The 70,542-nt window shown below is 37.9% G+C and overlaps 1 protein-coding gene and 1 non-coding gene across 4 annotated transcripts; one reads left to right on the top strand and one right to left on the bottom strand.

Annotated features, from left to right (window-relative positions):
* Positions 1-11,050: 11,050 nt before the first annotated feature.
* On the bottom strand, positions 11,051-40,049 carry PAPOLG (poly(A) polymerase gamma). Of its 3 annotated transcripts, XM_049651519.1 has the most exons (22): positions 39,797-40,049; positions 36,558-36,719; positions 35,014-35,080; positions 31,213-31,294; positions 30,876-30,985; positions 29,558-29,611; positions 27,639-27,750; positions 25,505-25,594; positions 23,160-23,298; positions 22,383-22,455; positions 21,496-21,616; positions 21,080-21,164; positions 20,641-20,694; positions 18,977-19,096; positions 17,985-18,094; positions 16,243-16,364; positions 15,825-16,000; positions 15,352-15,440; positions 15,051-15,271; positions 14,498-14,563; positions 14,256-14,312; positions 11,051-12,442 (listed from the first exon to the last, which is right to left on the bottom strand). In XM_049651519.1, the coding sequence occupies exons 1-22, from the start codon at positions 39,811-39,813 to the stop codon at positions 12,344-12,346; spliced, it is 2,226 nt and encodes a 741-aa protein (XP_049507476.1). In that variant the 5' UTR covers positions 39,814-40,049; the 3' UTR covers positions 11,051-12,343. The 3 variants fall into 3 exon arrangements, 2 of the variants coding, with proteins under 2 accessions (XP_049507476.1, XP_049507477.1); XM_049651520.1 differs by lacking the exons at positions 11,051-12,442; positions 14,256-14,312; positions 14,498-14,563; ... (1 more) ...; positions 15,352-15,440; positions 15,825-16,000 and having other exon boundaries at positions 16,317-17,288; XR_007462212.1 differs by lacking the exons at positions 11,051-12,442; positions 14,256-14,312; positions 14,498-14,563; ... (6 more) ...; positions 20,641-20,694; positions 21,496-21,616 and having other exon boundaries at positions 21,082-21,164; positions 21,617-22,455.
* On the top strand, positions 32,869-32,974 carry LOC125937244 (U6 spliceosomal RNA). The gene has a single exon (XR_007462326.1). It is a non-coding gene; the product is annotated as a U6 spliceosomal RNA (small nuclear RNA).
* Positions 40,050-70,542: the final 30,493 nt, after the last annotated feature.

Raw genomic sequence — 70,542 nt, 5'->3', positions numbered from 1 at the left:
GCCCAACACATGAGGAGGGGCTGAGTGTGTGGGGCCAGGCTGTGCATGCGCATTCCTTCCCCAGGCACAGTGTGGGGGATCAGATAATCTTCTTCCTCCCTGTTTCTCTAGTGGGAGAACCCCTTTCATGAGGCTCATTGCCCTCTAACAAATAAATATCTCTGAAGACAACCCTGCTGCGCTGTGACATCTGGACATCCAGACAAGGCCTCCCTCCTGGGCTCTGGGCCAGTATTTCCCACTGTCTACTCTCCTGGTCTGCTGTACCCTACCAAGACCCATCTCCCTGCCTCTGCCCCTCCCATCCCTGGGTAGCGAGACTCTGCCTACATTTCCAGCTTCTTCCTATACCTGTTCCCCAAAATGCATCTAATACTCCTTTCACACACCCCTACAACAACATCTAATATCCAGAATCTTCATCCTTGAAACATGAGGTTTTCTCTTTCTACCTCCGCCCACCTCCCCCAGCTGTCTGTCTGCCCGGACAACCCCTAACTGCCCTACAGCATTCAACCCTGAGGTTATTCTTCCCTAACACCATCTGTGCCTCCCACAGTGCAGCTAACCAGGATGTCAGCCAGCTTCCCTGCTAGTCTGTGGGGTCCTTCAGTGTGGGGACGAGTTTATTCTGTGTGTCCTGGGTGCCTGATTTAATGCCTAGTGAATGGTAGGGGCTCTATAAACATTTAGAAATGAGCGGCATCCTGGCTACTGTCTTCCACTGGCCCCGCCAGATTAGTCCTGCCAAACCCATGTCTTCCCGCCTTCCCCCGTCCCCGTCCCCTTCACCTGGTGACCTTGTTGCAGCTAATTGGCTCAAAGCTCACAGGGAATTTAGTGGTGCTTTCCCTCTGGTGTGCTCAGCTGGAGGCAGGCAAAGCGGGTGTCTTGTCTCCGCAGTGAGTGGGCCTTGCTAGAGGAGCGGCTGCTTTGTGCAACCTCAGGGCCTCCTGCAAATCAGACTCACTCGCCTTCACTCACTTCCTGTGCTCAGGGAGATTAGATACGGCCTAATCAACGTCGCTTGTTTCTTCTTTTCTTAATATTTGAAACTACCAAGCACCAGTTGCCATCCTAGTGGGTGGCTTTCAGAAATCCCCTCTCTTCTGGTGTTTGACTCCTTGTGAGTTTCAAGAAACTGATCTATTTGGAAAGAACCTGCACTTAGAAGTTCTCTGAATTGCTGAGAAGCCTTGGCAGGAAGTGACTTGGGATTTGGGTTAGGCGTCTTGCTCCTGGGCGAGGTGGGAGTAATGAGGGTTAGGGGCATCGGAGTATGGGTGTGGCTTTAGAGCATTCCTGTGGCCGGTTTTCCAGATGGAGTCTGATCTGGCGTCAGGGGAAGGCTGTTCAAGCTGTAGAGCGTGTGTTGCACATTCGTGGTGTACCTGCTGTGCTGGGCAGTCTGAGTCCTGGCCTGGCAGTGACGGCCTTGACAGGCTCTCCCGTGTGTAAGTAGACTGTAAGAACAAGCTGGTGAAACTCCATCAGCGTTAAAGGAGTCTTACACACTTCCTCCAAATAAAACGGCTGTTTTGACAAGTGTGTTTGGAGCCGGGCTTGGTGATGGGTCAAGGAGCACTTACCTTGGCATCATTGCATGGGGAGCTGGACATGTTACTTTAGTCTGGCTGGGGAGACCAACAGCGGCTCTCCTCCTGGGTTTTCCTGATGTGTTTTTAGGAGAAGGCGATGCCCATTGTGGGTCAAGTGCTCCGGATAGCTCCTGGTGTGTTATTTTGTGTAACCCTTGTAATGCCTCAGAGTTATTTACTGAACTCCACTGTGTGCTGGGAGCTTCTGGATTGTCTCTCTTAATCCATTTAGCAACTCTTTGAGGTAGGTTCTATTATACTCACCATTCTCGCAAAGAGAAAAACAGGCCCAGAGAAATTAAGTAATTTTCACAGCTCCCCACAGTTAGTCCATCAGTAAGAGCTGGATGGAATCTGAGTCTAGGCGGTGTGACTGCAGGGTCTCTTAACCACTTCCCTATACTTCCTCTCCTGTGAGATAGGTGTTGATGGTCCCACTTTACAGATGAGTAACTGGAGCCCCAGGAGTTTAAGCAACTGGCCCAACGTCCCACAAGCAGTAGGAGGTGCAGCTGAGATCTGTCTGTTCCAAAGCTTACAACATTCTCTTACTGCGTGCTGGTTAGAAAGTCAAAAAGTCCCAGAAATCTTCCTTTAAAAAAAAAAATTTTTTTTTAATCCTCCTCTTTCTTCTTCCCCATTCCTGATTTCTGCTCCCTAGAGGCAATGATTTTCAAGACATTTCTGTTATTTCTAAATAATATGCTTACACTCTGCTACACGTTTTGGGTTTAGATATTTCTACTTATCTACACTAAAGATGAGGATTTCACTGTCTTCTGCCTTCTCCCTCCCTCCCTCATCCCATTTCTCAGTGTACTTACAATTTGGGGCTAGTTCATTATTCTCTACTTATATTATTATGACTATGTGAATCTTCACAGCTGAGCCGTGTGATACACTCTAGTTATATTTCCCTTTTTTAAAATGTTTATTTTTGAAAGGGAGGGGGCAAAGGGCAGAGAGAGAGCGGGGACAGAGGATCCAAAGCAGGCTCTGGGCCGACAGCAGAGAGCCGACTTGGGGCTTGAACCTACGAACCGCGAGATCATGACCTGAACCAAAGTCAGACGCTTAACCAACTGAGCCACCCATGCGCTCCTAGTTACATTTCCTTTTCATTTAGCTTTTTCATTTCCCCGAAATTAATGCGTCACTTAAGAGTTTACTTGATTGCTCTCAAACTCTGAGATAAATGTTAATATCCTCTCATTGTGATTAAGCCTATCAGATGAACCTTCATTTTCACTTTGCTTTTCTTGGTGATAGCTCTCCTGGATTCATTTTCTTCCTGCTCCAGTCTAGATTGATGGCTAAGGAATGCTACATGGATGTTATTCTGGGAGATCCTGTCTGTCTGTCCATCCTAATTGTAGAACCTTGCCAATCTGTTGGAATAATTTCACGTCGCGGCTTCCTTATGATGGTCATTTTTTTTTTTTTTTTAGCCTTCTGGATTTTATTATTGCCTATTTTTTTAAATTTTGGGAGTAGAATTTAGTGATTCATCACTTATATATAACACCTAGTGCCTATCCCAACAAGTGCCCTCCTTAATGCCCATCACCCACTTAGCCCTTCCCCCCACCCAACACCCCTCCAGAAACCCTGTTTTTTTTCTGTATTTAAGAGTCTCTTATGGTTTGCCTGCCTGTTTTTATCATATTTTTCCTTCTCCTCTATGTTCATCTGTTGTGTTTCTTAAATTCCACGAGTGAAATCATATATTTGTCTTTCTCTGACTGATTTATTTCACTTAGCATAATCCACTCTATTTCCATCCATGTTGTTGCAAACGGCAAGATTTCATTCTTTTTTTTTTAATAATTTTTTTTAATGTTTATTTTTGATAGAGAGAGTGTGAGTGGGGGAGGAGCAGAGAGAGAGGGAGACACAGAATCCAAAGCAGTCTCCAGGCTCTGAGCTGTGAGCACAGAGCCTGATGCTGGGCTTGAACCCACGAACCGTGAGATCATGACCTGAGCCAAAGTTGGACGCTTAACCGACTGAGCCACCAAGGTGTTCCAAGATTTCATCCTTTTTGATCACCAAGTAATATTCCATTGTAATATTCCACATCTTCTTTATCCATTTGTCAGTTGATGGACATTTGGACTCTCCACAATTTGGCTATTGTCGATAGCACTGCTATAAACATTGGGAGCATGTGCCCCTTTGAATCAGCATTTTTGTATCCTTTGGATAAATACCTAGTAGTGCAATTGCTGGGTCGTAGGGTAGTTCTATTTTTAATTTTTTGAGGAACCTCCATACTGTTTTCCAGATTGGCTGTACCGGTTTGCATTCCTACCAGCAGTACAAAAGGGTTTCCCTTTCTCCACATCATCACCAACATTTCTTGTTTCTTCTTGTGGTTACTTTTAGCCATTCTGACAGGTGTGAGGTGGTATCTCATTGTGGTTTTGATTTGTATTTCCCTGATGATGAGTGATGCTGAGTATATTTTCATGTGTCTGGTAGCCATCTGGATGTCTTCTTTGGAAATGTGTCTGTTCATGTCTTCTGCCCATTTTTTAATTGGGCTATTTTTTGGGGGGAGGTGTTGAATTTGATAAGTTCTTTCTATATTTTGGATACTAACCCTTCTGAAGGTTGCCTTTTAATTTTGTCGATTATTTCCTTCACTGTGCAGAAGCTTTTTATCTTGATGAAGCCCCAATAGCTCATTTTTGCTTTTGTTTCCCTTGCCTCTGGAGAAATGTCAAGTTAAGAAGTTGCTGTGGCCGAGGTCAAAGAGGTTATTGCCTGTCTTCTCCTGCAGGATTTTGTTGGTTTCCTGTCTCACATTTAGGTCTTTCATCCATTTTGAGTTTATTTTTGTTTATGGTGTAAGAAAGTGGTCCAGGTTCATTCTTCTGCATGTTGCTGTCCAGTTCTCCCAGCACCATTTGTTAAAGAGACTGTCTTTTTTCTTTTATTTTCCAAAGTTTATTTATTTTAGAGACAGAGTACAAGCAGGGGAGGGGCAGAGAGAGGAGGACAGAGGATCCGAAGTGGGCTCTGTGCTGACAGCAGAGAGTTGACGTGGGGCTCGAACTCATGAACCATGAGATCATGACCTGAGCCAGTCAGATGCTTACCCGACTGAGCCACCCGGGTACTCTGAGACTGTCTTTTCCATTGGGTATTCTTTCCTGCTTTGTCAAAGATTAGTTGGCCATACATTTGTGGGTCCATTTCTGGATTTTTTATTCTGTTCCATTGATCTATGTGTCTGTTTTTGTGTCAGTACCATACTGTCTTGATGATTATAGCTTTGTAATACAGCTTGAAGTCCAGAATTGTGATGCCTCCAGCTTTGGTTTTCTTTTTCAACATTACTTTGGCTATTCAGGGTCTTCTCTGTTCCCTGTGAGGCTTGAAGGGCAAGTGTTTCAGATGGGAGAAAACAAAGCAGGGTGGGGGTTGAGTGTCATACTTACACAGATGTAAGTGGCAGAGCTGGGCTGGAACTGGGCTGACCTGACTTAGCCACGGGCTCCCTGCAGGAAGCCACAGTGCCCCCTGCAGCCTGGCACAGATGATCATTGTTGCTGCTGGCCAGGCTACCTCAAAAGTTCCAGACTCCACGGAAGAGTGCAAGGAGGCAGAGATTTGCCCCACACCTCCATCTACTTTCCTAAGTGGGAGATACAGTTGAACACTAGGCTTTGAATCATATTTCCTGAGAATGCCAAGAAATAGTCATGCAATTTGGAGCTGATCGCATAATCTCTGTAAGCCTCAATTTCCCTATCTGTAAAATAATTAACAGTGCTACCTCATAGCATCATTGTAAAGATTAAGCACTACAATGTTTTAAAAGGCATATCCTAAATGCTTAGTAAATGTTAAACACTTATAATGATGGTCTAGAATTTCTCAGGAGATAGTAATACTTTTACTGTTTAATCCCAATTCTCTTGTATCCTTAGGTTCCTGGACCACATTGGGATATTATATGACGGCTGTGTACAATAAAAATTTTTTTTCCCACCAAAGAGATACTTTTACTGAAGTATAGTCTGACACACAATGTTACATTAGTTTCAGGTGTACAACATAGTAATTCGACAAGTCTGGATATGTTATGCTGTGCTTACCGCAAGTATGGTTGCCATCCATCATCACACAATGTCATCACAGTTTCATCAACTATATTCCCTATGTTATACCTCTCATCTCTGTGACTTATTCATCCCATAACTGGAAGCCTGGGCCTCCCTCTCCCCTTCACCCAGTTTTGCCCATCCCCTTACCCCTTCTTCTCTGACTACCAGTTCTCTGTATTGATGGGTCTGTTTCTGCTTTTTTGTTTGCTTTTTAGAGTCCACATATAAGTGAAATCATATGGTATTTGGCTCTCTCTGGCTTATTTAACATAATACCCTCTAGATCCATCCATGTTGTCATGAATGGCAAGATTTCATTATTTTTTATGGCCGAGTAATATTCCAGTGTGTGCATACATATACCACATCTTCTTTGTCCATTGATGGACACTTGGGTAGCTTTCACAGTTGCTTATTGTAAATTATGCTACAGTGAACAAAAAAATGATATTCTTTTGAACTAGTGTTTTCATTTTCTTTGCATTAATGTCCAGTAGTGGAATTACTAGATCATATGGTAGTTCTATTTTGAGTTTTTGAGGACTCTCCAAACTGCTGTTCTCTTGGCTGCACCAGTTTGCATCCCCACCAACAGTGCATGAGGGTTCCTTTTCCTCCACATCCTTGTCAACACTTGCTATTTCTTGTGATTTTTATTTTAGCCATCCTGACAGGAGTGAGGTGATGCCTCATGGTAGCTTTGATTTGCATTTCCCTGTTGAGCATCTTGTCACGTGACTATTTGCAATCCATGTCTTCTTTGGAAGACATACATGCCCATTTTTCAATTAAGTTATTTGGGGTTTTTTGATGTTGAGTTGGAGAAGTTCTTTATATACTTTGGATACTAACTTCTTATCAGATACATCATTTGCAAATATCTTCTCCCATCTTGTAGGTTACCTTTTTGTTTTGTTTCCTTTGCTATGTAAAAACTTTTTAGTTTGGTGTAGTCCCAATAGTTTATTTTTGTGTTTCTTGCCTGAGGAGACATATCTGAAAAATGTTAAGGATGATGTCCAAGAGATTACTGCTTATGTTTTCTTTGAGATTTATGGTTTTAGGTCTCACATTTAGGCCTTTAATCCATTTTGAGTTTGTGTATAGTGTAAGAAAGTGGTGCAGTTTTTCTTTCTTTCTTCTTCTTTTTTTTTTTTTTTGGCATGCAGCTGTCATTTCCCCAGCACCATGTAATAATCAAAGTGAGTAATTTCTGCACCTTACTGGAGTGACACTTGGTTAGTAAGGCATGCTTGTTCTTCTTCAGTTTATCCCAGCCCACCCTCCAGCTTTTGGAGAGAGAACTTCAACATTAGCACTTAAAAATAACCTGTATCACACCAAGGAAACCATTTTTGGGGGGGGGGGGTGAGATTTAATTATGTATGTGTACATACATAATTTGCATATAAATTATATATATACAGACACATTGGTGTATGTACACATGCTGGCTTGCAATATAAAATGTACTTCTTAGTGTTAACGGTTGAAAAGGTTTGTAAAACAAGGATTTTCACTGGCTTTTGTTTGCCTCTGTGATTGAGATCCTTCATCAGGTCTCCTAGATAATCTTAATCAAATAAGAAACAAACACAAATCAAAAAACCAGCCAACCAAACAGGACTCCTCTTCAGCATCTTCTAGGCACCCACTACATATAGATTCTTGGCTAAAGGTTACTACTCTCAAACCTACAATCTCTTTAGGAGAAACAACTGAACATTTCACAAGTTAGAATAATTGAAATGTTAAAAGGTGTATGTTAGGAAGGTAGGGTGATTCACGCTGGCCATTCGGTTATCAGAAGGCTTTATGCAGCCATTAGGCCTGAAAGGCCAGCAACTGGGCACTGGTAAGGAAGGGTTTAGAAGTATGTCATTTTGGGGACCAAGAAGTAAAAGTTTGGCTAGATCATGTGGTTTGAAAGATAGGTTTTAGAATATGTGCTTTAACAGCAATAAATTCAATTCTATTTTGCCTTAATACCTTAAGGCACTGGGATCCATACAGTACCTGCCAATTTTCTTGAGAACATTTCAGCATAGTGTGATAATCGTGTTAAAAGTTATATCCTAGGAGCAGCAAGTTGTTCCATAAATTCACTCCAGGGATGGTCAGCTGGCAGTCCAATCAGCAAGACATTAGAAATCCCAAGTAACTGTTTAGAAGCCCTACTGTTGTCACCCATAGATCAATAAATACAGGAGGCTTTGCTAATTAGCTTAATGTCAAATGTATTTCCATTGGTGCCATGAATGGCTAACTAATAATCTTAATGATGTAGACACAGGTTATTTGTGAATTCAGTACTAGTATTCAAGATATGTGGCTTGGCTAAAAACAAGTTACTGTTAAAGTAACAAGAATGTAATCAACTCTGTAACTTGTACTTCTGTAAACAGTACCCAAGGCCTGATTGTGAAATGCACCTCTGTCCAGCCATTAGTAGAGAATTCTGGTCGCCTTCTATTGACCACAAGTGACAGATTTTGCCCCCAGTTCTTGAGGCAGATGCCACCATGTGCTACTGCTTGCTGATGTTTAACGTTTGTGAGACAAATTGAGTATGAGCTTTGCTTTCATATTAAGCAGATACTGGATACGATAATCTGCTAGAAAGAGTCTTGGTGATAAATGACCCAAATTGGCTGCTGGTTTGAAAAACAACTAAGATATTTTGACTTGCTCCCAAATAATATCAATCATCAACACCTATTTAGCAAAGCAAGTTTATTTGATTACTTATTCCAGACAAGTGAGGCTTGTGTGTACAACTAAGAAATAAGACAATCCAAATAAAAGGCAGGAAATATTAGTATGAACTACACAAACAGCTATCTAGAAAGGAACGGCAGCTGCATTCATTTTACATAATACTGTGGAATGATGTAGCACCATTTACCTCAAAGATATCTTAAGTTCTTTATAAGGTAATTATGTGACTCTTTGCTGAAATGCAGCAATGGCTTAAAAATTGTAGCAAACCCGATGATAATCTTATGTTCAACTACAGATATAAAATGGTATCAGTAAAATTCAGAAAAAATAGGGAATATGGTGAGGATCTTACCTTGTACAATTCTTTAAAAAAAAACCCAAAGGAAATAGTTACCATTATTGAGACCTGTTTTCTTCCATTGTCTGCACTATTTACCACTATCATTATGACCTAAATTCTAAGCTTTGGAAGATTTGATGGTTATTTAAGAACACGTTATTTTTTAAAACTAAAGTTCTCTCTTTATCTTTCTGTTCAGACTGTTCTGCTCTGAACCACAAACCTGAAGGAACAAGACAGAACGTTAATGCTGCTGAAACCAAAGGATTAGGATCCTCACTGATTAATTCTATTGTTTACTATTTCTAAAGATCATTCTGAGCTATTCTGCTCTGATCAATCTTAGGTTGAAAGTTATTAAAGTTTGACCCTGTTAATGAATGTAATGAGGACATTTATAAATTCAATAGTAAGCATTCTTCTAAATACTGATTCATCTAAATACTGGTTCATCTGAAATATATAAAGAAATTTGGAGAAATTTGGTATTCCAGAATCCTCCAACAGCCCACTTTACTAGTTAAGAGCCATACTACAGTTTCAGAAATCTACAACAGAGAAAGCTTATGGGAAAAAAACCTCAAAGAGTCTGGGATAATTCAATGTTGCAAAGCTGTGGTTCCTAAGAATGCCCCATCATCCCTTTTTTTTTTTTAAGGGTCATGAACCACTTTGAGAAGCTGATCAAATTTATGAATTCCCCCGCCCCCGCCAGAAAAAAACAAAACAAAAACGCATATAAACAAATTTCTTATATACATTTGCAAAGGATTCCCAAAGGCCCATGATCCCCGAGTTAGGAATTCCTATTTCAAAGCTGAGGAACACAAAATAAGTTTAGCCCATTTCCACACTGTTCATCTGTACTTTATTGCTACTGTAGTAAAGTAAGCATTTTAATAAGGTTACTTGTTGCTTTAAGACAGTTATTGTAAGCACCAATAGTCTTTTAAAATTCATTTTGCCCCAATTTTACAAGGTTTTAAGCCATGTACCCTCTCAAATGAATTAAGTCCCTGTGATTTAAGCTAGCAGACAAGTATTTTCCTTTGATACATACTATTCTTCAGAGCCAGTCCTGAACACTGAGATTAAGATTTCATACCCTTGGGAAAATGAACATGTGTCTACATACCGGAGGTTATTAACTTTATAAAATATATTTCTGGGTAAGTTTCAAACTTGAAGACCCATTTATTTAGTGCCTCTGAACATAACATACAATCCCAATACAAACCTTCCCCTTTTACTTACTTGGAACCAGTACAATGGAGCTTTCCTACTACGCTCACAAAATGTACTGAACATTCTATCTACTGTTTAGGATAGAAAACACTTCATTTCTGACCAAACCCACCATCTCAAAAGCATCTCTTCAACTCCCAAGTTATCAAACAGGTTGAAGAATGTGATCTTTGAGGTGTCTAACATTCAACCGATTTGGCTGTGTCTCAACCCCATGCTGAACAGACGAGAAATGACTATACTGTGGTATAAGGGTTAGGCCTGTTGCTTTCTTATTGAAGAAAAACTCTACTAGTCATTCTAAAGAATGTTTATATAGGAAGGCAAACATGAGAATTCTTAGAGACTTGAATACTGATAAAAGAAGGGGAAAATAGATATTAAACACAGAAATGCAAACATAGCACATACAGAAAATTTAATCAAATCTTCCTAACTGAAGAATTTTTAAATTATTTAGTCCTTTCATAATCTTTTACTTCTGCTCAAAGAGTTTTTATAGGACAAATTTAAAAATACTTGAATAAAGGAAAGGGTTGGCTAAAAGAAGAGCTTTCCAAGTGAGCTACAACTTGGTTACAGGATTTCACTTTTGCCTTTTACTATGTAAAAAGAGAGTAACAGAACAACTATTTTTTCCTTGCTCTTCTAAGTTGTCCCTTGTAAGAGATTAAATACTAGAATTTCCATTTCAGTAACCGAGGGATCACGGAACAGGAGTGGGAGAAGGATACTGCTCTCTATCAGGATTCCAAGCATTTCAACTCTGTGGTAAGGGGCTTGTGAGAGAAAATGGACTATTATTCCACGGGCTAAACGGGTCCCATGAGTCCTATAAAATATACAACCAAGTATTTTCCCTGCTCCATTCAAATGTACCATTTGTGTTTTTCCTACCAGAACCTACTAAATTGCTGAGTGAAAGCTGAAGAAAGTAATAAATACCAGCATTCCTGGCTGTGCAATCTATACATTTTCATTTTAAGAGTAATTCAAGCATAATCCACATTTAAAAAAATTAAAGAGAGACAGTAAAGGTTTTAAAGTTTTCTCTTTGAAAAGATGGTATCTTACAGTACATACAAAAATACTCTGAAAATACATACGACTTCATTTACAAAACACTGAATCAACATATTACAAGAAGAATTACATGGTTATGGATTTTAATAAACTGAGCATGCGTTCATGAAACTTAAAAAATATTAAGAAATGCATTGAAAAAAGCAGTGTAAAAAAAGACAACTCATATCGTTAAATAAAAATTACAAAGGTCCTGAGCCAATTAATGGTAACAATGTCGTCCAAAAAATGCCTTAGGTTTCAGTAAAATCCACTGCTTATTTCTGCATGCCTAGTCCATGAAGAAACTATTTGAAGTTGTGGGGTAAGTAATGGTCAAGAATTATCATGCCGAGTTAATTTTACACCTCAAGAATACAAGTCTGCCACATTTAAAGGTATCTCGTTGTTGATGCTGGAATGAGTTGCTCCTTGGTAAAAAACACCAGTCAACTAACAAGAATGGCATGAGCTAGGATATGTAACAATTTCACCATTCATATACTGACTTTCAGTATCTTGGTTACATTTTGATTCTTAATAAAGATGCATTTCGAAGGCCTCCATGGGAGGCAAAATATAGAGAATTTATGGTGCCCAACTCTTATGTAATCACTGGACTAATCCTCCCTGGTAACTATGCAACATTTGGACAGAAAGGCACAAAAAAATAAAAATTTAAATATTCCATGTGCCATTCTGGAAAAAAATAATTTAAATCAACAGAATAGACAATAAGTACATCTACACAAATGAGGAAAGCAGAAAAGATACCTCACATTCACTTATCTCAGGTTTCACAAAGTGGCTTCAAGGCTAAAGTAAATGTGTTAACATTTGGAAAATTACAATTTTTTTGTTTTCAACTTTTTCAGTTCTATACAATGATTGTAACATAAGACTTAAAAAAAAAAAAGTTCTGGCCTCGTTTTATCCATGTCCAAAGAGCCGAGAACTGGTTCCCACAACAGAGAAACAAGCATCGAAAGTTAAGGCAGTAAAACCTCCAACGCAAAGCCATAACATTGTAGATGACAATCTGATAGCAGATGATCCTCACAGAAGTGTACGTAGCAAATCAATGAGAGAATGCTACGGCATCTGCATGTCAAAGTGTGAGAGTTCAAAACCACTTCAAGCTTGTTAGTCCGATGACTGTAACTTTCACCTTATTATATGTGTGACAGCCACTTCTATTTTAAAAAGAGTGGCTGCTCTATGCCACTAAATGATTGCATATTCACTTAAGTAAGGAGGCACTGCTTTTACCGATTAAGGGTCAGTCGAATGGAATTTTTGATGACTCGAATGTTATTTGCTGGAACCGGAGATGATGAATCTGGTAGTTCTTTACTGGGTAGTCTCTATTAGAAAGGAATAGAAATAAAGAAGGAAAAGCAAACATATATTATAAAGCCTCAACTAGTAAATCAGTCACAAAACTGAGTTTTCCTTCAAATTCCTTAAGCTCTTAAACACTCACATATGTGTTGAATACTTTCTTCCAATGTTCATAGTCATTTCCTTGGTTTGGGGACTTTTTTTATGCAGTCAGAGGTGAAAAGCAGAGGCACAGGGAAAGGGTGCAAGTGGGAGGAGTGTATGTATAGGAAAAAGGGCTTTGTTAAATCACTCGCCACTTCTGGATTGAGAAATGCACAAAGTCAGGCAATGGTAAAGAGAAGTACGAAAAGCAGGGTCACTAAGCAGGAAAGTGGTGGTGGTGGGTGAAAAATGAGTGTGCTACAGAAGAAAACAGGATCTGTCATATATTCGTGGAGAACAACACTGTAAATCCAACTTGTGAGAGGAGTTTTCAGGAAAATGGACTTTGTAGTCAGACCAGGTAACGTTAACTTCAGTGATAGTGAAACTCAGGTACATCTATATAAAGGCTTCTGAGGATACTAAAGACGATTATATCATGAAGGTAAATCCTGAGAAATTGAGAAAGAGACCTCTTACAGATAGCTGTGTGATGGAAACAGTACACGAGAGTTAATTCTCTCATGTCACTAACTTGGCCAAACCTACATACCCACAGCCATTCAAAAAACATGAAAAATTTCAGACATACAAAAAAAGTAGAGAATACGACAATGAAGACTTTTTAATGCCACAATTAACACTCAGACATTATTAAACATTTGCCACATTTGTTTGGTTTATATCCTTACCCTCTATACTTGAAATATTTTCAACCTAGACCCAGCCTGTCATTTCATGGTCTTGTACCTTAATAACCATACCAGATTTTTTTCTTCCATTATCACATATAATCATATACTCATATTTTTTGTAATGTACTCTTTATGTTAAAAGGAATTTTTATGAATTCTACAGCTAATATAAAGTATGATACTATTTGCTTCAAAAGCCAGTAAAGGGGTGCCTGGGTGGCTCAGTCGGTTTAGCATCTGATTCTTGACTTCGGCTCAGGTCACGATCTCACGGTTTGGAAGATGGAGCACTGCATTGGGATTCTCTCTCTCCCTCTCTCTGTCCCTCCCCCACTTGCACTCTCCCAAAATAAATAAACTTTAACAAATAAAATTAAATGGCTATTACATTGTGAGGAGCCTGGTTGATTGTGATAAGTACTTTACTCTTCGATGGGGGTGAAAATAAGCCATTTTGTTGACTGTAAATGCTCAGAAAAGGACTTCTCTGATCTACACAAGGCTGAGTTTTCAGCACCTACTTATTAGCCTTCCATGCTTAATAATACTGTATTATTAGTTTCAATGGCGATTCTTTGAAAAATAAATTTTGAAATTAAGATTTAGGGGTTCTTTAGCTCATGTTTTAAAGGTACTATGTATTCCATTACATTAGGTTCTTCCAAAATATTAATAAGTATCAAGCCTAAGTTTTGACAGTAAGCAATGGTATACATCAAAAGATCTATCAAGCGTTGGTAAGAAATTACTGTGCTTGAAAAAGGAACAAAGGTTGAACGTAATGCGAATGAATAGCTAAGCTTAAATAACTTCCTCTTTTCCTGACTTTGGAAGTACATACATTTAAGACCAGACCTTGCTTGCGTTTCTACCCCAACTCCAAACTATACTGCTCATCTTTGAGGACAGGGACAAAATCTTATTACCCTTTTCTTTCACCCAGTGCATGGCTCTTAAGCTTTTCGTACCTGTAGATTACCTACGAGTAAGACTTTACCTTTTTGCGTGATGTATCAATAGTTGGAATAGGCATACATTCTCCTCCAATGGCATCCTAAAAATAGAATTATATACAAATGAAAACTTTCCTTCCTATGTATGCTTATGTCTACACAAAATAAAACATAACCCAAACTTCACAGACCTATCTAATATGATCCATTTTCAAATATACAGTCCTTTTCCTGATCTATGGCTCTTTGAAAGTAATATTTTGAAGCACACTGTTAACGTATTTACCATTGCTTTTCTTTTTCTGTCTTCAGGAGCACGTGATTCCTTAAATGTTGATTCAAGTCGAATAAACTGGAATATAAATACTAAGATGAATTGCTATTATCACCTACAAAACCCATACAATCTATATAAACTGAGAGGCTAATGATAAGGCTACTGTCAAAACTACTGCAACTTAAATTAGACTAAATTTAGCTGCCACCTTTAACTTCAACTTGAGTGACCTTTTCGGTTAAATCAATTCAGATGATAATAGTTTTACCACCACCTACTGGAGGCAGAAAACATCAACATTATAACACAATAAATATGACTGGTTACCAATAGTAACTTCTGTGTAAGTCAAAGAGAAACTCAGACCAATTACTCAAGTTTTCAGATCAAGTTTTAGTAATCTGAATTTAGGATAACAATCAGTATTATTCCTTTAGGGTTTGGGTAAATATTCTTTTTAAACAAATCCTAACAGAACACTAAGACAGCTATGGAGAGTTGTGAATTTCTTTAGTCTAGTTTAACTTAAAAAAAAGGACTACCACTAAGGTTGTAACTTTACCTTTTCTATTTCTTTCAACCTCTTAGAAGACCCATCTACGGATGGGGAATGGGACCTCTTATGTGCAACATTCTTAGTTATGTTTGACATTCCATTAAGATGTGGCTGTCCCTGGGCAGGGTTGTGGGGTGCTGGGATTCTAGGAATGACATTTCGTCCTACTACAGTAGGAATGGTGCACACAGCTGGGGGCGATACGGCTTTTACTGCAGAATCAACTTCTGAAAAGGAAAAAAGAAAAATTCTAGCAATTAAATATATACATAGTAGAATGGTTATTAACAGAAGTGCAGATACGTACTTGCACCAATGACTGGGATAGACAGTCCTTGAGCTTGTGGCACACTCAGTGGCTTTTCCGCAATTACAGCAGCAGGCTCAGTATTATTCCTATTAAAAGTGTTGAATTATCATTAAATACTTTGTGTGACTTATTTAAAACACTCATATTCTAACATTCAGGATGACTTCTTTCAAGTACTCCTACTTTAATGTTCCATTGGAGGAAGAGAAAAGCGGAAAAAAGGCAGAGGACTGAGTGAAAAATGAGAAAAAACTGAAAAGACCTGGGCATTTCTGTGTACTTTTAAAGTCCTACATATTCATGAGCCGATACCACGTCCCACAGGATTATAGTGCATTGTCAAGTATTTCTAGTCAGAAAATGACTAGTAACTGCTAAGGTATTTTAACAATTAAGATACTTAGCTAAGGACAGAAAAGTTTACATCATCCTCAAACTGAAGAGTGAAAGGAAAATTCTGAAGTGCAGACCTTTCTGTTTCTCCTGAAGGAAGAACGTCAGGCTTGGAAGGTTTGTTTGCAGACACTGGGGAATTAAAAGGAGTTCCATTATCAGTGTCTCTGGAGCTATCCAAACAATTGCTATCCAGAGATGATCTTTTGGATTGAGGTCCACCTGAACTTCGACTGACATCAGAAAGACTTTGCTGAAAGAGGGAAAAGCAGTTAGGATTTCAAAAAGCAAATGAGAATAATTACTGGTTTCAATTCTGAAGTACATAAAATGAATCTTTTGTGATGAATGAAGGGGAGATTTTAGTTCTAGACTGAAATGTACTTTTCTTTCCTTTTTTTCTTAATAGGTTTGGGAGCTGTGAGAATGCCAATCTGATCCCAGGAACATCTGTCTGAGGGGAACCATACTGGAGAGTTAACATTACAAACTCACCTTTTTCTTCTTTTGAAGAATCTCTGCGGGAAGGTAGTGATGAAGTTGCTTTTTTTTAACATGAGTTGCTTCAATTTTCATCCCTTCCTTTAGCATGTTTATATTGTTTGCCTGTCTGTACACTGTAACAATGTTAGTATGTTAAATGGGCAACTTCTTCCTCAACCAGGAAGTCTGTTTTCTTTTCCCAAAATGCATATATTTGATATGTCCCCATAATCTCACAAACATACATACCCACTCTGCTTACAGAACAAGTATTTTTAAAACATTTTCATTTCACAATCCTATTTAAGTACCAACTAGTTTTCCCATGTCCAACTTCTAAGACTTTCCAATAATCAAATCTCATTAAAATGCATGAAAAAAGTTTTTTCCAAATCCTGTTTACTGTTATTTTCCCAAAAGACAATCTCTTCTCATAATTACTCACCCAAGTCTAAGCTAATCCTTATACTAAAGATCCAAGATGCAATACAAGTTGTCATCCACCATGATGTTTCTTTTACTACACTAATCATAGAATATTGGACTGTCAGGAACTATCCAGAAGTACATCCTTATTGTACAGGTGGGGAAATGAGGCTTAAAAGCCCTGAATACTTGCTGATGGTGGAATACACACAGCCCTAGAGTCCCTTTCTAGCACTTTTCACATCTTGTAACAAAGTCAGTTTTATTAACACGAATTATTTAATGTATGTTTAACTGTGAATACCAAATTAGATCATAAGCTTACTGAAGACACAGAGGAGAGGCTTCTTTTGCATAGTTAACTACTGTGAAATGTGGTACATTATCTCCTCGCTTGGGGTCTCAGAATCTCTATCTGGAGAAGAACATTCTATAAATCTACAACAAACAGAGCTTCCCAATCTCCTGCTTTTGGAAAAATGAGCCCAAATTAGAATGGAAAAATGTATATCCATGTTTTCATTCCAGATTGCTTATAAAAGCATCACCAGGAGTGCTTGTTCAACTTGCAGATTCTCTGGCTCCACTCCCAGAGTGTGGGATTCGGTAGTGCCGACGTGATGTACAGGAATCTGCATTTTCATGATAAATGTGAAAGCTAGTTTAGAAGAATTTAGAAAACTCAGATAAGCCAAGCCAAAAATATTAATAGTATGAATGTACACTATTCCAGATTAATACAACTCCAAATTTATAAAAGATACGTTAAGATATTCCAGAGAGCTGTTATTAGGGAGCTAGACGTAAAAGACACTCTTTCTCTGATTCTGAAACCTAATCAAGACTATCAAGTGCACATATCTGCGCACACTGAAAATAAAAATAACCTGTATAGTTTCTTTAGTCTTCTTTTTGTTCTGAAATAGATAATGCCATCACTTGGCACAAAACTCAAGCAGTTCAAAGAAGTCTCCTCACACTATCCCCTAGACACACCTGGTTCCTTGACCTAAAAAGCAACCAGTTCTACCACCTTCTTTTTTTTAAAACTATATATCCTTCCAAAGATATTCTAGGTACTTACAAGCAAATGTGTTTATTTATTTACAGAAATTGTAGCATACTATACATACTGTTTTGCAACTTTAGCCCTACTTAATGTCTTGGAAATTGTTTCACTATGCCTTTTTAAAATAGGAGCATAGGTTTTCATAATATGGATGTACACATTCATTTAACCAATTAACAAATCTAGCCAGCCAGATCCATGGCAGATGATACTGTTACAACCAAACTTGAGAACCATAGCTCCATGATGACAGTCTTACCTGTATCAGTAAACGACTGTATATCATAGGTCAGGTCTATGTTAACACTTTCTGCATTTTCAACTCTCCGAAAAATTATTCCAAGGAACCACATTGACACGTAATTGTTGCTATAAAATAAAAAAATTTAATTTCCATTTATTTATTTATTATAATTTTACAGATGTCATTTGGTAAACAAACTCAATCTCCATGGAAACATAAATACAAATTGCAATGGTTTGGCTAAGTTCTTTTTTTTGTAAGTTTATTTATTTATTTATTGAGAGAGAGAGAAAGCATGAGCAGGAGAGGCGCAGAGAGAGAGGGAGAGAATCCCAAGCAGGCTCCGCCCAAAGGCTCAAACTCATGAACTAGGAGATCATGACCAGAGTTGAAATCAAGAGTCAGATGCTTAACTGACTGAGCCACCCAGTCTCCCTGGTTTGGCTAAATTCATTTTTTTTTTTTAAGCTTATTTATTTATTTATTTTGAGAGAGAGAAAGTGTACATACATACAAGCAGGGGAGGGGCAGAGAGGAGAGACAGAATCCCAAGCAGGCTCTGCACCATCAGCATAGAGCCCCATGTGGGGCTCAAACTCAGGAACTGTGAGATTATGACCTGAGCCGAGATCAAGAGTTGGATGCTTGGCTGTGCCATCCAGGTGGCCCCCCACCCTGGTTTGGCTAAATTCTTAAAATTGACACCAAAAAACACTGATCAGTTACCCTGTGTTGTAATAAAGAGGATTAAATGGCTTTGAAAGTAACGCATCAAATATATTCATAAAGATGCTCCAAACTTGTGATGGGAGTTTCTGCTGGGGTCTGTGGGCTACCAACATAGCATATACTAGTTTTAATGTAGGACCACTCATGTTCAAATACATAATGTATCATCATCCCCCATCAATGTTTGTTAAATGACAATGTCACAACTGATCTTAAATCATGCCTGTTGTCAAATAACATTATTTAAGAAACACAGTATTAAAAAATATTTAACTTACTCTTTATGATGTTCCTTATTTCCTGGGAATGACTGGGGATTTACATGGGCAAGAGTAATAAATTCGTTCCGTTCCAAGTTTCCAACAAGCACACGGATTTTAGATTCTACTAATCCAACCCTGAAATAGAAGAGTGGACAAAATTTTTCCATATGAAATTTGGAAACTACACCTAAGTAACCCAAAAAGGCATATGATAGCTATGATGCTTTACATGTTCAATTAAAAAAAAAAAAAAAAATTCAGTCTAATATATTAGGGACTGTTTAAAATACCATTTAAGTAAATGACAAGTTACTTTGTCAATTTCTGTGTCCTCCCCCCCCCCTAAAAGAAATGATCTACTTAATGAATTCCTAATCTAAACTACCCTGCCTGTTTAGACCATAAAATAGTCATGATCTCAGTATGAACAAAAACTGTTGATTTTTTTCACTTTCAAATCTTGTATCTAAACCATAAGGCTAAGATATGTTTAAATCATGTGAACAAAAAAAGCTAATAACTGGCACTAAATGAAATAAAACATGCTGATTTTCATAAAATTGGTACTAGATATTACATTTAAAAAAGAATTCAGTAAAGTCAGATCAGATACTACTAAAATATAGAAAGTTTCATCAGGTATCTGCAACTTTATTTTCTATCTCATTTAACACATGTGACTGCTGTCAGCTATGTAAATTTACAATGATTTTATTAATTAGAAAAACTACAAGAACATTTTTAATTATTCAAACACTTGAAAAAGCTTATACATTGTAATTGTGTGTGCTTCAACAGCACATTTATGAAACACTGGGTTACTACTCAGTGTTGGTCAGAGAGTAAGTATTTTGGGCTTTGTGGCTATAGAGTTTCTGTTGTAACTATTCAACCCTGCCATATAGCAGGAAAGCAGTCATACACAACATATAAATGAGTGAGTGTGGCTGTATTTCAATAAAACTATTTATAAAAACATGTGGCAGGCTAGGTTTGGCCCAGATCATAGTTTCCTGGTTCCCAATCTAGACAAATGAAATACGTTGTTTTAGTGAAAGGATTCTTTTCAGTGCCTCTTTAATTATCAATAAAATAAGCACCAAACTTTGGAAGCAAAAGTAAGACAGTATTGTGTTTTTCTTTCCCAGAAGTCAGACCCGAGGAAAGCACAGCCATCTCTGGTGGCCTAATAGCTTCTGCCTAATAGAGTTAGGGATGTCTACACACTGGAGGCAAAGGGCATGAACTTAGATGTACTAGAAAGAAAGCACTGCTCCTTGACCAAAAATGCCTCTCTGTTGACAGAAGCTTTCATGTCCCTAATCTCCTAAATTAAAAGAATATATAAAATATCTTTTCCTTTTAGTTTTGAAGGGGAAACATGATGGCAAGGATGGAAAACTTGAGCCTAGGTATCAGAATTGTTTGAAGTGCCTCACAATTTTGCTTAAATCTGAGAAGTGGCAAAGGCAAAGAACCTACATATATCCTTATCCTGTATTACCTCTAATTCTGAAACATTCATTTGATGGCATTTCTTAAACACTGATGCTCCATGGTCATGTATAACAGTCACTAATAAGATTTAATAATTTTAGTGATAAAGTATTTTATAAACCTAAAGCATCATATAAATGTTATCACTACAAATTTAAGTACAGAACTTGAATATCACTTACCACTCTAGATGGTTTTCTTCTGTTGATGCACTGGCAGTCAATACTATATAATGTCTGTGAAGAATTTTTAGCAACAGTCATGGAAAAAAAAAAGCCAGAAACATTGTTAGGTCTGCTTTTCCATCATTATTTTTTCTTTCTTCCTCCCAATGAACATAAGAACTAATGCAGACACATAGCTTATGAAAATTAGAACACGCTCTGATTTTCACAAAATCAATTCTAGACACTATAATCAAAAATCAATTCACTAAAAACAAAAACACCACTAATACTGGGTGAGATACTACTAGAATACACAAACTCATCATTTAGGATTTCTGCCAACCTATTCTCTACCTCACTTGAAATGTAAGGGACAACAGTCACCCATCATATATTAACTTTGTAAATTTAACATTCTTCCTTACACACACACAAAATGAAAAATTTCAAATACCTATACTTTTGAAAAAAATTTGGTGGCTCAAGTAGTTTGGACCAGTCTGATTTCCCTTGAAGGATTTCATCTGTGACTGCAAGACCTAAATTAAAAACGAGACAGAGACTGATTTTGAAAACTGGCTATTTTATTATCAGTTTCTGTATCAACCTACCCCCAAAATCTCTAACCTCAACAAACTCGAGTAAAAAAAAAAAAAAAAAAGAATTTCTCATAACACAAAAATCAATTTCAAACAGATTGGGCTGGCTCCATTTTGGACTTAATATTATATTTTAGAAAACTAACTACTGAAAAAATACATATTTGAAAGAATTTTTAGAAATAATAGGCATAACTGAACTTTAGAATAAAACTGTTGTAAACCAAAAACTTGTGGGAATACATAAAGGGCAAAGGGCCAACAAGTTTACCTTGTTTAAATTCTTCTACCATTACTGTTCGAGTTGAGGTGGACACATTATACGTAGAATTCTGCTGTGGGTAGGCAGGGGTGATTATGGGCATGAGATGATACCTATCTGATGGATTTACCTGTGAAATTAGAAGCAGAATAATTGATCTATTCTCCTATTTCAGTTGTCCTCACTTCATTTCCCCAAAAGTCTGAAGAATATGAAATATAAATTTAATACTACAGTTCCTCAATTCTAAGAAGTACATTTTCCCTCCCCAACTACATTTATTTCTGAAGTCAGATGTGTCTGATAGTCAAAGGAAACTCTGCAGAAGTTTATTTTTCCCCTGAAAAGCTGTTAAATGGATGGTGCATCTTATAAACGATGGTCTCTTAAAACCAAGGAAACACAGTATCAGAGCTGCAAAAAGCATTAATCCAATGGTTTCTCACTCCTCTTTCTGCACCTACTCAATGGGTAATTTCCCCTAGGTAACTCAGAGGAATGAGCACTCAATCTAAAAGCAAATTAAAATGCAAGGTGAGAGTTATGCTAGCTTAGAACCATGTGTCTGCTTTAAATTGCACTGCAAAGTAAATCTTTTATATACTTCAGCACTTTTAGTAATTAATTACTTGTAAGTTTTTAGCAACAGATTACGACATTTTGGTTGATACACTCACTCATCTAGTCTTATGTAGGTGATTTTTAATGACATAACATTTGGATCAGAATTTGGAATACAGGTCATCTTCACCAAAAGACACAGCAGACAGAAGGAAAGAACTATAGCTACACAGAAGGAAGATGAGCAGAAACAAGAGAATTTATCTTTAGATTGCAGTTTAGAGAATCGTCCTTTTCCTAAAAGGTTTAATTAATTTCCATAATAAGTCACATACCCGAGGATCCCAAACAGGCAAATTCAAATTGCTTTCTTCTGGTTGCTTCAGCAGGACAGGATTTGGCCATTCCCTAACATGAATAAGGCAAATTAACTGACATAGGACCTCACTTCAGGAACCATAAAAGTCGTTAGACTCTGTTTCAACTTTCATATGGCAAACATTATGGCTGGGTATTTGGTATTAAAAAAAAAAAAAAAAAAAGTGGGCAAGGGAAGGAAGTACACAAAGGAAAAAGCTCCTTATTTTATTTATTTTTTATTATTTTTATTTTTATTTTTTTAAAAGCTGCTTATTTTAAATGTATCTTCTGAAAGGGCAAAACAAATACTGTTTTGCTCATTAAGCTGTAGCTAATTTAAATCTGAATTTTCCCCTTCCTTCTATTTGCTTTTATGGATTTAACTGATAATTTAATAGCAGTTAAGAGCTGACATTAACTGAAAATACTCCTAATAAATCCATGCAGTAGCTATGATTATCACCTCCATTTTACATAGGATATGTTAACCTCTACATAGCTAGTAGTCAGCAGAGCAAAATCTATCATGACCACTCTCAAGCTAAAAGCCTACATTTACAGAAACCCTCAATGCCAGAAGAGAGCACCATCTGGTGTCTCATCATTGTCTCAAATTTGACATTTTTAAACTTTTAACTTAAAAAGAATGTAAGACAAGAGAAAACGTCTCTGCATCACTCTTAAATTGCCAAACAAATTTACATACAGGGAGAAGTTAATAAGATAGTGAAAGTATGCCCATAAATACTTACCATTTGGAAAAAACTAAAAAGAACTTATGAACTAAAGTAGAAGCTGCTGCATTTGGATATAATTGGCAAGTTCTTGCAACCAGCATTGCCCAGGAGACACCACCAAGAAATCCCAGCATGTTGGAATAAATACCACGTCCTAGAAAATTAATGTTTTGTTAACTATTGTTAGGATCTACTATCCATGACATTCAACTCTAAGGAATAGGATAACTTAGTTCCTAAGATTGTTGCTTAGTTATTGAAATAACATTACTATCAATAAGCAGACCTTCATGCTAGGCCCACAGTTCTATTAGTAAGCCATTAACTGCATCTTATCCCCCTATTTTGCCCTCCAAAAACAGACCCCTCAGTTCTCTGCCCCAGTTCTGACTGCCCAAGCAGGCTCTACTATAAAACATTGGAATTTCCCACTTTTCAATAGCTATGGTTGAGAAAAAAATGAAAACAAAGAGGAAAGATATCTGGAGGGACTACAAGTAGGAAGAATAAACATTTCATTAGTTATATTCATGGGCATTTAAAAATCAAGTGTAAAGCTGGACTAATTTTAGTATTTTGCAGACTTTGGGTACCTCTCCATAAAGTACAATACACCATTGATAGTACTCATTTTTCTTATGATTGTTTCTTGTAGCAATCTATAAAATATTACCATATTTGATCAAAACTACTAAGTCCTCAATTACATAATAGGACATTTTTTTTTTAATGTTTTTATTTTGAGAGAGAGCATGTGCACAAGCAGGGGGCAGGCAGAGAGAGAATCCCAAGCAGGCTCTGAGCTGTCAGTGCAGAAGAGCTCGACGTGGAGCTTGATCCCATGAACTGTGAAACTGTGACCTGAGCCAAAATCAATAGTCGGATGCTTAACCAACTGAGCCACCCAGGTACCCCAACATAGTGTTATTTTATGTCCCACTAAGCAAGAGAAAAAGATACAAAAATTTCAATTTCAGATATGTTAAATGGGTAAAATATACGTCTAAGGATTGACAAAACATGTTATGTAATTTAATTTGTAAGGAAAAAAAAATTGTGATATCCCTTTCTTGCAACTTACTTTATCCTGACTATACCAGGTAACTGAGTCCAAGGATAACTCCTACTTGCCTGAGGTCTTTTTAGATATGTACTTCCAACATGGTAGCCACAAGTCATATGTACTTTTTTTTTTTTTTGTAATAGCTTTATTGAAATATCATTCACATACCATAAGATTCATCCATGTAACAGATTAAAATTAATGGCTTTTAGTATATTCACAGAGTTGTGCAATCATCACCATAATTAATTCTGGAACCCTTTCACCACCCCAAAAAGAAACCTTTAGCAGTTGCTCCCCTCCTATCTGCTCCCAGTCTTCCCAGACCTAGGCAAATACTCACCTACTTTTTATCTCTCTACATTTGCCTAATGTGAACATTTTATATAAATGGAATTTACTTCAGTCCTTTTTATTGCCAAGTAATATTCCACATTATGGCTATACCTATCACCTTTAGTTTATCCATTCATCAATTCATGAACATGAGGTTGTCTCTACTTTTTGGCTATTATGAAGAATGCTATGAACATCTGTGTACAAATTTTTACATGAATATATGCTTTCACTTCTCTTAAATTTTAATTTGATTAAAAAATTCAGTTTCTCAGTTGCACATTTCAAGTGATCAATAGCCACATGGTTACTTTTGGACAGCACAGAAAACATTTCCATCATCACAAAAAATTTTATTGGCGAGTGCATTTTTAGACTATGTAAAACGTGGTGCCAGAAGTATAGCACTACTTAAATATAATTACAAATTATGAAAAATGTGCTGTGCCAGCTTAGGTTTGGGCCTTTTATGAACAATACCCTATGTATATATATAAATTAGTTCCAGGCTTTACTAGAAAAGTGTTACAAGGCAAAAACAGAAAGAAGCTGAAACTATCACTATAGGCTCTCCACTTAATAACTTTACCGAATACCTACTATAAATTACACTCTGATGGTAATGGGGAGACAAAGATGAATAAGATGGTCCTGCCCCATCGAGAGCATGAAGAACAACGAAGGTTTCACTCCTCAAGTTCTAACTCATTCTGACTGGCTGGCTAAAACCCAAGATGGGAAGTCAGGAGTTTTTAGTTTTCAATCAAGCAAGAAGGAGGTATGGTCACATATCAGATCACCATAACCACTGTACCTGAAAAAGAAACAGATTCTCCAAAATTTACTGGACCTCAATCCCTAACAGTATCAATAGGTTCAGGAATTTTCATATGTGCTTCTATCATTAGTAACTGAAAGCGGTAATTTTACAGTGTAAACTTAAAAGATCTGGGATACTTACGTTTTGCCCATAATTTGACTGCTCTTAGGGTGAGTCTAAAAGTTTCTTTATTTGGCACTAAATGCAAAATTTCATCAGTAACTCTACATCCTGAAAAAGATAAAGCATTCATTTTTCATTATGCAACAACATCCAGTTAATTCAGATGGCTTCTAATTTCCAGACTCTCAAAGGTTAAAAATATCAAAGATAATAAAATGCGAGGGTTTATTTTCTCTATGTATTTGAAATTTAGCACTTTTATGAGAAATCACTTTGCTTTTAAAGAATTAAAAAGCACATGGGTAACGTAATTCAACATTAAAGGAAGACATGGGTCTGAGTATCTTTAGCTTTCTTCAACATTTGACTTTACTGTTAATCAAATGTCCCCGACTTACAAAACTTTTCCCTTTAAAGTAAACCTTATTTCACAAACACTGTGATTTACTGTTGGACCCTGAAGTACAACAAAAATGCAATGATTAAATAAAAGATGCTATAAGCCAGTGGTTCTCGGAAGTGCAGTCTGTGGATCCCCGGGGAATCTGTCAGGTCAACCTACTTTTTTTCCTCCAAAGTTCGTCAAACCTGTTCTTATAATAACGATAAGGCTTTGCCTCTTTTACTGCGTTAACATTTGCACTGATGGTGCAAAAGCAGTGGTGGGTAAAACTGCTGGTACCAAAGCTGTACTAGTAAACAATGTATCTTCACCACTACACATTTGCAGTTAGAAAACAGGAAAGGAACCCTGCAGTGTCTGAAAAGTTTGAAGAAAGCTGAACGACCTGCTTTTTTCAAGGAACAGTTTCACTTAGATTCTAAAACAATGAACAAACAAAGTGAGCCCCTCACTTCAAGGAAAACAAACAACAAAACTTGCTACCAACAATAAAATTGGAGCTTTCAAGTAAAAATTAAAATTTTGGACAACCAGTATCTGCTGTGAGCCTGGCAGCTTTCCAGTATTTAAAGACTTGTCTGGTGAGATTGGTGGGGACATTAATGAATGTGGTACCTTATAAGGTACCTTTTTTGGGGTACCTTATAAGGAAATGTGTGTTAACATTTAGAAGATCCAAATAACTTTGTGAACCAGTGTTTTCCAAACGACTAAGGCATGACTGTATATAAAATCATGTATGGGTAAAAGATCCATTCAAAGAACAAAACAGACCAATAGATTTTAATATAACAGAGTATAAAAAGTTAACTGATATTCAAATTAACCTTAAAAAAAAGTCTTTTACTTAGAAATAAAAGGGAACTACTGATACATGTTACAAACATGGATGAACCTCACAAACATTATGCTAAGTGAAAGAAGTCAGACACAAAAGACCACATATTGTATGATCCCATTTATATGAAATGTCCAGAAAAAGCAAATTTATAGACAGAAGGTAGATTAGTGGTTGCCTAGGACTGGGGGTTGGAAAGGAGAATGACCGTAAATGTGTAAGAGGGATCTTTTGAAGACAATGAAATGTTCTAAAATTGGACTGTGGTGGACAACTCTGTGAATATAGTAAAGACTATGGAATTGTACCCCAAAAGGGACAAATTTTATGGCATATAATTATACCTTAATAGAGCTGTTGGAGAAAAAAAAAAAGACACTGTCACTGGTCAAGTTTTGGTGTAGCATCAAAGAATATCCATAATTTTCTGAAAAAGCTATTAAAATTCTCTTCCTTTTTCCAATATTAAATATTGGAAATATTAAAGAGATTTGCAAAAATGCAAAAAATGCCATTCTCACAGAAAAGATGCATTTATATTCACTTAGAATGGGTTTATTATTTTGAAATAAACTCATACTTTAAAATTTTCTGTTTTTACTTCTAATACAGTAAATACTGACAGATATAACCCACATAAATGGAAGATCTTTGGGGTCCTCAATAATTTTTCAAAGTGCAAAGGGGTCCTGAGACCATTAAGTTTGTGCACCATTACTACAAACAACATTTCAAATAAATGTATCTTTTAAAACGCCTAAATGTGGTCAGATGATCTATATAAAGAAAATCACATCATTTTTAACTGAGTTAGTCCAATCCCTTGAAAAGTCCATTAATAGTTCTGCAAAAAGATCTCTTTGTCTAATTGTTTTCAAGCAGGTATCTGAGATTTCTTTTTAGAAGCTTACCATTTAGGCTGCGAATACACCTTATATCAAGGCTTCTCAGTCGAGAGTCGTCTCTTAGATCTAAATTATCTGATATGGTTTGTATTGCCAGTCTTGCAAAGACTAGATCAATCTTTGGAAAGATGAAAAAAAAAAAAAAAAAAGAGGAAAAAAGAAAAAAAAGAGAAAAATATTACTTTTTCTCCTTCTAGTCCATTCTCCCCCCTCCCAACCTTAAAAGTATAAAGTTCTAATTATTAGTTTGGGAAGGTCTACCAAAACTTCAAAAAGCCTATCTAGGCAATCTCACATGGGAAAATCACCAAAGTTCTGTGATGGTAATTAAGTTTGCAAATTAAGAGAAAGCATTTTAATTTAGCATATATGCTGAGCATTAAAAAGAACATCGAAATCTTATGAGTGAACTTCTAGAAAAGATGGCAGATCCAACACACATTTACATTCACTCCCTACTGAAACCCCATTAAAATACCAGCATAATTTCATTTTGTTTTTTATATTATTTTGTTTTTGAAGGCATCACCCACTAGGACAAAGGTAATAAAGAGACAACAGCAAAAACGATGAAAGCAGATGGGGATGAGTGGTAACTGACTCAGCAGATTTAAGAGATAAAAAATATTATAACCAGGAAAGAAGGAGGCTGTAAATAAACACATAAATAAATAGAAAGGAACATTTAGAGAATAAAAAAGTTATTCTTAAAAATATGACAGCAGAAACGGAGGACAATAGGAAGTTTGGAAGATGAGAAAACCCCAAAAAGCAGAACAAAAATATAGGGATGTGGAGGTCTAATACACAGAAAAAGGAGAGAAAACAAAGGTAGGAAATCCAACAGAATTCAATATAATTTCCAAGAACAGAAGGACAGGAGTTTCCAAAGTGCTTAAGAGGACTATTAGTGCCTAGCATATTTGGTTGAAAAGATATACCAAAGTATATTATTGCCATGAATTTAACAACTGTGAAGCCCAGGAAAAAAAGATCACATTAAGTGTCCAAAGAGATAAAACAGGTCACAAGCAAAGGATGTGAAATCAAAATGGCATCACACTTTTCAACAAAGCATGGAAGGTAGAAGACAATGAAGCAAGGTCTTCAAAATTCTGAGACACATTATTTCCCACCTAGAGCTCTATACTCAGCCAAACTATTATTTTGGTGTGAGAACAAAATAAAGTCACTTTTAAACCTGCAAGATCTCAAAAATATGTGCTCTTTCTCAGGAAGCTAGTGGATGAGTGCCCGTAAAATGACAGGAAGTCAAAAAAGAAGAAACCTCTAGAGAGATGTGAAAGGAAATCCCGGGATGATAGTAAAGAAAGATGCCAGGATGCTAGTTGTATATCATTCATGGAGAATTGGGTGTGGATTCGAACAGTTGAGAAGAGTCAGATATCTTTTTAAGTTGATAATGACAGAACACCTGAGAAATCTAAATCTATTTGGAGATTTAGACAGCTAGCAGAGACTGAGTTTGAAATAGTGTTATGTATAAAAACCAAGCAAACAAAATGCAAAAACAATTATTGACTCCCAAGAAACACAGTGCCACAGAGCAAAGAATGGTAATCTAGTACACGTTATGCTCAGTTTTGAACCTCATTTATAAGATCATTATAATGTAAATATTGAATATGTTCCAACCAAAATTATAGTAATACAATTATTTTAGATTATGGGAATGCAAAGGGTGTGTATAAAAATCATGGGAGTAGGGATGGAAGCTGGTTCATTTTCCACAGTGAGAAGTCAATAGATACAGGAGAAAGAAAGGTGAGGAACTATTTAAAGACTATTTGATTCTTTAAAATATGTGTCTATGTGAGTCTGACTTAAAAAAGAAAACAAAACTGAAAAAAACCTTATGTATTAAATAGTTCAATTACAAAGTCAGAAAAATATTAAACACTTACTTCAATTCCATCAAATTCAAACTTTATAACAGGAACAAAGGCATCTTCTACAGCCTACAAGAGGACAACGATGACAAAACATAAGTAATCCCTTCAAAGGTGTAATCCTTTCTTTATCCTTCCTAAAGTGCCAATGTGAATAATTTTGCTAAAAAGCAAAAATATTCTTGGGTCTCACATTTTAGAAAAATACTTCTACTCTGTGATTGTGTTATTTAAGACACACAAAATGTCAAGACCATAGTTATCAAATTTATTATCCTCCTAAAAATCTTCATCAGAAACTAGCAGGCAGAACTGCTATCATCTGGGTACTTACTATTTGTTGAGATTAAATTGAAAACTGATTATTTACAAAGGGCACTAGTACTGGAAATAAACATGACCAGAGCTCATGATTTAATCTGTTAGAAAAATACAATCAATATAATTTGATTTAGTAGAAACCGATGTCTTTCTGAGCTTTCCTTAATTCCTCAGCCTAACAAATTCTTAACCTCCTTCTCCATTCCCAGATACCCAAATAATGCAGATCCTTTCAACTCACCTTATCCTAGCACTTCAGATAGTATTAAAGCTATCTGTTTAATTTCCCCAATCCCTCCCTCCCATAAACGGTCTTATTCACTACTGTATTTGTGGGACTAAGGACAGTATCTGACAAATCACTGGTGCTGAAATTTCATTTGCTGAATGAATGGCTACATATACACAAAGTTACTATTAATCTTATACATAATAATAGCCATCGTTTGATATGTATAAACCATTTATCAGATCTTATAGTAAATGTTTATGTCAATTATCTCACTGATCCTCAGAAAAACCTTGTAACAAGTTATCAGTACATCTCCATTTTACAGCTGAGGAAACTAGGCTCAAAGAGAATAGGTAACTTAAAATCTAAAAGTTAATATGTGGTAGATTCCAGATTCAAACCCAGGTTTGTATAACTGTAAAGCCCATGTTTTCAATCATTTGTTATTTTAATAAAATGTAGCGGCTTCCTCTTTTTTAAAATTAAAAAAAATTTTTTTAATGTTTATTTATTTGAGAGAGAGAGCGCAGTGGCAGAGGGGCATAGAGAGAGGGAGACACAGAATCCAAAGCAGGCCCCAGGCTTTGAGATGTCAATATAGAGCCCATGGCAGGGCTTGAACTCACCAACTGCGAGACCATGACCTGGGCCAAAGTCGGATGTTTAACCGACTAAGCCACCGAGGTCCCCCAGATGTAGTGACTTCTTAAATATTTTGACAACCGTAAGCCCTAGCTTTTCTTAATAAGTTCAAAATATTAAATACTAAAGGATACTTACTCTTAAGTTTCTAATGCCATCTTGATGTTTCAATTTTTCAAAAAAAGACTGAAAAAAATCAGATCTCTCCACATGTCTTGGAGCTACACAAAGTGCATCAATATCAGCTCCTGCAAATCAAAGTTATTTCTAGTCAACAAGAGTAAAGTATGCTTTTGTTAAAGTATATACAAACATGTACAGAAGAAAATATGTAAAATGAATACAGGAAAGCATTAACGATGATTAGCTGAGTAGTGAGATAATGGGTATTTTCCTCTTCTTTACTTTCAAATTATGAATAAATAAGAGCTTGTTACTGAAAGTTCTTATCAGTAGAACAAAGAAAAGCAATTACCTTTGGTGTGTACTCCAAGCCTGTATGAGCCAAACGTGAAAATCTTACCACCAACAGTAGCCACGACAGAAGGTGGGAGGTTCTAAAATTAAATTAAATTAAATTAAATTAAATTAAACAAATGGCATTCCATTTTTCAAATTTTTTAGCATAAAAATTGCCTAAATACTAGTGATATATACTACATTTGTCAACTTAGGTAAATTGAGATTTGTGAAAGTACTTCAGAGCTCTTTTGGGCTGTAGCTTGAAGTAATCAGAGTATTTCCTGAGGGAAGATAAAACAAATTCATGCATGCACAAATCTCTATGAAAAACATTTTTTATCACTTGACCCTACTTGTCCCCTTCCAATGGCCTGTCTTTCAATGGCTCCATCACTCAGAAGTCACCAAGGAGGTCTTAAGCACCAAACTAATGCACTTTCAGTTCTTTCCAGTACCATACACTTAACTGACTCCATTTCCCCTTTAGTTATTGCGACAAATATGCTTAATTTCTTTATTCTAGCTTTGCAACCTTTCTGTAAGAAAGTGGAGCCATTCTTGACATGATCTCCTTACGACCTAATCTAACAACTTTAATAAAATCTTTTAGACTGTACCAGAATTATAAGGCTACTTTTCACCTCTCTCTAGAACCAATTCTAACTTCCCCTTCGGTATTTTCACTCAGACATTCTGATCCACTTCAATAGCCATGCTTGAAACAAAATATTCTTCCTATGATAAACAGGTATCCTGTCTGATTTCTCTTTCTGTTCCTCATTCTCCTTACCACCTGTTACCTATAGGCATTATTCTTCTTGGCTTACCAATTTGTAGTTTATATCCCTCACATGTCACCTCCTTTCTGTTCAACTACTACCCCCTTAATTCTAGGTTCTAATTTAATCCTTAATTCTAGGATTTTAAGCTACTTTCTTGCCTTTCGTCTGTATTTTCAATTTCTTTTTGTACAAAACTCACTTGCTGATGTTCTTACTGTATAACTCTTCTGCTCAAAACTTACTAATGCACTCTTCTCTGACTACTGAGGTAAGGATCCCTGGATCCTTTTAAAGCCCCAACTGCCAACATGTTACACAATCTAGTCTCCTTTCCATCGCACTTGCCCATCCTTCTCTGGGTATCTCAGTACCAACTATTTTTTCAAAGTTCATTTCAAGTTCTACCTTTTTTCATGAAGCCTTCTCTGGTGATCCCCCTCTCTTCCATAACAAGCTCTTTTCCCTCTCTGCTCCTCTATTATACATTTATTGACCTTTCTTTGCTGAATATATGTCCCATCTCTTCAACTATAAATTCCTTAAAAATGAGAATTGTCTCTACTACTTCTCTTAGTTTTTATAATGCCCAGTGCAAGTTCCAAAGAATATCCTTGATTCACTTGAATGAAATTATCTGTGTAACAAGATATGTTTGTTATTCCCTGTTTAATGGATATTAATGTTTCAAGAGTACCACATGTAATTTTAGAGCAAGAAGTCAGTAAAGATATTGATGACTAATATGAACCAAAAAGGTAGAGAAGATAGGGAACTTTTAGCTTACCTTCCTACTTTCTATTTTTTACTTTTCTACTTTGAAAAGCAAGATTCTTACAGATTTTATGAGAAAATGATACACTGAATCAGGGTAAAATATTTTCATTACAGTGCTCGCTTCAGCAACACACAAATACTAAAACTGCAATGATACAGAGATTAGCAGGGCCCCTGCGCAAGGATGACACACTGATTTGTGAAGCGTTCCACATTAGAAACAAAATTTCATCACAAACCACAGTAATTAAAATGATCTAATTTGAGTTTTAGATTGTTTACAATCTAAAAATATCCGAACTATGTGTAGAATATTTAAATGAGCTTTGATCTAACTCAAATTCTTCCAATATTTTCCAAACTAAAATATGCATAGATAAAAGGAATAGTTGATACAGAAAATGAAAAATCACTCTATCCACACAATGGAAGATGTCAAAACCAATTAAAAATTTTTTTCATAATTAGATATTTTACTTACTGTGCCTAAAAAAAGCCAAATTGTGGCAGTCTTAAATTTTTATGCCTAAAAATTAAATAGTAAACCAGTGATTGCTTTATGCAGATTAAACTACTGATGTGAGTCAACATGGGAGAAAAAGCAATTTAATAAAAAGCAAACACCTTTTGACCTAGAAACAGAATTCTACTGGATTTTTCAGTTAAGTGCAAAGAAATTGTGAAGAAAATTAGGTACATCTCTCAACAAATTATTATAGCCTCTTTTGTGGATAATACCACTTGATTTATCTTGAATGCATCATAGAATGGGGATGGAAACAAAGACCTTAGTACAACCATAATAGCTGACATAAAGACCACACACAATAAATCATAAAGCTTGTTATTATGATTTTAAAATAATTCTAGTGAGTATTTGGTTTGCACATTTGTAACAATTATAGGCTGATTAGAAAGGGACAATGGATTCCTTTAACATTTATTTAATGCCTGAGTTCTGTCTTGAAGTTAGGCAGATGACCAAGACAGGTCTTTTTTCTTAAGGAGTTGATCACCTACTAGCAGAAAAACAAAAGTGAATTTTTTTTTTGTTACTCATGACTAGCATTTCACCTGCTCAGAATTCAACTTATCTGAAAACCTCAACTACTGATAATCCTGCTGAGAGCTCAGAAACGAGTCAGATAGCTATCTGGCAGCAAAAATAAACAACATAAAGATCATTTATTTAAACTCAATGACTGAAGACTTAGCAGAGTCCCTCATGACCTTATTCAGAGTCTAAAAGAACCAATTTTGGAAATCAAAAAATTAAAAAAAAAATTTTTTTTTAATTTATTTTTGAGAGCGCATGAGTTTAAAAGAACCAATTTTAAACATGTATCATAGGTACAGAAATAAATAAAACTTACAAAAGAAAGAATTCTGACAGGTGTTTATCTAATTTCTAAAATCAGGCAGAGTAAGGGGCAGAAAGAATTTAGAGAGACACACTGACTGCTGTGAGACATTAACTTTCAACTAATTATTGTTAAGGGAGAAATGGAAAAATTATAAAAACAAACAAAAAACTTAAAATACAACAGTCTGGACCACATAGTGAAGGGGAAAATGGTATCACCCAGTTGCACACACCCTATTTCAATTTAGTATACTCAGTAAAATAATATTCAGTGATTTTCAAATGAAAATTCAATTACATTCAAAATACTCTAAGAAAGTAAGAAAATGTAACTTATTTTAGAAGAAAAATAGTTAAGCTACCGGAAGGGAAAAAAAGTTGTATAATTACAAATTAGGATTTGCAAACTCTTATGTCTCAGGGGCCAGGCAGGTATGCAAATGGAGGGAAGTATACATAAGAAACACAAAATTGATTGATAAGTGACAAGTGCTGTGTCAGAGAGACCAGGCATTGGTGGGGGCCACGAGGCACTGGAAGGCAGGAGCCCAAATCCACTGAAGCCTCTTCCTGCTTTGCCCAAAGGCAGGTCCAATGTTGCCAGACCTGGTATTTCACAAGATGTCTGAAATCTGGCTTTTAAGCTAAAATCCCTTGATATTTACACTTTGGCCCACTATATATAATTCAAGCAAGAAATCTATGTAGATCTATAGCTAGACACTAGTGAAATTCTCACTTAGAGACTCAACTATCTAGACCAATTCATTACCAAGCAGAGCAAAAAGCCTAGTTTTAATATATTTCAGATTATTCTCAATTTCTACATCTTATTAACTAGGACTAAGGACCAGGACATAATGAACTATGAATTCAATGCAGTTTAGAGTCTTACCTTACTCTCACTGACATCAGAAATCCATTCTTTTACTAAATTGTTCAATTTACCAAGAACAACCAGCCTATAATAAAAAATAACATGCTTTAGATTAAAACTAAGAAAACCCAAAACAGTATTTAAAAAAGTAGTTAAACATATAGGCAGAACCTTTGTGTTGGTGCTAGAGTAAAAGCACATTATACATGGGCTAATGCTGTCGCATCTGTTGGTACATGGCACATCTCTTTGGCATTCTTAGGTCCCTAAGAGTTCCAAAGAAATGACAAATGTGATGACAGTATTTTGGTCTTTGAGCTATTTTCAAAATTCAAAAAGCCTAATAAAAAATCAAAATTACCTTCAATAAGTCTGCAGAGGCCAACTGAATTGTCAACTTTCTTGGCCTTACTATGGAATAAAATCAATTCAACGTGGTGATAGAGGTTAGCATTGTCTCACTGACAGTCATAGGTCTTTGGATAATTAAAATGAGTAAATTAAATACTGTCTAATTTTTATGAAATAATATTACTTAATAAAAGCAATTTGATATTAAACCAGACTTTCAACCAACAGCATATCCAATCCACATTAAAAAAAAAAAAAAAAAAAAAAAAGAGGTTGGGGAAGAGTAGAGTTTAGGCATCTCAAAGATGACATGAAAAATGGAATTCCTGAGATGTCCAAACGTGCTTCTCCCTCAGCCTTCTCCAGGTAATGGAATTCCATCCTTTGAGGTGCTAACATCCAAACCCTTGACATCATCCTTAACCTCTCTCTCTCACACACACATTCCAGTCATTAAACAACCCTACCTTTAAAATATATCCAGAACTCTACTACTTATCACTTCCACTACCATCGCCCTAGTTCAACTCACCGTCCTTTCCTCCCTGGGTTCTTGTAATAGCCTTCTAACTCGTTTCCCCATTTCTTCCCTTGATCCCTCTTCAGGCTATTCTCAATATAGCAGCCAGACTGACTGTCTTAAGGCATGAGTAAATCATGTCCATTTTCTGCTCAAAAACGTAATGGCTTCCTATTTCACTCAGAGTTAAAGCCAAAACTTTTATAATGGCTTATAAGGTCCTAAGTGACCTAGCTCTCCAAGCTCCTTCCCACCTCATATTCTTTAAGACCATATTCCCCTGTTTTGGACACTTTGGTTACCTTACTATATATTCCTTAAATATACCAGGTACACTCCCACCTGAAAACTTCTGCCTAGAATGCTCTTCCCTCAAATATCTACATAGTTCCCTCCCTCTCAAATTTTTCCTCAAATGTTAATGAGGCTTTCCTGACAACTCTACTTCCAGCTTCATTTTTCTCAGCAGCACTTCTTATGTGTAACATTGTATTTATTGTACTTATTTGGCTAATTGTCTTTTCCCCTAACCACCTAAAAACAGAAGCTCTAGGAGGGCCAAAATTTCTCTCCATTTGGTCATTTTTGTGTCCCTAGGCAGGATAATGGTAAGTACCTGATATATATTTGCAGAATTAATGATTAAATATTTAATGTGCTATTAAATATTTTGCATTTTTATATCACATACCTGTGGTTCAGTTCTTCTTCATCTTCAAACACTCCAAATGGTTTCATGGCATCAATCAATTTCTGTGTGTAAATATGATCAATTTCTTTTGGACATGCCAAACTAATTGGAGAAGTGATTCCATAATGCTTTTGTTGACGCTGGCTGTCCAGCATGGTGTTTCTGTTCAAGAAAAATGAAACAGCAGAAAAAATTTAAAGTATCATATCATACTGATACATGGATCTCTCAATCCACTCATTAATTTAGCTACCTTAAAAGTTTACTTAGTACTAACAGTTGGGGCAGGCACTTTTTTTTTTTTTTAAGGGAAAAAAGGGTATTTTGTGTTTATTTTGATGAAGGGCTATTCATACTGCCTCCAGCTTTCATGGTTAGGATGTCTTTTCAAGCCAAAAGCAGCATGTGTTGGCATCAGGACAACTGTGCCAGCACCACTTAGCTCAAAGGCAAAGAGCCTGAATGGGAGCTGGGCCAGGGCCACCTCCACTACACCCTGCGGACTTAAGTCAAGTACCATCTATATTCAATCTTTGAAGAGCAGTCAGCCACTTGAAAAGAAAGCTCTGAGTGAGAACAATGTCCCCCCCCCCCCAAGAAAGAAACAAAACATCACATTAGAAGGTAGGTCCTTGTGACTCGCTTTTAAAAAGAAATCACAACTAGGATTTGTCCTTGAGAAACCTACATTAACATCCTTTGCTCAAATCAGAATTTATAGTCCTAACATTGACTCTGGTTAATTGTTCTCTTTATTTAGATTGGTACCTAGTCCATTGTCACACTAAATAATTATCAAATTCTTTATACTTTTATAGATACAATATAAGCTAGCCTCCAAAAGATCCTAACAGGGAATTATAGTTTTGAATAAAGTACAGCTCAATTTCTGATTTTGTATTTACACAGGCCAATAATTTCAAAATAAATTTTGGGACCACCATGGGTTGGTATAACTTTTTATTCTGCTAAGAAAGTAAAGTAAAAATAAACATACACGATAACCAAGTAACCCTACCATCTATCTTTACCATTCAACAGTAAGGACCATCAACAACAGTTAAGAATGTAATCTCAAAATATAAAAGAACAGTCTTTTAAATAATACATCAGCCCTGTAAACAATAACACACCAAAATACAGTAGTGATTGTTTTGAATTTTAACTGGTCAAAACAGTGTCTTATTCACTAAGTTCATACAGTAAGGCATGCTCCTTGGGTAAAGATTTGATTAGGTAGGGAGAGAGAAGCAAATGAAAGATACAATAGCCTATGTATCTTCTGAAATGATTAAGAGACACAAAAGGGAAACATCAGTATTAGTGACTTTAATTTCTTTCTGGTATCAATTTTCCTGTTGAACAAACAAAATTTGTTTATAAGTGTATGGTAAATGGATGGGACAGAGTATATATGATCAATTAATCTCAACAATAACTGTAAGAGGTAGGTAGTGAATAAGTGCCATCTTACAGATAGGTACCCAAGATCCAAGGGATACGAAGAGCCAGAATCTGAACTCCAAAACCCAAGATCTTTCCACCACTCCATTCTCCCTTCAACAAGTACTTCAGTTCCGATACTATGATCCTGGGTCCCACTTTCTCATCTGTATGCTGAAAAAGTTAGCTAAGAACATGCCTACCAGCACTAAAATTCTAAATCTATGATTCTGAAACTCCCTCATCTAGAGCGGGGGAAGAAAAAGCAAGCAAAGGAATTCCACATTCCCTTCAACGCATCAATTTCACTTATAAGTAAACATTCTAGAGAAATTCTAGTACAAGTGTACAAGGAAACATGTACAAGAATGTTTACTGCCACACTGTACTATTAAGAACTTAGAAACATGGGGTGCCTGGGTGGCTCAATTGGTTGGGCATCTGACTTGGACTTTGGCTCAGGTCATGATCTCACATTTTGTGAGTTTGAGCCCCACATCAGGCTCACAATCCTCTGTCTCTCTCTCTCTGCCCCTTGTCCGCTTGCGCACTCTCTCTCTCAAAAATACATTTAAAAACATTAACAAAAAAAAAAGATTCTCTCTCAGCCCCTCTTCCCTGCTTGTGTGAGCACTCTCTCTAAATAAAGTTAAAAAAAAACTTCAAAACAACCTGAAATAGTCAAAACAGGAAAAAAAAAACCAAACCCTAAACTAAGGTGTATCACTACAATGGAATACAATATAGTACTTATTATGAATTCATTAGAGTTGAAAATATTAACAGGGACAAAGTTCAAAGATACTAACTATGTTGCACTTAAAGAAGATGCAGAATGACAAGTGTGACACCAGTTATACAAAGCTTAAAAACAAGTAAAACAATGTCAGTTATTATGGACATGTACATATGTTGTAAGAGCATTTTTAAAAATGCAGCAATAAACATCAAATTCAGGACTGTGGGGTACTATGGGGAGGGAGGTGAATGGAACCAGAGGAGGTAGGAGAATCCTTCAAACACATCTGTAATAGTTGATTTCTTCTAAATAAAGGTATTTATGTACACACATACACACACTCTCCACACATACAGAATGTTATGCTTTGAGAGAGATGGATGGTGACTACACAAATGATGCTTATGTTATTCTCTGCATTTTTCTGCTTAAATTACTTCCTAATAAACCAAAATGTTAGAAGCCACAACAAAATCTTGCCAAGCACGGAAACCGTTTGTGACTTATCAAAGTGTGAGCAGGAGGTCCAGACTGGTAGATATACTATGGGTAGGTGGGGGAGGCCGGGGGAGAGCGAAAAGATCATAGTCTTTATTAAAAAGAAACCCATGGGCTAGGATAGGTCATTCACTCCTGAAGACCAGGAGACAGCCGGTCGGGAGGGAGGAGGGGGAGGTAGGGGGATGGTATTTGCGCCAATGCAGACAGGAGCAGAGACAGGCTCAGACAGCGCTGGGGGCAGGAGAGTGACCGACAATTTCTCCCCACGGACACCCGCGCCTCTCCGGCTGCTCATTTGCCTGGGGGCATCCTCGCAGGCGGGACAGGCGAGAGCAGATGGGGGCTCCAAGAGTCCCCCAGTCTGTTCAGGGGTGGCCAGGTGAGCCGCCCGGTGTAGGGGAGGTGCCCTTGCCGACCGGCCAGGAGCGGGGAAGGAGACCACTCCGGCGAGCTATGGGCAGGGTGCGAGGGGCAGGGAACGGAAACGGGGTCCCGGCCGACCACCCCAAACCACCCCTCTCCGCTTCGCCCCCAACCGCCGCCCCCCATCACTTACGCAGACATTTCTTTCATCGCTTCCTGCGTCTCCCTCACCGCCGAGTATCTTTCGCTCTGGAGTCAAGTTCTTGCTCTTTCCTTCTCCTCCTGTCCACTTTCCTCCGGTTGCTTGTAGCTCGCTTGCTCACTCACTTTCTCACTTACTACGGCCGAGGCATCCAACCGAGTAGTGAAAACACCACAAAACCGGCTCTATTTATGACAATACAGCGCGGCCGACGCCAATATGGCGCCGCTTCCCAGCCTGCCCCTCGCCCGCTGCGGCCCCGCCCCCGGAGGCCTGGACCCGCCTTCGACCCCGCCCCCTCCTCCTTTGGGTCCCCGGAGGCTCGAGTGGTCCCGCCCACAGGGGGCGCCGGCTCTGGCCTCAAATGCCGGTCGGAAGGAGTGTTTTGTCCCCTCCTTTGTCCGTGGGACTGTCAATCTAGGCAAACCGCTTGGAAGGTAATTTGGACCATATTTTCCTTGTTTCACCAATGAAAGACTATAACATATTTTTTAAAAGATCACAACCTTGCCTAGCAAATACAATTTTAACTCTTCTGTTATCCTACATCTTTAATTAGTCAGAGTTCTACGTGATCAATCCACTCGTGGAGATTTTGTCGTGAGAGGGTCACACCGAGGAACGTGTGACTTTACAATTAAACCAGTGGAAAGCAAGCTTGTAAATTGGAGGCTAACCTGTTCACTTCACCTCTACCTCCCTTGATTCATGACATTCTGTCAGTTAAGTGAGAATCGCTAGCAGTTTGCAATGGAAGGATAAATCCAAGAAATAATTTAATACACTAAACCATTACAAGGAAAAGGATGTCAGGAAGCTGCTTTTTCTCGGAATGTGACTCAGAGTCCCAGGAAATAGAGGCGATTACTTATAAAATTATCCATTCATTCTTTCAAAAATATTTACTGAAAACCAAGTGCTGTTAGGTACCAGTGGCTTAATGGTGCATAAAACCGGATGTATTCTTTAACCTTATGAAATTCAGAGTTTAGTGAGGAAACAATAAAATGTAAGTGATGTTCTTCTGTCGTAGAACTAAAGCACCTACTGTGTGTCAGGCACTAGAGATATTTAACTCCTGCCCTTCACAGTCTTGTGGAGGAGGACAAACATACACAGAGATCATGGAAATACAGATAGGGATTTAGGGAGGCCTAAGAGGCCACCTAAAGTTAGGGGAGATGTTGGAAAGTGGCTTCCTAGAAGAGAGGATGCTGCCTGAATTAGCAAGGTTTGGTAGTCGGGATTGGGTACAGGTGGTGGAGAGAAGAGGCAAAACCTATTCCATGCAGCATAGAGTAGTAGGTAGTGTGGGCTTCAGTGCAAGGGAGGCCCAAATTTGAGTTCCAGTTTTGCTACATACTCAGGAAAATTAACCTTAAAAAGCCCTGTCTTCATTTGTAAAATGAAGATAGTAAGATTGTGAGAGAATTAAATGAGTACAGTATGTGTAGCCATATGGATCTCAGTCTAAAAGTTCAGACATGCAAGAAATATCACTTTATTTTCTAAAACTGAATTTTTGACCCTGAATCCCTCATTCTTCTGAGCTGGCAGACAAAGACAATCTTGGTCACCCTAGACCTTCCCTTCCCCAATTCTTGAGATGGTGCCAATGTATTAGAGGAGGTAGGACAGATTGTGCACATCTGGTCCTCGGCGCGGGTAAGTCTACTTTCCTGGCCTCATGGCACTTGGGACTGGAGAGTCTCTGATGCCTCCAGGTCTTGTCCAGGGCTCATTGTAAGGGTCTTTTTTTTTTTTTTTTAAGCTAAAACTTTCTAATTACAAAAGTAACCTATGCTTATAAAGAAAGAGTGGAAATATGTCCTTCCCTTCCATTCCCAACTCCATTTTATTCCCCAGGGAGCCTTTGTAACAGGTGGATATCTATCCTTTCAGATAGGTATGTTTTCAATATATCCCAAGCTATGTATAAATATGTACCAGAAGTTTGCTTTTGTTATTTTTAAATTTTGAGAAAAAGGGATACTGTACATGTTGTTCTGCTTCTTAATTTTTTTTAGCCTAAAAGTCATGCACATCTTTCCATGCCAGTAAATGTTATGATGTGTGCCCCTAAAGTTTCATATGTTGGAGTCCCAACTCCCAGTACCTCAGAATGTGACTGTACCTGGAGACAGGGTCTTTACAGAGAGAATTAAATTAATTTTTTTGTTTTTATTTATTGATTTATTTTAAGAGAGAGAGAGAGAATGTGTGCACGAGCTGGGGAGGGACAGAGAGAGAGGGAGAGAGAGAGAATCCCAAGCAGGCTCTGTGCTGACAGTGTGGGTCAACATGCTGACATGGAGCTCAAATTCACAGAACCATGAGATCATGGTCTAAGCCGAAATCAAGAGTTGGACACTCAACTGACTGAGCCACCCAGGCTCCCCAAGATAATTAAGTTTAAATGAAGTTATTAGTGTGGCCTCTACTCCAAGATGACAGGTGTTCTTGTAAGAAGAGGAAATTTGGACACAGCTGGGTACACAGGGAAGGCCATGTGAAGGCACTAGGAGAAGACGGCCACCTATAAGCCAAGGAGAGAGGCCTCAAAAGAAACCAGCCATGCACACACCGTGTCTCAGTCTTGTGGCCTCCAGAACTGTGACAAAATACATTTCTGTTGTTTGAGCCACCCACCCAGTCAGTGGTACTTTGTCAGGAAGCTCTAGCAAACCAGAACAGTAAATGTGCACCTACTTTGTCCTTTTTAACAGTAACATGGTGTTCTTTGTCATAGATAATATATATTGTCGAAATATACTTAACCATTTCCTATTGTCTCATATTTGTTTATATTATCAATATGCTATAATAAATATCTTTATAATACATCCTCTATCCTTCTGTCACTAGTTATTGAATTGATTCTTTTTTTTTTAAGTTTTTAAAAAAATGCTTATTTATTTTTGAGGAGGGGGGTGGACAGAAGGTCCGAAGCAGGCTCTGTGCTGATAAGCAGAGAGCCCGATGTGGGGCTCGAACTCACCAACCGTGAGATCATGACCTGAGCCAAAGTTGGATTACTTAACTGGTTGACTGAGCCACCCACGCACCCCTGGATTATTTTTTTTGCAAGTTTATTTATTTATTTTGAGAGAGACAGAGCGAGTGGGGGTGGGGGACAGAGAGAGGGAGAGAGACAGAATCTCACAAAGGATCCTTGCTGCCAGTGCAGAGTCCGACTCGGGGCTCGAACTCACAAAACTGAGAGATCATGACCAGAGCTGAAACGAAGAGTCAGACGCTTAACCAGCTAAGCCACCCAGGTGTCCCGTGAATCGATTCTTAGTGATGAGATTACTATGTAAAAGGGTATGTATATTTTAAAATAATATTTATTTTTTTTTAATTTATTTATTTTTGAGAGACAGAGAGAGGCAGAGCATGAGCAGGGGAAGGAGAGAGAGAGAGAGAGAGAGACAGACAGACAGACAGAATCTGAAGCAGGCTCCACACTCTGACCTCTTTGTTAGCACAGAGCCCGACACGGGGCTCAAATTCACGAACTGCAAAACCATGACCTGAACTGAAATCGGACGCTCAACTGACTGAGCCACCCAGGCACCTCTAAAATGATATTTATATATTCCAAATTGTTCTCTAAGAAGGTTATAACAATTTAACTACTACCAACAATATGTATAGAATGGTCTGTTTCCTCGAACCCTCACAAATGCTAGATATTAAAAATACTTTTTATACTTATTGTGAATATTATAAACGTACGTAAAAGTAGAGTAGTATAATAAACACCATATGCTTATCACATTGATTAAACAATTATTTTAGTATTTTGTCATGTTTCACCTATTTTTGAAGAAATTTAAAGTAAATACAGATATCATGACATTTCATTCCTAAATTTTGATATGTATATATAAATAGGAACACTTTTCTACATAACCACAATAATACCAACACACCCAAGTTCCCCCCTCTTGTCCCCCAAATGTCTTTTGCAGCAAGTTTGTTCATATAAGGATCCAGTTAAGAGCCATGATTGTGTTTGGTTGTTGGGTCTCTGAAGTGTATTTAGATTTAGAAGAGACACACCCTTTCTTATCCCTTCTCATCTCCTCCTCACCTCCCACCCCCAGCTTTTTATTTTTCCAATGACATCGATTCAGAAAGACCAGGATAGTTGTTTCCTAGAATGTACCAATATCTGGATTTTTCTGACTGGTCCCTTGTGGTGTAATTTAACAGTAAGCCCCATATTTTCTATTATTGGAAGCTAGATCTAAAGGCTTGATTAGATTCAGGCTAAACACTGCATCACACCAGGAGTCACATTATGAAGCTCTGGTTATCCTATCATTGGTGATACCAAGATACTAAGGGTTTATGTAGTGACAGTCATCTTGGAACAAACTAGTAATCTGTGGGGTGATAACTTTGGCACTAGGTGGATATCCAGCCCTCCATCAACCATTCACCTGATGGTTTCAGCATCTGTTGATCCTCTTGGCTTAATTATTTCCTTAGGGGTTGCAAATTGTGATTTCCAATTCTGTCTACATTTATAGCTGGCATTTTTATAGAAAGAAGAGCTTTTTTTCTCATTAACTAGGGCTGATAGTTATCCTGCAATATGATTCCTACTGCAAAGAAAAAAATATTCCTTTTCCTTCCAGAGTTAAGAACTTGGTATAATGGCCCATTCAAAGAAATTCTTATTTATTTGATTGCTTATTTTATTCCTCTTTTTTTTTTTTAAGTATCACATGGATTCATTTTTCTAATGTAGTCAGCATGTTTCAATCAATTACAGTTATGGTTCTTTTGATGCTAAAATTATCCCAGCTTTGGCCAGTGGGTTCCTCCAGCTTTGGCCAGTGGGTTCCTCCGTCAAGCTGGTTCCTCTGCTAGTATTAAAAAAATTTTTTTAAATCAATATGATAGGTTGGAAAGTGGTATTTTTTTTGTGGTTTTAATTTACATGTCTCTGATCAGTGGTATTTCACCAGCCATTTATATTTCCTACTCTGTGGATTCATGTTTTGTCTACTTTCCTTGTGGTATAACTGTATTTACACCAATTATCAAGACTCACCCCTACAAATGAAATGTTTTCGGTGCTTACTGCCAGTCTCTTCCAGCTACAACTTCCCTATCCTTGAGTTTTTCCTTATGATCATCTCTCGCTCTAGAAGAGTCTTGAAATAGGTTATTTAGAAGGGGGGTACATTTTCCTACTTCTGGCATATTTGAAAATGCCCTCTTACTAAATCATAACATTCCCTTCAAAGCTTGGTAGATGGTGCTTTATTGTTACCTGGTGAGTCTTAAACACTTGTACAATTCTTATTTTTGAAGTTTAAAAATTCTGTCCAAATAGGCCTTTGTATGACGGTCTTTTCCCTAAAATGTATCTAGAACATAGTAAACATTAAACATTTTTTTCCTGAGTACTTTTTAAAAGATTAGGTTAAGTCCCCCCCCCTTTTTTTTAACTTTGAAAATTCCTTGTGTTCCGTCAATCAGCTCTTTTTTGTTTGTTTGTTCAGGTAAACAGAAATGCAACTTGGGAGAGTTTAAAATGTTCATGCAAGTAATTCAGGGGAAAAATCTTTAAAAATTATTATTTTAGCTTTTTAAACATCTACTGGGCTGTTTACTTGTCTGTAGAACAAGTAGGGCATATCTGTCTTGCTCACCAGCTCAGTCTCAGAACTTCATAAACATAAATATTTGTTGCAGGAATTAATTTCAAATATTATTCTCCCTTATGTCTTTCTTCATCTCATTATCTTTCCATCTTTTTGCCCCAAGTGGTAGACAATCTCCACTTTGCCTTCAACTTAATATTCTGATGTGTCTGAATGTTATACAAGTATTCTATTGGAACCTTTTCATCTCTGAACAACCTTTACTAGCTGAAAGCATTTCCTTTATCTGGCAGATTGTTGTAGCATAGGATTGTTTATACTGGTCATTTGCAGGTTATAACTAACACTTTTTAAAGTATGAATAGGGGCGCCTAAGTGGCTCATTTGGTTACATGTCCAACTCTTGGTTTTGGCTCAGGTCATGATCTCACGGTTCATGAGTTCAAGCCCTGTGTTGGGCTCTGCACTGATAACATCAAGCCTACTTAGGATTTTCCCTCTCCCTCTCTCTGCCTTCCCCCACTTGTGCTGTCCCTGTCTCTCTCAAAATAAATAAATACACTTTTAAAAAATAAATAAATAATAAAGTATGAATAGAAGAGTATGGTGCTTCAGGTAGGATCATCCAAAAATGACCTTGGAAGATGACACTGGGGTTGCCCACATAGTGTGCCAGAAGGGACTAGGGTCTCTCCTTCTACCAGCAGAAACAGCTGTGCCCACACTTAGCTTCCTGGGATGGGTTTCTACCCCTTGCATAAGGGGCTGCAACTTCTTCTTTTTTTTTTATGTTTATTTATTTTTGAGAGGGAGAGAGAGAGAAAGAGAGAGAGAGAGAGAGAGAGAGCGCAAGGGGGAGGGCAGAGAGAAACGGAGACACAGAATCTGAAGCAGGCTCCAGGCTCTGAGGCGTCAGCATAGAGCCTGATGTGGGGTTTGAACTCATGAACTTCGAGATCATGACCTGAAATGAAGTCGGACACTTAATGACTAACCACATAGGTGCCCCAGGGCTGAACTTCTTAAGATCACCAGGTATTGGGCAGCTGGCACCTAACTTCAGTTACCCTGGCTCTAAATAATTTCTTTGAGAAACATTCTGATGAGGCTGCTTCCTCACAAGTTTACTCTAAGAAGATCTAATCTGGGGGGACATATTCCTCCACTGGAACACACACAGGACCCAGCCATAGCACCCCTGTCTCTTGGATGTTTGGAAGATCCTAGACTATGCCGTCTTCTCTTTCTGACCCCTGGCTTGTAATTTCCCCCATTAAAGACTGTTCCTTAACTCAAGCTGAAAGACCATATGGAATTCATCCTAAACCCTGTTGCTCGATAGGTAATGACCATGCAGGGACTCTCTACCTATTTGAACAACTAAAATAAAATATGTGGTTGAATCTGCTCTCAATAGATTCAGGTTCGGTGCTGCTCAGTTGATTTTGAACAAATAGGAGTTGGATGTTGTCAGAAATTGATATGGGTCCTGTTACAGACTGCGTGTTTGATGCCACTTGCCACGCTGCCCCCAAATACATAAACTGACACTCTAATCCCCAATGTGCTGGTATCTGGAGATGGAGCCTTCAGGAGATAATAGGTCGTGAGAGTGGAGTCTTCATGATGAGATTAGTGCCCTTATAAGAAGAGACAGGAAAGTTCTTGCTTCTCTCTTTTTGGTCCCTGCCATGGGAGGATACAGTGAGAAGATAGCCACCAGGAAGATGGGCTCTTACCAGACGCCGAATCTACTGGCATTTTGATCTTGGACTTTTCAGCTTCCAGAATTGTGAGAAATAAATTTCTGTGTTTTAAGCCACCCCGTCTATGGTCTTGTTGTAGCAGGCCAAACTAAGACAGGTCCCAACCAAATTTTTAATAGTAGGATAGCAGATCCAGATAAATAAAGAGGAAAAGAAGCTGGCAGCAATGACATTTCAGAAATGTAGCAATAGTTTATCATAGAACTGTGTGGGGCGGGGAGCAGAGTGGAATGGGGGAGGTAGTTCTGGTGAAGCCACACCTCTATCATTGTGGGCAGGTTCTCTAGGAAAGGGACCTTGCTTTTTAAGGTTTTATGCTTGGATGACTAATTGGGGCCCCATTGGGGCCTCAGCGCATCACTGAGGGTGTCTCAGAAGGAGGAGCACCCAAGCATTACAGTTTCTACTGGGCGCCTCAAACAGCTTTGCTTTCAGCCTTCTGCCACAGAGTGGCCTCTACCGCTCCATGTTAGGGGTGACAGAGGGCATCTTCTAGCATCTTCTGCTTATGCCCATAATATGTTGTCTCGTTGCAGAAGAAACATTGCTTTCTGTGGTTTGACTTTGTTACCCCATTTATTCAGCACTGAGTTTTAGTAGTTCTCAGTTTTTCTAATGTGAAATCTCTATTGCTGATGCAGATATTTTGTACAGTTTATTGCTTTTTAATGTTTATTTATTTTTGGGAGGCAGAGAGAGTGGGAGAGGGGAGGAGAGAGAGGGAGACACAGAGTCCGAATCAGGCTCCAGGCTCCGAGCTGTCGGCACAGAGCCCGATGCGGGGCTTGAACTCATGAAAGGTGGGATCATGAACGGGGCCGAAGTTGGACGTTCAACCGACTGAGCCACCCAGGAGCCCCTATTGTTGTTGTTTTTTTTAAAATATGAATTTGGTGCAAAGAAGGGACAAAGCAGACGCCTATTCATTTTTCTTATCTAGAATAATATATAAAGTACTGGATATGCTTTAAGCAATTCAAGAGACCATTGGTTAGATGAATTTGTCCCCAAGATCAATTCTAATTCCAAGTATCTGGATTTTCATGGTTTATGTTTGTGGGGTGAGGCCCCCTGTGTCTCTGAGTATTTCTTGCATTAAAAAACCAGCTAGCTTCATTGGAAGAGACTGCTCTGTGGGCTTAGATGCGTCAAACCAAGCAAGGTAGCAATCAACAGCTTTCCTGGGAGGCATCTTAACTGCCTGAAGTTAGAGACCTCAACACCCCCTCCCAACTGTTTCTTCTCTACACTTTCGGAAGGGCAGAAAAAGTCTTTACACCAATTTAAAAACTTTTTCCCAGAGCTCGGAGGATTAACATATAAACTCAGTGGACAGAGCAGGTGGGTTTCCCACTTCCCTCCAAATTGAGGGCAAGATTAATTACTGTACTCACCTGTTTCTGAACCGGGCCGGTAATGGATCCTGGCTGTGCGTTCCCCGAAGCAGCTCTTAGCCACAGTTCTCTGCGGACTCCGCGGCTTTGATCAGCCCATTCCCTCTCAGCAGGCTAACACGGTAGCCACAGGACACAAGTGCTTAGTTTACAATCATGTTAATTTTGCTTTTTGTTTGTCTTTAGCAGTTGGAGATTAATGAGTAAAAAGGGTGTTTAAATTTTCAACCAGCCTTCTTTTAATCACTTGGCCGCATTGTTGCTGGCAGTTTTATTACTTTGATTTCCTGAATCAGTCAGGTGTACAGTTTCCTCGTCCAATGATGGGAAAGACGGTACTACCAGGAAGAGCTGCTGCTGCTCTGGATTCCACAAAAGACTATTGTGAAAATTCTTTATGATCTTTGTCATTATTTGTCATAGCATTTTCAATAAATCAGGGACATTTCCAAAATATTTTACAAAGGATGTTGCTATGCTCATTTTTCAGCTACGGAATCAAATTAGTCTTTATCTATTGGGATGGTGAAAATTAATAATGAATTCAGATTTTGGAGTAAATTTTTTTTGAGAGAAGGGGGTGGGGGAGAGAGAGAGAGAGAGAGAGAATATCTTTTAAAAAAAATTTTTTTTAACGTTTATTTACTTTTGAGACAGAGAGAGACAGAGCATGAACGGGGGAGGGTCAGAGAGAGGGAGACACAGAATCTGAAACAGGCTCCAGGCTCTGAGCTGTCAGCACAGAGGCTGACACGGGGCTCAAACTCACGGACCACGAGATCATGACCTGAGCCAAAGTCGGCCGCTTAACTGACTGAGCCACCCAGGCGCCCCAAAGGGAGAATATCTTAAGCAGTCTCCATGCCTGTTTCGAAGCCCCATATGGGACTCAATGCACGGCTCAATACGGGGCTCGATGCAGGGCTTGATCTCCCAACCGACAGTGAAATCATGACCAACTGTGAGATCATGACCTGAGTTGAAATCAAGAGTTGGACACTTCACCAACTGAGCCACCCAGTCTCCCCTGGAGTAAATTCTTTAGATGAGGTAGTCGCTACTCCAACTCCAAATCCTCCAGTTTTCTGAACTGAGGAAAGCAGCCTCCATTCCACTGCAGGTTTTCTTCAAAGTGTGCTTCTGGTATGTATATAAACAAGCGAGGCCTTGATGATTCTGTCTCAAAGAGGCTTCATATCAAAGAAATCCCCCTCAGGTCTAATACATTGAAATGCAGATTTGTACACACAGTGCCACTGAGTATGCATTGTTCCTGGCAGTAAGGGACAAGCTTTACTTAAACATAGTGATGACTTTTCCTGCTTGTTTGCTTGCTTGCTCTCTCTCCCTCCCTTTTTCTCTTTCTCTCTCTCTCCCTCCCTTCCTCTCTCTCTTTTCAATATATTTTATTTTTAAGTAATCTCTACACCCAAAATGGGGCTCAAACTCACAACCCTGAGATCAAGGGTCACAGGCTCCACTGACTGAGCTAGCCAGACGCCCCATAGTTATGATCTTTCCAAAGTGCAAACCTGATCGTGACACTTCTTGGCTTAGTATCTTTTAATCTTCCCTTTCCTCTGGGTCATGTGCTGACAAGTTTACAGACACATCTTTCCACTGTGAGTTCCTTCTTTTTTCATGCGACCAGCTTCTAACACAGTCCTGGTCTGGAGAAGGCCCTCACTAAGAAGATCCTTGGAATTGAGGAAAGAATTTCATCTTGGCACATTGTCATGAAAATGCACTCAGGGGTCTGTCCAGCTGTCCCAAGTACATAATAACATTCCTTGGGACCTCTGGCTGGGGTAACATTTGATACCCATTTCTTAAGCCCACTGGGTTCCCTCCAAAACTCTAGGGAAGATATCTGAGAAATGAGTCTTAAGAGTGATCTTGTGGGACCCCAGTATGTGGCTGTGCATGAAGGACAATGAAGATGGGCACCATACTACTGGGGGTAGCGGTAAGAAAGGAGGTGTGGGACCTAAAATAGACAGGCCAAAGGTGGGTGATGGTACAGATGACTGTGTAGGTTGGCTGTGGAGATGTTGCTGTGGCAGGTTGTATCTTCTAAAGATGGCTTTGCTGACATACATCTGCTCCACATGTTCTCCTTACAGTGTGACTTAACACTCCTCCACTGGGAGATGGGCCTATGTTCCTAACCCTTGAAACTGAGCGGGCTTTTGTAACTACCTGACCAATAGTATGGTAGAATGATTCTACGTGACTTCTAAGGCCAGGTCATAATAGGCAATATAGTTTCCTTCTGCTTCTGCCTCGGGACACATGCCTCTGGAACCCTGAGCTGATACAAAAAATCCTACCACCCTGAAGCTGTCTTGCCAGAGATGACAACAGAGTCAGAGGGGGATGTTTGATGAGACCCCCATGTTCCAGTAGCCAGCTGTTGGAGTCCCCCCAGCCCAGGCACTAGGGATGTGAATAAGGCCTTTGAAATAACTCCAGTCCCAACCAATCTGATGTGTAACCCATAAGAGACCTTGAGCAGAGCTGGGCCTGCTGAGCTGCTCTGGAATTCTTGACACATGGACACCATGAGAGAGAAAAATTATTATTGTTCTAAGTCATTAAGTTATGGTGATTTGTTACATAACCATAGTGTCTGGAAAAGGGAGTCTGAAACAGTTACCAAAATTAAGCATAACCTAGGCATAAATTACCCTAAGTTATATTTGAGATTTTCTTTTTAACGATTTGGGGGTAACTGCAATTTAGTCTTAAAAGACAAGAACCCAGAAAAGACCATAGCCAGTGGGTATGACTATGGATGACTATGTCAGGTTTATTCCAGAAATGCAAGGTTGGTTTAACATTAAAAAGTTAATAAATGTAATTAAATATATTTACAGGATAAAGGCAGAATATTCTCAGTGTAAGAAAGAAAGAAAAGGTTTTTGGTAAAATTCTACATATATTCATTACTGAAAAAAAAAATCCTAGTGTGAATGGATAGAAAGGATCTTCTGTAATATCACAAGTGGTTCTACAAAAACTCTATAACAAATGTATTAAATAGTAGAATATCAAAACCTTTCCCCCTGCAGTTGGGAACAAGACAAGGATGTTTACTATCACCATTTCTATGTAATATTATGCTAGCCAGTACAAAAGGCAAGAAACAAAATAAAATGTATAAGGCTTAGGGCAAAAAAACCCTGTCATTATATGCAACTGACATACTTGTATATATAGAAAATTCATAAATTACTGATAAATTATTAAAATGAAAATAATTTAAACAATTTTTAAATTTTATTTTAGACAGAGAGAGTGAGAATGAGAGAGAGAGAGAGAGAGAGACAGAGAGAGAGAGAGAGAATCTTGAGCGGCCTCCACCCTCAGCACAGAACCTTATGCAAGGCTTGATCCTATGACCCTGGGATGATAGCCTGAGCCAAAATCAAGAGTTGGATGCTCAACCAACTGAGCCACCCAGCTGCTCCTGGGGACAAAAAAAATGTAAACCTCATGTTCTCAGTCCCATCTCATCCCTTGTAGTAAGGAGACACCATGCGACACCGTTTTGGTCAATGAGACATATGTAGAAATCTATTTAAAAACACAAATTGCTAGATATTTTACCTCTAAATATTTCATTTAAAAATGTTTATTTTAGGGGCGCCTGGGTGGCGCAGTCGGTTAAGCGTCCGACTTCAGCCAGGTCACGATCTCGCGGTCCGTGAGTTCGAGCCCCGCATCAGGCTCTGGGCTGATGGCTCGGAGCCTGGAGCCTGTTTCCGATTCTTTGTCTCCCTCTCTCTCTGCCCCTCCCCTGTTCATGCTCTGTCTCTCTCTGTCCCAAAAATAAATAAAAAACGTTGAAAAAAAAATTAAAAAAAAAATAAAAAAAAATGTTTATTTTATTTTTGAGAGAGAGGGAGAGAGAACGCTAATGGGGGAGGAACAGAGAGAGGGAGACAGAGGATCAGAAGTGGGCTCTGTGCTGACAGCAGAGAGCCTGATATGGGGCTCAAACTCATGAACCATGAGACCACTACCTGAGCCTAAGTTGGATGCTTAACTACTGAGACACCCAGGCACCTCTACCTTTAAATATTTCAATTTGTTTTTAATAAAAGCAATGGTAAAATGGCTGCAATTTATTCTCAACTGTGTAAATGGAGGAAAGTATCCTGTTCATGGACAGAATATGATTCTCCTTAAATTGTTCTAAATTTTTGTGCAGCCCCAATAAAATTCCTAGCAAGCTTTCTGTTTGTTTGTTTTGGTGGGTTTTGAAAAGCTGATTTAAAAATTTATGTGAAAATTCAAAGAGGCAAAAATAGTTAAGACAATTTTTAAAAAGAAGAAGGTAGAAAGGTTTGCCATTGAGTATCAAAACTTACTGTAAATAACTGTATATACTGTAAAAAATAACTAAATAACTTACAGTTATTAAGACAGCATAATATGGTGCAAGGAAGATAAATTAGATCAACTAGACAGAATAGAGTGACTGGCAGTAGATACATACACATGGACATTTGATTTATGACAAAGATGACACTTCAGAGCAGTGGGAAAAGCCAAACTTTTCAATAACTAGTGTGAGTACAATTGGATATCCATGCGGAAAAAATGAAACCTGACCTTTACATCATATCATGTAGAATATTAAATACTACGAAATTACAGATCTAAAAATAAACTTACAAAACTAATATAGAACACAATCTTTATGATCCTTCTAAAAGTAACATAGGAAACAATTTTTATGACCACGATGAAAAATATTTCTTAAGTAGGACACAAAGAGTGTACTAGCCATGAAGAAAAAGATCGATAAGTTGGACCAAACTAATATTAATAACATCTGTTCACCAAAGATACCATTACAAAGGTGAAAAGGAAAGCCATAGGATTTATATACAAAATATATAAAGAACTCTTTCAGGGGCACCTGGCTAGCTCAGTCAGTAGAGCATGCAACTCTTGATCTCGGGGTCATGAGTTTGAGCCCCAAGTTGGGGGGGTAGAATTTATTTAAAAAATTTTAAAAAGAGAGAACTCTTTTAGATCAGTAAGGCAAATACAGACAGGCTATTTTAAAAAGGGGGTAAAGATTTGAGCAAATTTCACAAAATGACTACTCATACATGAAAAACTATTCAAACTCACTAGCAATTAATGAAATTAAAATGAAAACAATAAAATGCACTGTATGCTTTAACCAGAATAACTAAGATTACAAAAACTGACAGCATCAACTACTGGCAAGGATATGGGGCTGGTGGGAACTCTCATACATTGATGGTGGGGATGTAAATCGGTGAGCATGTTGGAAGACTCTTTGTCAGTATATCCGTTGCATACACACACACCCTAAGATCCAGCAATGTTACTCCTAAACATATACCCTGCAAGAATGTGTACACAAACATACCAAAAGACATGTACATAAATAGTATTCATATCAGCCCCAAACTGGATATAACCCAGAAGTAGAATGGATAAATAAGTTGTGGTATATTCATATGATTGAACACTATTGAAAAAAATGAATGAATCGCAACTATATTGAACCACATGGATGAATTTCCCAAATATGATGTTGGGCAAGGTATAAAAGAACACATGTGGTATGATTTTATTTTCATCCAGTTCAAAAACAGGCAAAACTAATCCTTTAACATTTTTTACTTTTTATTGAACTATAACTTAAGTAGAGAAAATGCATGAATCTTAAATGTACAGGATAATTGTTACATAAGTAAACACTTGTGATAACCATCGCCCAGATCAAGATATAGAACATTTTCAATACCGCCCTGAGCATATCCTTCACCCACATGACAGCTCCCAACGTTAATTTTTTTAATGTTTATTTATTTTTGAAAGAGAGAGACAGAGAGAGAGAGAGACAGAACACAAGTAGGGGACGGGTAGAGAGAGAGGGAGACACAGAATCCGAATCAGGCTCCAGGCTCTGAGCTGTTAGCACAGAGCCTGATATGGGGTTCGAACCCACAAACTGTGGGATCATGACCTGAGTTGAAATGAGACACTTAACTGACTGAGCCACCCAGGCACCCTGACAACTCCCAACATTAACCACTATTCTGACCAATTTGTATCAGGAATGAGTTTTTCATGTATTACTATTTCGTGGCCTGATTGTTGGTTACATAGATGTGGTCACTTTTTATTATTTATCAATTTGTACACTTAGGATTTATGCTCTTTCTGTATGTATGCTATACTTAAATAAGAATTACTAAAATTTTTTTCCCTTTTTAAAAAAATAAACGTTCATTCATTTTTGAGAAAGAGAGTGTGAGTGGGTGAGGGGCAGGGACAGAGAAGGGGTCAGAGTATCCAAAGCAGGCTCTGAGCAGCAGCAAGCCCCATGCGGGGCTCAAACTCATGAACTATGAGATCATGACCTGAGCTGAAGTCAGACTCTCAATTGACTGAGCTATCAAGGCACCTCTCCTTTTTTCTATTTTAGAGAGAAAGAGAGAGACCATGCAAGTGGGGAAGAGGGGCAAAGGGAGAGAGACAGAGAATCCCAAACAGGCTCCACACTCATTGTGGATCCCAACACAGGGCTTGATCCCACAACCTGGGGATCAGGACCTGAGCTGAAATCAAGATTCAGATGCTCAGCTGACTTAGCCACCCAGGCACCCCTCAAATATAAATTCTTAAAAATTTAACGATACTATGACCTATGGCCCCTCAAACCCTGCAGAGTGACTAGAATTTTATTCAAACATGTTCTAAGCATTAGTTTCTTTTATTTCTGCTACTATAGGCATATTTCATAATTTTATGACTTATCATTTTATGAATCTATTTAAACTAAGGACTCACATTAAAATAGGAAAGGGAACCACTTAAAAATTATTGTACAGTACTATAAAAATCATTGTTTCTCTGTGAGGAGAGATGATGAATGCATGAACTGTTTTTTCTCTCCGAGTCTTCCTGGTCTTTTCTTCTAAAGAACAACCTAAAAGCACTCTGAAGAGGTTGGGGAAGGGGCTTAACAATGGGCAACCAGAAGCATCTTGTTTGGACCCAGTCCCTTTAGATTAAGGTATGGCCCCAGTTTGGTCTTCAGTATTCAAGTCTGACACTAATACTCCAAGGCAGCATCTCTTATCATGTCTAGTGGTATGGTTTGTATTGAGTTCATTAGTTTCTCGTGGGGACTACATATAATTCTGTCTGGTGCTTTCTGACAAAACTTATAGAAGGGGTGGATACCACTGCTTAAAATTGGAGTTTTAAGTAGGAATAGACTTTTCATTGTTTTTATCTCTTCCCCTTTCTCCTCATGTTACACAACTTCCCTATTAAGATATCAAGCTGTCATTACAGCTAATATTAAAAGATACTATTTTCATATGAGTTAGTTCCAATTTAGTCACCATTTCATAAAATTATCACAAAATGAATTGATGGCTTCCAAAAAATGATCACTTGTAGAAACAATTAGTTTGGGACATTGTGTCTCCGCTATTAGGCAGAATTTTATTTTTTGAAAAATTAGAAGCCGTTAACTGCACTCAAATTATGACTCTCTCCTGAGGAAAGCATTTTGCAGCCTAGAATTACTGGTCCCACTTCGTAGATGAGAAAGCAAGCATTGAAGAAATTTAGTGCTCTGTGTAAAATTAGAGCCAGGAATAAGGATTAGGATTTCTGATTCTTGTTCTTGCGCCAAACCATTTGACCACAGGCAACTCTTAGAAGTTAGCTGAGAGGGAGGTAAACCATAAGAGACTCTCAAATACAGAGAACAGACTGGGGGTTGCTAGAGGGGAGGTGGGGGGGGGATGGGCTAAATGAGTGATGGGTATTGAGGAGGGCACTTGATGGGATGAGCACTGGGTGTTATACGTAAGTGATGAATCACTGGGTTCTACTTTTGAAATCAATACTACACTGTATGTTAACTAACTTGAATCTAAGAAAATAAATTAAAAAAAAGAAAAAGAAAGAAGTTAGCTGAGGATACGGAAATTTGTCAAGATCACCTTAATAAATGAATATGCGATAGTAAAAGAGACTCTCTAATCTATGCAATCCTTTTATATTAAATTTATGAAATAATATTTAATATACATCGTAATTAAGATGGGAAGCCTTGCATTTCAGCCTCAGCTGGTAACCCCCGTAACCTAAATTAGGAACCTGGGAGTCTTTCTTGACTCCTGCCTTTCTCATGTCCAATTAAACTTTAATTCTGTCAGTTATGTGGTTTTCCTTTTGAAATAATTTCAGGCTTGCAAGAATAGGGCAAAGAGTAGTTTTTCCTTGAACCATTGGAGCATGAATTGCTGACATGGTGGTCTAACACCTCATAACACCCCTGGAGACTCATTCAAGTTGTGTGGTGTATCCATAGTTCATTCCTTCTTATTCCCAGCTAGAATTCCATGGTACCATAGTTTACTTGTTGAAAGACATCTGGGTTGTTTCTAGATTTTGGCTATTATAAATAAAGCTGCTATAGGGGTGCCTGCGTGGTCAGTCAGTTAAGCATCCGACTTTGGCTCAGGTCATGACCTCACTGTCTGGGAGTTCGAGCCGCCGCATCAGGCTCTGTGCTGACAGCTCAGAGCCTGGAACCTGCTTCGGATTCTATGTCTCCCTCTCTCTCTGCCCCTCCCTTGTTGGCACTCTGTCTCCATCTCAAAAATAAATAAACATTAAGAAATTTAAAAAATAAAGCTGCTATAACGTTTCTGTACAGGTTTTTGTGTGAACATTAGTTTTCATTTCTCTGGGATAAAAGTTCAGGGGGACAGTTGCTGAGTTGAATGGTGGTTGCATATTTAATTTTATAGGAAACTGCCAAACTGTTTTCCAGAGTAGATGTATCATTTTACATCCCCACCAGCAACGTGTGAGTGGTCCAGTTTCTCCACATACTCGCCAGCATTTGGAGCTGTCACTACACTTTATTTTGGTTATTCTGATAGGTGTGTAGTGACATCTCATTGTGGTTTCAGTTTGCATTTATTTAATGGCCAACGATGTTGAACATCCATTTATGCACTTATTTGCCTTCTGAATATTTTCTTTGATGAAATATCTGTTCATGTCTTGTGCTCATGTTCTGATCTATGCAATCATCTTTCATGTTAAATTTATGAAATCACATTTAACGTGTACTTTATTTTTTCAAGTTTTTAAATTTATTTGTTTTGAGAGAGAGTAGGGGAGATGCAGAGGGAGGGAGAGAGAGAGAATCCCAAGCAGACTCCTCACTGTCAGTGTGGAGCCCAATGGAAGACTCGATCTCATGAACCATAAAATAACGGCCTGAACCAAGTCAGACGCTTAACTGACTGAACCACCCAGGTGCCCCTGGATTGTTTACATTTTTACTGTTGAGACTTGAGTATCCTTTATATATTCCAGGTAATCATACTTTGCCAGATTAAAGGTTTGGAAACATTTTCCTCTAGTCTGTAGCTTGTTTTTTTATCCTCTTAACAGACTCTTTTATCGAGCAAACTTTTTTGTTGTGATGAGGTCCAATGTATCAATTTTTTCTTTTATTGATCATACTTTTGGTGCCAAGTCTATGAACTCTTTCCCTAGCTTGATAGCCCCGAAACCTTCTCTCATTTTTTTCTAAAAGTTTTATAGTTTATTTAAAAAAAATTTTTTTAACGTTTATTTATTTTTGAGACAGAGAGAGACAGAGCATGAACGGGGGAGGGTCAGAGAGAGGGAGACACAGAATCGGAAACAGGCTCCAGGCTCTGAGCTGTCAGCACAGAGCCCAGCGCGGGGCTCGAACTCACGGACCGCAAGATCATGACCTGAGCCGAAGTCGGCCGCTTAACTGACTGAGCCACCCAGGCGCCCCTAAAAGTTTTATAGTTTTATATTTTACATTTAAGTCTAGGGTCCATTTTCTGCTAAATTTTATAGAAGGTGTGAGGTTTAGGCAGGTTAAATTTTTTTGGTTAAGAATGTTCAATTGCTCTAGCATTATTTGTTGAAAAGGCTCTCCCTCCTCTATTGAAATGCTTTTTACAGTTTCATCAAAAATCAGTTGGTCATACGTGTGTGGATCTATTTTTGGGTTTTCTGTTCTGTTCCATTGATCTATGTGACTATCCCTCCAACAGTACCTCACTCTGTAGATCACCAGCTACATAGTAAACGGTAATATTGGATAGAGTGATTCTTCTCAGTTGATTCTTATTTTTCAAGATTGTTTGAATTGTTCTAGGGCCTGTGCCTTTCCATATACATTTTAGAATAAGTTTGTCTATGTCCACGATTTCTTATAGAAATTGAATGGATAAGTTTGGGGAGTGCTCACACTCTTGCTAGGTTGTTTCCAATGCATGAGCATGGTATGTCTCTCCATTTATTTAGGTATTTTTTCTTTCATTAGCATTTTTTAATTTTCAGCATACAGATCCTGTACACGTTTTGTAAATTTATACCTTAGTATTTCATTTTGTTTGGGGTGGTTATAAATAGCTTATGGCCTCTTTTTACATTTATTTATTTTTGAGAAACAGAGTGAGACAAAACATGAGTAGGGGAGGGGCAGAGAGAGAGGGAGACACAGAATCTGAAGCAGGCTCCAGGCTCTGAGCTGTCAGCACAGAGCCTGATGCAGGGCTTGAACCCACGAACTGTGAGATCATGACCTGAGCCGAAGTCAGATGCCCAACCGACTGAGCCACCCAGGCGCCCCAATAGTATTGTGTTTTAAGTTTCAATTTCCACATGTTCATTATTAGCATATAGGAATGCAAACAAACTTTATGTGTTGATCTTGTATCCTGTTTTATGTGTGGTTGTTTTTGTTTTGTTTTGTATATTCTTTGGGATTTTCTACTTAGACAATCATGTCATCTGCAGATTGGGATTTTATTTTTTACTTTCCAGACTGCCTTTTTTGCCTTTCTTTCCTTCTTCCTTCCTTCTTTCTTTCCTTTCATCTTTATATCTCCCTTCCTTCCTCTCCTCTCTCCCTCTCTTCCTTCCTTCCTTTTTCCCCTCCCTTCCTCCTTTCCTCCCTTTCTTCCATCCCTTTCTTTCTCTCTTTCTTTCCCTCTTTTTTCTTGCCTCCCTCTCTTCTTCCCTCCTTCCTTCCTCCCTCTTCCTTCCTTCTTTTCTTTTCTTTCTTTCTTTCTTTCTTTCTTTCTTTCTTTCTTTCTTTCTTTCTTCCAACTCGTTGCACTGGCTAGGACTTTTAGTATATGTTGAATGACAATAATGAGAGAACCTCCTGTTTTAGAGGGAAAGCATTCAGTATTTTACCATTAAGTATGATCTTAACTGTAGGATTTTTAGTAAATGCTCTTTTCCAGTTTGGGGAACTTCATTCTATTTCTAGTTTACTGAGAGTTTTTTTTTTTAAATGAGTGTTGCATTGTGTTAAATGCTTTGCTCTATCAATGGATATGATCATATGACTTTTCTTTAGTTTGTGGATATGGTGGATTGCACTGATTATTTTTAAGCATGTGGATCAGTCTTCCATACTTGGAGTAAATCCCACTTGGCTATGGTGTACAATTTTTTAATATGCTGCTAGATTAGGTTTGTTAATATTTTGTTGGGGATTTTTGTATCTAAATGAGATATTGTGGGATATTGGTTTGCAGTTTTCTATTTTTGTACTGTCTTTGGTGTTAGCCTCATAAAATAAGTTGGGATATGTTCCCTCCTCTTCTATTTTCTGGAAGAGATTATGTCAAATTAATGTTAATTCTTTAAATGTTCTATTTAATTCTCTAGTGGGACCATCTGGAATTGAAGATTTGTGTGTGTGTGTGTGTGGGGGGGGAGATTTTAAATTACAAATAGAATTTTTGTAATGGCTACAGGACTACTTAAGTTGCCTATTTTTTTCTTGGTTGAGTTTTAGTAGTTTGTAGTGTTTAAGCAATTTATCCCCTTTTTTTCTGAGTTGTCAATTTTATAAATGTAAAATTGTAGTATTTCTTTGTCATCCTTTTAGTAGCTGCAGAATCTGTAGCGATATTCCCTGTTTCATTTCTAATATTGGTAATTCATTTTTTCTTCCCTTTTTTGGTCATTCTTGCCAAAAATTGATCAACTTTATTGATTTTTTTCAAAGTTCCAAAAAGTTCCAGCTTTTTGTTTCATTAATTTTCTCCATTCTTTTTCTGTTCAAATTTGTTGATGTATACTCTTATCTTTATTACTTTCTTCTGTGTGCTTTGGGTATTTTTGTTCTTATCTTCTAGTTTCTCAATTTAGGAACTTATATTATTGATTTGATTTGAAGCCTTTTCTTTTCTTTTTTTTTTTTTTCATGTTTCTTTATTTTTGAGAGGGGGAAGGGGCATAGAGAGAGGGGGACAGAGGATCTGAAGCAGGCTCCATACTGATAGCAGAGAACCTGATGTGGGACTCCAACTCACGAACTGTGAGATCGTGACCTGAGCTAAAGTCAGGCGCTTAACCATCTGAGCCAATCAGGTGCCCCATTATTGATTTGGTTTGAAGCCTGTTCTTTTTTCCAATACAGCTTTTAGTGTTACAATTTGTTTTCCTGATTTCAGCATTGCTTTAGCTAAATTCCACAAATTTTGATATGCTATATTTTCATTTTCATTCAATTATGTATTTTTGACTTGAGACTTCCTATTTTACCAATGCATTATTTAGAAGTGTGTTATTTAATTTCTAAATGTTTGGATGTTTTCTTGGTATTGATTTCTAGTTTGATGTCATGTGGTCAGAGAACATGCTCTCTATGACTTTAACTCTTTTAGGTTAAAGAGTGTTCTGTGGATATATGACAAAAATGTATATTCCACTGCTGTTGGGTATTGGATATTAGATTCTGTTGGTCGACTGTCTCGTTCAGTTCTTAGATATCCTTGCTGATTTCCTGCTTAAGAAGTTCTATCAATCATTGTGAATGGAGTGTTGAATGCCCCAACTATAATTGTGTGTTTGTCTATTTCTCCTTTCAGCTCTATCAGTGTCTGCTTCATGTGATTTGTGGCTCATGTATGAGCTTCATTTACTTGGTGGATTCACATTTAAGATTGCAATGTCTTCCTGGTGGATGAACACTTATCATTTACCTTTTATCATTACATAACGTCCCTTTTTGTCTCTAGTAACTTTCTTTGCTCTGATGTGTACTTATCTGGTATTAATAGAGGTACTCAGGGGTGCCTGGGTGGCTCAGTTGGTTAAGTGTCTGACTTTGGCTCAGGTCATGATCTTGCTGTTCATGGGTTTGAGCTCCGTGTCAGGCTCTGTGCTGACAGCTCAGAGTCTGGATCCTGCTTCGGATTCTGTGTCTCCTTTCTTTGCTCCTCCCCCACTCGTGCTCTGTCTCTCTCTCTCTCAAAAATAAACATTAGGGGCGCCTGGGTGGCGCAGTCGGTTAAGCGTCCGACTTCAGCCAGGTCACGATCTCGCGGTCCGTGAGTTCGAGCCCCGCATCAGGCTCTGGGCTGATGGCTTGGAGCCTGGAGCCTGTTTCCGATTCTGTGTCTCCCTCTCTCTCTGCCCCTCCCCCGTTCATGCTCTGTCTCTCTCTGTCCCAAAAATAAATAAGAAACGTTGAAAAAAAAAAATTAAAAAAAAAAATAAACATTAAAAATTAAAAAAAAATAGAGCCTCAGATGTTTTTGATTAATGTTTGCATAACTTTTTTTCATCCTTTTACTTCAACTTAACTATGTCATTGTATTTTTTATAAGTTTTTAACTTATTTTGAGAGAGATAGCAGGAGCAGGGGAGGGTCAAGGAGGGAGAGAGAGAATCCCAAGCAGGCTCACTGCGGAGCCCGAAGCAGGGCTCGATCTCATGAACCATGAGATTATGACCTGAGCTGAAACCAAGAGTCGGGTGCTCAACCAACTGAGCCACCCAGGAGCCCCTGAAGCAGTTTTTCTGTAAGCAGCTATCAACCTGCTGCTAAGCCTGCTTCATTGCTATTGTTTTCTGTGGAGTACATTAAGCCTTTCTTCTGTTCAAATGCTTTAAAAACATGTAGCAGCTACTGTTCCATCTTATTTGAGCATCTTTCATAATAAGTAAAAGAGAGCTTCTAAACCGCTTCTATGTTCATTAGCTTGCTTTTAGCTGAAAATGATGAGATGGCCCACCATTGGCTAATCCTTGGCTAGTAACCCTGTTATATTATGCTTTACTGTAATTACCTTATTGAATATAGCTAACGGATTTGAATAAAATACTGAATGTTTGTGACTCCTTAATCATTCTTTACCTTGTTTGTTTACCTAAATGCTTTTCCATTCTGTTACTGTTTCATCAGTCAGATTTACCATGCTATTAGCTTTAGGGAGATCCTAAGTTATCTCAGCCACCAAGGAAAATAGGAGAGTTGACTTAGTCATTATTCCACAGAGCCGTTAAACTTAAAAATGCCGTATTTTCTCCACATGCCCAAATGTCTACACAAACACCACCAAAGGAACACATTCAATAAAAGCACTATCCTTTTTGTGCTCAGAAAATTAGATTCTGGAAAAGATTTTCCAGTACCTTGAGTTCTTGGAGAAACTTTGTACCTCGGATTTATAACTTGGGAAATCTCAAAAGATTTTTTTACTTCACCTAGGGAAAATGATAGAAGTTTGGTGAAATCGCAATATGTTTTGAGAACTTCATTTTTCTTTAAAAGTTTCCTTTTTAAAAAATGTGCTATTTATATTCCTTATTATATCTCAATTAAAGATAAGGTATCAAGGATGCTGTGGTGCTTGATATAGGAGTAAAATTCTGAAGTATCAGAGTTGACACCATGCTTTCACAGGATTAAAGAACACCCAAATAAGTGTTCTTGAAAAATATTTTTTTAGTACAGCTCACACACAATGTTACATTAGTTCCAAGTGTACACCATCATGATCCAAATTCTCTATATGTTATGCTATGCTCACCAGAAGTGTAGCTGTATCTGTCACAACACTATGATAATACCATTGACTACATTCCCTATGTTGTACCTTTTACTCCCACAACTTATTCCTTCCATAACCAAAAGTCCAAAATTTCCCACTCCCCTTCACCCATTTTGCCCATCCTCCCATCCCCTTCCCCCTCCCCTGACTAATAACCATTAGTTGTTCTCTGTATTTACAGATATGATTCCACTTTTTGTTTGTTCATTCGTTTGTTTTGTTTTTAAAATTCCACATATGAGTGAAATCATATGGTTTTTGTCTTTCTCAGTCTGACTTATTTCACTTCGCCTAATACTCTCTAGGTCCATCCATGTTATTGCAATGGCACAGTCTCATCCTTGTTTATAGCTGCATAATAATCCATTGTATGTGTATACACATCTTCCTTATCCATTCATCTATCAGTGGACGTTTAGGTTGCTTCCATATTTTGGCTATTGTAAATAATGCTGCAATAAACATAGGGATACACATATCTTTTTAAATTAGTATTTTCGTTTTCTTTGGGTAAATGCCCAGGTGTGGGATTATTGGATCATATTTGATTTATATTTTGAATTTTTTGAGGAACCTCCATTCTGCTTTATGCAGTGGCTGCACCAATTTACATTCCCACTAATAGTGCAGGAGGGTTCCTTTTTCTCCACATTCTTGCTCACACTTGTTATTTCTTGACATTTTGATTATAGCCGATTTGACAGGTGTAAGTTTTTTTTTGAAAGACTCATGGCCAAAATGGAATTAAGTAATGAAAACTTTAATACAGTTCTTACAGGTTATTTTGTATTATAAATGCAGGCTAGTAACACCAAGTGCTTCCATAAGTTATAATAGAATCTGTTTTACTCTACATTTTATTATTTTTAAAAATGTTTATTTATTTTTGAGAGAGAAAAAGAGAGAGGGAGAGAGAGAGAATGAGTGTAGGAGGGGTAGAGAGAGGGGGGGGATAGAGAATCCTAAGTGGGCTCCATGCCATCAGTGCAGAGCCCACCATGGGGTTTGAACCCATGAACTGCTAGATCTGACCTGAGTTGAAATCAAGAGTCAAACGCTTAACCAACTGAGCCACCCGGGTGCCCTGCTATGTTATATTATTCTTAAAAATTTTATAAGCATGTTGGCTCAAAAATATGTTTCATAAAGTTATTCAGCTACTTCACTCTTTCTAAATCTTCATATTAAGTGCAATCTATTTCCCTATTTAATAATTTGAAAGTTTCAAATTGACTTTGTATGCAAAATCATTAGCTTCACAGTCATCATTGATTACTGTAGTATTTTACTCTTGCAATAATAAATATGTATCTATATATGTATTTCATCTACCACATAGAATTTCCACTTACAAAACACATAAGGAAAATGTATTCAAAATTACATCTAGAAAACTCACTCATTTTGGAAAACAAACATTTTAATACTAACAGTGAAACCAAGTCACATACCTTGTTTATATAATTGTTGCTGATACACTGATTAGATAGGATGGTGATGTCTGCTTTCACAGAATCACTGATTACACATAGTTTCAGTGATGTTAGATATGATATTCAAGTGGGCACTTGGTCAGAGCCAAAGTCAATTGTCAGATTATGGGTGAATTCTGAGGTTGAATCCAAACTTCAGAGTGTACCTAATATTTATTTGTTTATTATATAATTTGTCCTATGGCACTAATATACTATGTACATTATACAACACACACACACACACACACACAATTTAAGCAGAAGATAGAATTTCTAATATTTTCTTCCTGGTGTCCAGTGAACGTTCTTGTGTACACCCTGGGATGTGTGCACCTCACTTTGGGGGACCACTGACCTATAATAAAGTTCAAGCTCCTTAACCTGGTGTAATAGAGCCCTCAAGATCTGGTCACTGTTTTATCTGTCACCTTTCCATGCCTTGACCTTATCCTCTAACAACACTGAATTACTTGTAGTTCCCTGCCTCTGTGTCTTTGCCCTGTGCCTAGCATGCCGTTTTCTTTCTTTGCTTGGTTAACCCCATTCATCCTTTTGTCTCAATGCAGACATCACACTGTCCAGGAAGTTCCCTGGCACTCCGTTCTTCCTTTGAGGCTGTGTTAGGTGTTGCTCCTCTTGGCTCCCAAATTCATAGTGTGTAGTTCTATTCTTACATTTATTAATTGTGTTTTTTATTGTCAGGAGGGACCATGAACTGATTTCGCTTATGTTTTTGCAATCATGGAGGATTGTGGTTGAAATAGAAATTAAGCCGAGTTGTAGATAAATAGAAAATGTTGTGTTTTCTATACACTTAAGAGGTTTTCAGGCTGAGGTTTGAAACTGCCTTCTTTACTGACCCTGGCCCTTGGCACAAGGAATCATACTTTACCCAGGGGTTAGGTTCAAAGATGAATGTGAAGCTTTATATACATATATCATTAGTTATAGTGCTAAGAAGTAGATGCACTGCCGAAAGAAGGTATTTGAGGAGAATTTAAAAAGGGAATGTTTTCATTCATTGTATTTTCTTTACTCTCACATACATTTCTGACACCAAGTATGTGGATTTTCCCCACACTGACCAATTCTCTGACACTAGCTAGGTATCCTCAATTCAATTCAATTCTAACACTAACCAGAATTAGCACAGACACCACAGTTTAAGGGATTGGTCCTACAAGAGTGCCCCCACTTCAGACGCCATTCACAGGTAATAGGTCCCCAAGTTACCCACAACTTCTGTTGGACGTGGCTACAGATTGGGAGTTCCCACAACCCCCTCCTTGGGTTTAATAAATTGTTAGAGCAGCTCACAGAATTCAGGAAAGATAGTTTACTTACTATTGCTAATTAATTAAAAATAATATTTTAAAGGATACAAAGGAACAGACAGATGAAGAAATACACAATGTAGGAGCTTCGGTTCCCATGGAGTTGTCCTGTGCCACCCTCTTGGACCATGGAAGGGTTCACCAACCCAGAAGCTCTCTGAATCCCATACTTTGGGGATGTTTATGGAGGGCTTCATCAACTAGCCGTGATTTGATTATCAACTCCACATCCAGCTTCTCTCCCCTCTCCTGAGAACTGGGGGAGAGAAGGGCTGAAAGTTCCAAGCTTCTAATCATGGTCTTTCTGGTAGTCAGCCCCATCCAGAAGCCCACCAAAATTTGCCTTATTAGAACAAAAGACATTCCTATCACCCAGGGGATTCCAAGAGATTTAGGAGTTTTGTGTTAGATGCTCCTATCCCTCAGGAAATTACAAAGGTCTTAGGAGCTCTGGGACAGGATCAGCTGTCAAAAACTAATATTAGAATCAAAGATTTTCCTAGCACTCCTATTTACAAGGGTTTAAGGAGTCCTGTGTCAGGCAGGAGCAAGGGGCAGAGACCAGTATATATATTTCTTACTATTTCACAGGGACTACTTACCAGGGTGTAGGTAAGCCCTGAGGGACTTTGCTGTACTTGGGACTTCACTTGCAGGTTCTGTTTCAACTGCCAGACCACAGGAGGGAGTAGTTACAGCACCCAGAGATAGAGAAAACTGTATGGACAAGGTTACCTATCAGGAGCAGAGATCTCTAAAGTGACCCTACTGGGAAATAAATACTCTGACTTTGTTCTCTTGCTCTTCCGTCTTCTGCCAGGGCCCCCTACCTTTAGCTGAACCCGACTGGAAGACAGAAGGCAAAACAGCCTGTTGATGCAGTCCTGGGCACAGAGCATGGGAGGAGGGTGATGAGAGGCCCAGGAGGGTCCCAGTTTCAAAGCACCCTTGAAAATCCCTCAAAGCACCCCCAGCCCCTCCTCCACTTAGTCTTGATGTTTCACATATGAAACCTTTATTTATTTATTTATTTATTTATTTATTTATTTATTTATTTATTTGAAATCTTTAAATAAGTGACTTGGCATAAAGTGATGGTAAATGCAAAAATCTTTCCTTTATTCCCTTTCCTCTGAGAAGACTGCTCTCTCTCAGCCATTCAACCACGGCTCTTTGGGTGAAGTGGTGGGAAATTCTATAATGTAGAAAATTAGCAAAATATCAGACATCACAAATTCAAATGCTTCAGGGGGCCAGACAGGTGATGAGAATCAGATCAAATAAAACATGGATGCAGGCAGATGCAGGCAGGCAGCGGGTGATCTCTGGTTCACTCTCCTAATGATCTCTCCTTTCATCAGCCTTTAGTTACTAGTGATGAGCAAGCAGTGTTGGCTAATCATTTCTGGATGCAGAATGGGATTGATATAAAGCAGTCTCTCCTAAACCCTTCTGAAAGACCAGTCCCCTTAATAAGTGTGGGCAGAGACTGGAAGCACTTCTGGGGGCCTACTGTGTGCAAGCACTGTTCTAAGTGCATCCCCTGAATTAACTCCTTTAATCCCTTCCAGGTCCCTACAAGATAGGAGTTATGATGATCACTCCTTTACAGGTGAGGAAGCTGAGGCACAAAGATATTAAGGAGGGACCAGGTGATCTGCTACATCTCTTCAGCAGTACCTTCTGGGTGGAACTATCTAGCTTGCAAGAGCCAAGGGGATTAATTATTAATTTCTGAATCTGATTTGAATTTAACTTGGCTTAAAAAATGACTTGAGGTATGTAGAATAGTTCATCTTTGAAATATATTACAAATTATATCATTAAGAAAAGGGTAAATCTGGAAAGTAATAGTACCTGCATATTTGGCCACAATCATGGCTGCATTGACCTCCTGGGGCAGGAAGTCATAGCAGCCCTCTCTTAACTTGTTTGGATACCTTCTTGGGGCTCTTGTACTTCAGGTGCTCCATGGGTACCCTGCACTTGAGGCACATTCCCTTGGAAGAGCTAAACAGTGGGAGAAATAGGCTTCGTGGGAGGTTCTTAATTCTTGACTACCTTAACCTGCCACCTGCAGCTCCTCTGTCTTAGATAACCTATGAATATTTGACATCAACAATGAGTATTTAATCACTTCCAAGAAGTATCAACATAAGACAAACAATTATTTGCAAACTTCTAGCACTATGCCAAATAAAAGTGTTCAGAAAGGACATCTTGCCTTGTTCCTGATCTTAGGGGGCAAACATTCATTCTTTTATCATTAAGAATAATGTTACCTATACGTTTTTTATAGATGCTCGTTATAAAGTTAGGAAAATTTCCCTCTATTCTTATTTTTATCATAAATGGATATCATGAATTCAATAAGGTCACAGGATATAAAATCAACGTGCAGAAATCTGTTGCAGTACTATAAACCAATAATGAGGCAGTCGACAAAGAAGTCAAGGAATTCACCCCATTTGAAATTGCATCAAAACCCCTAAGATAACTAGGAATAAACCTAAGTAAAGAGGGAATAGTTCTGTATACTAAAAACTATAGAACATTTATTAATGAATTTGAAGAGGACGCAAAGAAATGGAAATGGAAAAAGGGAAAAGTGGAGGGTGGCATGCAGAAGAATGAAACTGGACCACTCTCTTACCCCATACACAAAAATAAATTAAAAATTGATGAAAGGCGTAAATGTGAGACAGGAAACCATCAAAATCCTATAGGAGAACACAGGCAGCAACCTCTTTGACATCGGTAAACAGGTTCTTACTAGACATGTCACTGAAGGCAAGGGGAACAAAAGCAAAAATGAACTGTTGGGACACATTTCCAAAGAAGACATCCAGATGGCTAAAAGACACATGAAAAGATCTCAACATCATTCATCACCAGGGAAATACAAATTAAAACAACTATGAGATACCACCTCACACCTGTCAGAATGGCTAAAATTAACAACACAAAAAACAACAACAGGTGTTGGTGAGGATGTGGAGAAAGGGGAACCCTCTTGCACTGTTGGTGGGAATGCAAACCGGTGCAGCCACTCTGAAGAACAGTATGGAGGTTCCTCAAGAAACTGAAAATAGAACTACCCTATGAACCAGTGATTGCACTATTAGGTATTCATCCAAAGGATACAATAATACAGATTTGAAAAATACAGCACTCCATTTATAGCAGCATTATCAACAATAGCCAAACTATGGAGAGAGCCCCAATGTCCATCAACTAATGAATGGATAAAGAAAAGAAAATGTGGTGTATTTATATTATGGAATATTACTCAGCCATCAAAAAGAGTGAAATCTTGCCATTTGCAATAATGTAGATGGAGCTAGAACATGTTATGCTAAGTGAAATAACTCAGTCAGAGAAAGACAAATATATTATTTCACTCACATGTGGAATTTAGGGAACAAAACAGATGAACATACGGGAAGGAGAGAGGAAAAGAGAGAAGGAAACAAACCACTAGAGAGTCTTAATAATAGTGAACAAACTGAGGGTTGATGGAGGGAGGCGGGTGGGAGATGAGCTAGATGGGTGATGGGTATTAAGGAGGGCATTTGTGATGAGCACTGGGTGTTATATTTAAGTGATGAATCACTGAATTCTACTCCTGAAGCCAATAGTACACTGTATGTTAACTAATTAAGATACAAAAATTATGTATATTAAAAAAATAAATGGATATTCAGTTTTGTCAAATGAAGTTTTCTACATCAATCAATCTGATCATGTAATTTTTATTGTTTAGCTTGTGGATATGGTGGATTACATTGATTGTTTAAAAAATGTTGACCCAGCTTTGCATCCTTCTAATAAGTCCCACTATGGTTATAGTATATTTTCTTACACATTCCTGGGTTGGCTTTGTTAATATTTGTTAAGAATTTTTGCATGTAAGTTCATGAGAGATATTGGTCTGTAGTTTTCTTTTTTGCACTATTTCTGTCTGGTTTTGGTTCCAGAGTAACACTAACTCCATAAAAGGAATTAGGAAATGTTCTCTTCTATTTTTTGGAAGAGATTGTGTAGAGTTGATATTAACTCTTTAATTGTTTGGTAGAATTTTCCAGTGAAACCATCTGGGCCTAGAGATTTCTTTTTTAGGAGTTTTAAAATTATGAATTCAATGCCCTTAATAGTTATAGGGCTATTCAAACAGTTTATTTTATAGACTGTTTGATAATTTGTGTTTTCCAAGGAATTTGTTC

The sequence above is a fragment of the Panthera uncia genome (assembly GCF_023721935.1).
Source record: "Panthera uncia isolate 11264 chromosome A3 unlocalized genomic scaffold, Puncia_PCG_1.0 HiC_scaffold_11, whole genome shotgun sequence".
NCBI lineage: Eukaryota > Metazoa > Chordata > Mammalia > Carnivora > Felidae > Panthera > Panthera uncia.
The sequence above is the reverse complement of the archived record's forward strand: the minus strand, read 5'-3'. Positions and strand labels throughout refer to the sequence as shown.

Coding starts and splice junctions, on each gene's coding strand:
- PAPOLG (XM_049651519.1), bottom strand. Junction 16,001..16,242: donor TTCTTCAAAAGAAGAAAAAG/GTGAGTTTGTAA, acceptor TCCCTCTTTCAG/CAAAGTCTTTCTGATGTCAG. Junction 15,272..15,351: donor TATCCCAGTCATTGGTGCAA/GTACGTATCTGC, acceptor TTTCCTTTTCAG/AAGTTGATTCTGCAGTAAAA.